This window comes from Borostomias antarcticus, assembly GCF_949987555.1.
Source record: "Borostomias antarcticus genome assembly, chromosome: 15".
Lineage (NCBI taxonomy): Eukaryota > Metazoa > Chordata > Actinopteri > Stomiiformes > Stomiidae > Borostomias > Borostomias antarcticus.
In genome coordinates, this window is record NC_140248.1 from 1,215,163 (window position 1) to 1,287,251 (window position 72,089).

Below are 72,089 nucleotides of genomic sequence, written 5' to 3' on the forward strand. Positions count from 1 at the left end.
AGAAGCGGTCAACGTTGGTGGACGCGCGTAGGACAGAAAAGCACAACTGCGCAAGTACAAAAGTCACCGGAAGGTCAGAAAAGCACAACTGCGCAAGTACAAAAGTCACCGGAAATGGTCAAATGACTACAAATTTGCCAAGATGGCGCGGTTCAATAGGGCTTCATTGTTGATAGCGGTCAGTGAATGGAGTGGCTGTATCCAGTTCTATTAATACATCCATGGGTGATACAGTTATATTGGCTTGTCCAATCAGAGGTCAACTCTGTGATGATGTAACTTTAGGTGAGGAGATGCTATAAAAGTTGCGATGTCTGGTACTGGGCACAAACAGGTATTTTTCAGGAGAGCTTTCAGTCATTTTCAAGAAGGTATTTGCTTGTAGAGTAGTGTTGTTTTTTAAAGATGGCAAGTCCTAGTAAGAGAGTGAAATCCGCTGAGGAGGCAGTAGCCATAGATGCTTATGGTTCAGACGTCGAGGAACAACATGCGTTATTTCAAATGTACAGTGCAGACGTCGAGAGATGGCTTTGAGGAAGGCCTGGGGCCTCATTTATAAACATTGCGTAGAATCCACGTAACTAAGTTAGCTTAGCTAAGTGGGTACTAAAATATACGCACAAAAAATCTCCGATTTATAAAACGCTGCGTATCACAACCCATGTTCACTCAGGCACGCCTACGCCAGCTGCCTTTTATAAATCACAATCAACACTTAACTTGGCGCACGTGAACGCGCGTTCTGATCACACCCCAATTAACGCCCACAATTGCCTATAAATGGTCAGTGATACGCCTATACATATGCAACGACAACGGAGCCGAGTGCAAAAGGCAGAAAGAGAAAGATACATTTTACCGATGCGAGGTGGAGGTATTTGTCAACGAGGTAGAGACGCCGGAAAAGGATCTTTTCGGAACGATGATTTCACATGTGCACGACTGATAAGAGCACCTGTTAGGCCTGAGTGGTCCCATTTAGATTATAATTAATTATCTATCATGCAGGCTATATTGGCATTCGTTTAGTGCGGTAGGCCTTATTAGGTGGCTGCTTATATCCAAACTGATAATCATTATACGCCTATAGTGTTGTTGCATGGGTAATGGGGTTTGGATCTATATTGCACGTAATCTAATGCTTCACAGGGTGGCCCATATATAAAATGCCTAACCTATCAACGTATAAACGGGTCAATTTACAATGACATCCATAACAATGCAAACATGTAGGCCTATAGTTACTACTTAAGGCAAGTATCCCCAATTTAACTGTACGACAGATCTGAGGGTTCTTTGCAGCAGCAAATTTGTGTATTTTCCGGGATATCATGCATTTCACATACTTTCTCAAAACATTCTGTAGGCATATAGAAGCTGCGTGTTCTAATGGATGTTGCGGGATAGCCAAGCACATATTAGAACATCTGTGCCAAGTACCGGCATGTCCAAGGCCCCGTGCGTCATGGCCTACTATAATCCAGCTATATCAGTGCCTGTATCGAGGTCTTGTAAATATATGGGGTCCATGGATGAGTTTCATGTGATTCTATAAAGCGTAATTATAGCTACACACATGGCGATTCGGCAAATGAATAATCTAACTTGCTCCCTTGTGTTCTTACAACTTGGAGACGCATCACCTCCATGCGCTGTTTTGCGCACAGCTAATTCTACCAAAGCGGCATGTGAGCATTGGGATGACATGCGTTTTTAGGCCCACATTCCTCGTATGCCTTCTACATGACAATCATAAGACAATATGAGGATATATGATGATGTACAATATAGCCTAATGTAGCCTACAGTTGCCTCAAGTAGGAAATTTCCATTCACCGCTCAACATCATTGTAATTGCGGCTTGCCTCAGTGGTCATTAGGGTTTACATAAAAGCCTAATCAAATATAGGCTATAAATACATAAATACATTAACGAATGAATAGGTGGATAATTAAACATACGAATAATTAACTAAATAAATGATTAACTGAATAAATACACTTCAACGCCGAATGCAACATTTGTTTGGTGCAGTATTGGCCTTATAGTTGTAGGCTATCGACATACGGAATCATTACTATGATAAGCCTATAGGCTCGTGTCGTGTTATCAACGTAATGTGGCTTTTATTCATATGCTACTGCCCGTGATGCTTCTCGGGATAGCCTATACATGAATAGGCCTACAACATAACATTATATTATGACACAAATGGGTCAATTCACAGACACATCCAAAGCAATGCCGACATTATTTCGTGATTAGGCTACGGTGGCGATTGATTCCGTTTAAACTGTGTGACACATTGGAGGGTTTCTTGCAGCGACCGATGTATTTATTATTCAATGTCATGTGTTTCGCAGACTTTCCCGAGTTTCATCCCTCTGCCCTCGGAGTCGCGTTTTCCCCTTTCTCCAGAAACGTGCTTATCGTTGTTAAATGAGGGTCGAAGTGTGCGTAGAGTTACGCACACCTTCCGCCAACTTATCGCTCAGCTCATTTTTTATAAATACCGAAAGTTGCGTAGAAAGTTTCTCAGCATGGGTTACGCACGCATTTGTACTTACGCAACGTTTATAAATGAGGCCCCTGGTGTTTGAGAGAGCCGCAGCGTGTTTGAGAGAGCCACAGTTGACCATGTTCCTGTGAAGTTCCGGAATGTGAAGAGGAGTCTGAGTAAGTAAAATTAGTTGAAATAAATAGTACAATTGAGATTTTATATTTAGCGTATGTTTAGTGTATATGTTATAGGCTACGAATGTAGCTGATATCTTAATCTCTTGAGAAATTGTGTTTTAATAGGACCTAAAGCCATTGGTGCGTTTTTGTCATAGTTTTTTTGTAGGATATGGTCGGATTGAGCAGTAGGATGTACTAGGAACACGCAATTGAGATACTAGTTAGTTATATCCTAGATATTCGTTGATTTGGTATTAGTGCAAACGTTGTTAGGCCTATGAGGGAGGGAAAGTGAAAACCTGCGCTCCTAGAGGATGTGTTCGTGTCGGAGAGGATTTTCAATGTAAATTCACATTTTTCTAATAATTTCTACGAAGTCATTTAAGTGAAGTTATCCCAAAAACTGTGGGGCGAATTCAGTAAAGCGGAATTGCGGCCGTTAATTGCACCATTACATTGCGCGTCAGTTGCTCCAGCTATGTGCTCTGTTTTAAGGGGAGACACCCCAGGTGAATAGGAAAAAAAAAATCCTTAATAGGTATCACCATCAAACTCCCCCAGTTTGTTAGGTACATTAAGGAGCATCTTTTTTGTATTACAAGTTTTCTGAAATCTTATGGATAAATATGCAAATTAGGCATTATATGCGCTAAATATGCGCTAATTTGCATAATTTCAGGAAATCAATTTTTTTAACTGGTTCAAGCCAGATTCAAAATTCTTGTTTCATTTTGTTCACATATCCCTATTCAAACTTTGTCCAAGGGGGATTTTTGATATCTCTTTTCTTCACTTCAGAAATCAGAAAATACTGTCAACAGTCATAAAAAGACCAATTTTCGCCATGTTTTAGGGATAAACTGTTATATAAATCAGGCTATGAATGAAATTTAAAAAATCCCCCTTGGACAAACTCTCAGAATATGGATTGGAACAAAACTGGAAAGTTAGGTGTATGTAGGTGCTACTCAAGTGGTGGTTTTGATGTCCCTAAGATGAGAAATAACTCATTTTGAGAAAACGGGCTTTGAACATTTGTATTGTAAAAAACCATACATTTGCATTGTAAACCAATATTGACAAACACAATATCCAATCACATCATTAGTAACAACATTACACAACACATAGAAACTGAAAACTGAATAACACAGCATGTTGTGGATTCAAAATAGTCCAGGAGTAGACATTTTGTATAGAGAAGCAAGACCTGTTTAGTTGGAAGCCCACTCACCACGTCAAGGTACAGGCCACGAGTGGGATGTTAGTAAGACAAGACATGAGACGAGACAATGTTAGTAGGGAAGAGAACATTCCCTTTAAGAAAGCTTGTATTATTTTGTTAAACAGATCATGGACAAAGACAGACACATTTGACGAGGACATGCATGAGAAAACAGATTATCCAACTTTTTTTTTAAGCGTTTTACATGGAGAAAACATGAATGAATGAACATGAAGAGTAAACTGATTCATAAATACACAGGACAAGATGTGGTTAACAATCCAGGGTAAACAACAATAGAAGCTAAATATAGATTGCCAAACAAACAAACAAGTGATATAACCATCGTCAAAAGCAACACCATAGGAGACATCAGGCTACGCCGTCATAGGTCTACAGGGTCACTCCTCAGATGGCACCACACTAGCTATCTAAAAAACTGTTCTAGGCAGCTGGTTTGTAGATCCCACTCAGCTGTAGTCCACACAACTGTTCTGAGCAGCTGGTTTGTAGAACCCACTCAGCTGCAGTCCACAAAACTATTCTAAGCAGCTGGTTTGTAGATCCCACTCAGCTGCAGTCCACGAAACTGTCATAAAGCAACAATATGTTCACCAAGGCGTCTTGGAAACGCCCTCTATGCCCAAAACTCTAATCTAACCTAAAAACAAACTAGTCCATGCCTGCGCCATATGTAGGTCCCTCATCCATTTCCTGCTGATGTCTCTTTATCTTTTTAGCTATACTCTCAGTCTTGCGCCTACGCTTTGCACTGGAGCTTGTGACGGCATCAGCCTTTGTGACTCTGAGCATATCTGCTTCCCTCATTGCATTTACAGTAATAAATGTGCTCTGCAGCCACAGCCTCTCCATTACATTAAGCATGGCCGAGGCACCCTCATTGAAAGTCGAAATTGCCATGCTAGCTGCTGCTTCAACCCTGTTTCTCCCTACAAAGACTGTTTTTGGACACCGTGCCCATATAACTGAGTTGAGACACTCGTTTGCATTTTGAGTGCCTCCGTGCTGCATGCGCTGCAGCAGACTATCGCTCGACATGCGGTGGTACACTGGGAGGAGCTTCTGCCCCACCTCTTTTTTTAAAAAGTTGCGAGCATGGTGTTCATGGCTCTCAGGTGGTTGATCATTTTCCTCGGCTTTCCTATACCAACACCAGGAGGGGCTGCACCTGGTGTGCATGGGGTTGTCATCAGTGGACATACAGTGAAGCAGACTACCCCATATTGCCTCCTTCATGTTGTCCACTGAACGCTGGTTATTGAGAATTGCCCCCCTGTAATAATTTTGTAACATTTTGCATTTTTTGGCAGTCAGCTTACCTACACCCTTTCCCCCTAACTTCTTCTCTGCACTTATCTTCCTCAATGCTGTACCCATTCGCTTGTGGGTGTGATTAATACACTCTAACTTTTCTATTGCATGCCCAGGATATGGGTTCAGTCTAACCACTTCCCTAAATGCTGCACTGTCCCCATCTGACAGCATCTCTGTGTACCGCAGCTGGTGACGGTTCAGAGACCTGGCCCACATCCTCTTAGCTGACTCCTGCTCCATTGCCTTACTCGAACCTACAAAATTTATAGCACATTCAGTGTGTGTCCCTTTCCAGTCATTAAACTCCTGCTCTGTAATTTTGCTCTGTCTCATTGCACTTTCTTTCAACGAACAAGCATGGCAATAAGAGGACAGAACCTCATAATCTATCACCAGTCCTGTAATGAGGTCAATACACACACCGATTCCATAATGGGAACTAAACCCCCGTTTCTGCCATGTACCATCAAATGAAACACCAATACTTATCACTGCGTCTGGATCCTCCCTCAGCAACGCTGCGACCTCTGGGTCCACATCAGCATATGCCTGCCTTATCTGCTCTCTGCTTCTGTGCAAGGACTCCAGACCTCTCTCTATTTCAGCAACTGGAATTAAAACAGTTTATTCGGTCAGTTTATTGATACATGTAGAAAAAATGCCACAGGTAGAGAGGGGGAGACTACTGTATAATATTATAATGTATAGGCTAATATTCATTTATTAACCAATGTTTACAGTTCTGATATTGGCTAGAGAGAGAGAGAAAGAGAGAGAGAGAGGACACGTTTCAATAGCCTACAGATGTGGGAACATAAGAATGTAACTTGACCCGCGGTATTCTAACAGGCGCTTTACGTCATTCCGCACCACCGCTCGCCTGCCCATAGGGGCGCAGTAATACCACTCATTGACCCATTGCTGGCTCGCACATTAGATTAGCCTACCGTTCTCAAACTCATTGTCTGTCTGGTTGTAATTTAATTATTACGAACAAAGCCTATCTATTTATAGTTTCTATCTCTGTAAATGTCGCCGGGTCTATATCTGTTAACTGTCGGGACAAGTAGAAGTTTAATACATTAGGCTGAGTGTTCTCATATGGAACATGGCATCAGGACGAGTAAGATGGCTAACGGAGATGACCAGAGATGTGTTTGAAATGGTTCACTCACTCCCTATTCCCTATTACCATGGATGTATTGAGTGTGACTCATAGTGAACTACATGGGGAATGATTTAACAGTTTTGGGACACTACATGGAATATAACTGCGTAAGATATTCATGACTCAAACAAGCAGACGCGCCGATCACTGATGGCAGCAGGTTGAAATATCAGGTAGTATTCAGGTTCCATGTTTAGTTGAATGATAAATCCCATATAAATGGTTGGAATTCTAATGATGTGCAAGTGTGATTTTGTCAACTTAATGCTGTCTGCTAATAGCAGGCTGTGAAGCTGCACAATAAGACCGTGATAGCACGTTAGCTCACGACAGCAGCTTCCATAATATTAACGGTAGCTGTCGGTGGCTAAAAAGCAGATAGCTAACTTTACAACGTTGATTCCTGTAGCTATTTTGTTGCTATAAGTTCAACTTCTGTTTCTCGGGCAGGAACGGAGACGAACTCGCATTAGCAGCAAAGCAGCTAGAGGAATGATCGCGCGGTCTCTTTAGCCCTGAGACCATCAGGCAGGCAGCAGGAGGTCGTTGAAGGCTTTATATATTATTATGATATTATGTCTAATAATACATTCGTTGAAAGTACACAGGCTGATCTACTATACGGAATTGGACCGAGGAGTGTTCTCATATGGAACTAGGCTGCGCGCCCGCCCGCGACAAGAGCTGAATTGTAGTCAGCTTTCCCCGCTGCGCGCAGGACGCGTGCGTCCCCCGCTGATCCGAGCGAGAACGCAGGCGGAATGTCGCTCCCCGTCTGAAACGGCCTTGACTCCTGGAATCCCAAGGTCTTTCATATTGAAATTATCTTGATGGTCTCGGGAGTTGAGACGTGTTAAGGGAGTGCATCAGTCGTGAGCCTCGACAGTAGGCTACCAGCCTGCGCTGCGCTCAGAACAAAGTTGGATGAATGGATGGACTTTTTGGAATCCTGTAAAATGTTTATTGCGCTCTAAAATCATGAAAGCATAAATGTAAAAATGCAGCAACAGAAGTAGTCTAGATGAGATGGTGGTTTAAATGAATGGCAACACATAAATTGAGACATAAATTGAGACTGGTGATAATGCTGATAATCTACAGTAGGGCCTACCTATGGCTTAGTTCATGCTTAGCCATTCATCTCTTACACATGGGCCTATACAATACTTGCACAATCTACTTTGGACGTTAATCCATCCATCTATCAATCAAACTAGCGAATTCAATGGCCAGTCATGGCAAAGCACCCGCTAACGCAGGCTACCCCCCTCCCACGATCCAGGGCTAGGAAACCGGTTCATCCAGTTTATTTGAATATAAAAGAATTTGTATTTACAATAGTCTAGTCCAGGTTCGCTGGAGGACCTGTATTTTCAGTGTTTGCTGGTAGCGGACTGCATCGATGAATGCAATGACTCTCCATGTTTTTCAGTTTTATCATTTTCATCAATAAAACATCATTTTTACAACCATGTCTCATTGATTGGGAAGCCATTTAGAGCTGCCGGTCTATTAGCCTACATTCGGACTCAGAGGATGACATAACTGTTTATTGAGAAACAATTGGCTATATAAAGAAATACCACAATGCATGTAGTCTAGATATATTACATTATGGTTATACACTTTATGGTAGACTGCCCTCTCGCTCGCTAAGCAGGCTACATTGTGGCTGTTTTGTTCATCGCCTATAGGCTACACATTAGAAAAATGTTTTTTTTTATATAGACCTAGAAGGAATCAGAATATGTGGAAATTTAATTTTAGCCTATTTTAATACAATTCAAATTCTGCTTAGAGGGAATTATTTTCAACGGACATTATGACCTGAGCATAATTAATAATTATCTAAGTTAATAGGCCTATGAGAACGCAACGCTTTTTACGATAGGCTAGGCCTATGCGTCTTGTGATTGTACTGTAGCCTAGGCTACAACTTAAGGCTTGCCCTATTGAATTCATTTTATAGCCTACTAGGCTACTCATTATTATCGAATTATCTAGTTGATATATGAATAAAACAATAAGCCGTTTTAATGGCTATGGGCTACTAGTTGTAGCTATATGATGCGCTCTGCTCTTACGCACGGTTGAGGCGGCAGCTCAAATACACTTCGCACATCCTCTGCTATAGCATCTCACAGACAGCTAGGTGCACTTCATGCATTGGTAGACAGTTCTGTTCTTGCTGCAGCTTGTGTTCACCATGCAAGTATTTTTTGGGAGGTATTCTTCTGTGGACACTGCGAGGGGCGCCGCAGGAGCGCGCAGCTCTTCAGCCAACTGGAGATGTCGCGTCTGGGGAGGCTCTGCGTCTCTCCACCAGTCCCCAGCGAGTCCAAGCTCAATCAATGAATAATACTAATTTATAATAGCCTACATAGCGCGAAACTGTGCATATAATAGGCTGTAGCCAGCGCGAAACTGCGCATAGCCGTTCATTGAACAGCTGGCGGCCGGTTCTGCAACAGAACACAATTTTAGGGAAAGTCATTGACAGGCGGACTTCAATGTTTTATTAAAATATATTTATGTGCAAATGAAAACCCACAATCGTCCTATGGACCTTACCCCGATTTTGGAAATCAGATAAAGGCGTTCACAAGACCATTTCAATAATCGCATTATTACAATTATCGGTTGATGTCTCACTGTCAAACCTGCCGCTATGCACAAGATAGTTAATGTCCGGATATGATTGGCAATGAGTGATCTTTACTCATGGCGACTATTTCAATTTTGTATGGATCCACACCTCCGATCAAGCTTATTTTGTCTTTGTATCGTGCTGAAGCCATATAGCCTACTGCGCTCAGACTTGGCTACATTAGCTGGTGCCCTGTCGTCAAATTTACTTCCGGGGTTTACGAGTAGCCTACCAGTTGAATGCGTTCCAGAAACAAAACGCAAAACCCTCACGTTCACCACATCTTTACTAACAAATATATTTACAATACTGTTATTTTGCGCATTTGACTTAACAGACACCACGTCTTGACCCGACGTCAGTTGCCGAGATAGATAGGCTACTGTAGGCCTAGATATATTATAGGTGTTCGTAATAATTAAATTACATCGAGATGGATAAAACATGTGTTTGAGAACAAGGTAATAATAACCATTAAACGTTATTTGTATAGCCCCTTTCATACAGATACCTTCAGCTCAAAGTGCTTTACAACAGAGCATTTAAATTAAAGAATTTGAAATTTAATGATGCTTCATTCGTAGACTATAGGAGAAAAACACAGAGCCCAGCCTGCTAAATCTACTCAAAGACGCCACCTGGCGGTGGTGCATCACTAAAACGAAATAACACCCGTCTGAAATCCCACGAGATTTCCAACGGGATTTCCCTGCCAAATACCGCGACGTGAAATGCTGCAGCAAGTTACATTTCTAACTTCCCACATCTGTACCTGTCACCCTCTTGTCATGTTTCTGATATGTTTTCAGATGAAGCCCTGGGATCCCTAACACTTTACTAATCTTTTTGAGAGCTGCATACCCCAACCCTAACTCGTGCGCTAAGAGGACCATCCTCACATTGACATCAAATGCAACATCATTCCTAGTTGTATCATGAAGCCGAGTCGATGTGTAGACACTTTTGCGATAGCCATTCCTCTCACAAAGACTGCACTCTAAGAGTAAAGTACTACAGAACCCACTATTCTGAGGATCTATGTTAATTTTAAGACCAGTCCCTGCACAATTAGGACAAATCAACCCAGTTATCAGCTCATTCAAACGCGCCACATGAATGATTAACCATTTCTGAGTAGCAGCCTCATCTCCCTGCTGCTCACTGGACATGCTAACGTTAGCCTCCTCTTGCTCACTAGACATGCTAGCACCGGCTAATGACAACTTGCGCGAAGAGGCACTTTTTGTCTCATAAATGTCATCCTTATCATCCTTTCCATCTGGTTTCCTGTTCGATCTTGCGAGCAAAAGCTGTTGTTCTTGATGCTTTGTACGCTTCGAATACTTCATAGACGGCATTGTGACTAGAGTTTGAGAAACGCGGTAGCGTGTCACATGACGATTCTGAACCAATCACGTTCTCAGAAATCATCAACAGCCAATGAGATTTCACGATTAGCATCAAACCCGCCTTTGTATTTCCACGATTGGTTGCTGATACAAATGAAACTATCAGGTTTGGTTGCGATAACATCATGCTCGAGAGAGAGATCTTTCTATCGATATATAACATTCGCGGATCCAAAAGACGGCCGCGCTCTGGTTCGTTGCGAAAAAATGCTAACTTTTCGTGATTTTAGGAAGAATCTACAGACGCACACAGACTAAATGAAGTAAAATAAACATCTAAATGCGTATTTTTGATGTTTTATTTCCACTAGTATGAAAGAAGACATGTTATGGAAGCAAACTAGCACAAAATCTCAAATTTGACCAGGGCGTTGAAAAACGATGTTTTCACCTACCGTGTCTCCCCTTAAAAACCTATTCACTAAAGACATTGCGCTAATAATATCCCAGCGCAAACACGCCCATTCAGTGTTTGCGGCTGAGTGCAATTTGCTGCTGACATAGGAAATTACTATAAATACTGCGCATACAGTGCATACAACTCGTATGCATAACATTGGACGATGGCAGACAGAAAAAGAAAGATACGATTTTCAGACAGCGAACTTGAAGGCCTCACGGACGAGGTTCAAAAACATGTCTCACAGCTTTCCGCTAAAAATATCGAGACTGCAGCAAAAAAAACATGTTTGGGGTTTAATTTCCCAATCAGTCAGTGCCATTGGTGTGTAAACGCGGAAGACTGCAAACGGAGGTGGAATGATTTGAAAAGATGAACAAAGGAAAAATTGTCATTTTATGTTATGCAAGTTGCAGCACGATGATTTGGCATACTTTTGGGGGAGTGTATAACATTGCCCCACCGGTACGATCTAGGCATCTAAACGGCTTTTCAGGATTCCAAATGTGCACTCAATCACACCGCACGTCCTGATGTGAGCCCGGTTGTACGCCGCCTCTCCAACGTTGGAAGGATTATGCACGGGAGTCATCATCCATGGCTGAAGATGATACCTGCCGTCACCTATGATACAAAAGCAAAATATTTTCAAGACCATTCAAATAAAAAAAATATTGTGTAGGCTATGTTTTTATTTATTTGTGACCGCCGCTGGTAATTTGGTCCTCAACTAGGCATTTTCATTTTTCAGTTTATTACAGATTATGAAAGTGCACATTGTAAGCTTTCAAATGAGGTCTCATACATTGAAATCTGAACATAATTGAAGAAGATATGCTTATTTGAATGCTAGTACTGCCAAATCAACTTAGCTGAGAAATCTCCCTCCAAAGTTCTCCAACATTTTCACACCTCTGACTGCCAGGTAATGGGCGTGAACAATAGCCTGGTAACCGCACCCCCAGCCACTCCCCCACTGGACGATCTGTCATTATCTGTCAGAGTGGCTGTCAACTTGGGGTATTAACTGAGAGTGGCTGCCGAGTGGGGTGCTCTCTCACTGATGACCCCACACTCTTTGAGTCAGTATTAATCTTGTGTTGTGAATGCAGTTAAGAACAATATAAGATGAAGTTCAAATTTAACGTTCTTTATTGTCACATACATGATATAAAGTACAAGCATAAGTAGTTAAGTGTACAAAAAAAGGCAACAGTCTAAGTGTTAAAGTGTACAGTCAGTTGTCTGTTTTATAGACAAGGTGCATAGTGTTCATTGTGATCAAGTGAACAACAAAGTAATAACAGTCCCCAGCTCAATACTCAAGGTAATAACAACAGTACTCAGCTCAGTATTCAATATTCTAACAATGCAGTCTGTGCAAGTGTGGGCAAGTCTGTGCAAGAGAACAAGCAACGCTTCAGTATACAAACAGGAAAAGGCTGTGGCCTTTCTCCTGCAGTGCTGTCCGTCCTGATGATCTGCAGTGAATCTACAAGCGGACAGTCTTGTTCTGAGCTGCTGTGGAGTTTGGCGGGGGACATGTGACGTCTCGTCCCTCATCAGAACAGAACTCTCTGATCTTGTCAAAGAGATACGTCTGTCTGGCCATGTCCAGTCCGGGTGGGGCTTGCACAAGAAGACCTTCTCTGGGGGGCAGGACATCAGGCTTGCGCAGCAGCTGAAACTCGACTGCCGGTGCATCACGGTGTTCTCTGGCCACAACCATGCCAGGTCTCTCAGCATCAAAACTGCAATAGAATAGAAGGAAGAAAGTACATTCAACTATTGCCCACAGTACTGGCACTCCATATAGATAAAATAGTACCAGAATGTGTTGATTAAATAGACTAGCTGGCTAGTTTAGGAACAAAGGGCTAGCTCAGCTAACTAGCATGTTAGCTAACGTTAGCTAGCTAGCCTTTGTTAGTGCTAGTGCCTTTGTAATGCAAGCTAGACTTAGTCACTTGTTTAGAAAGGAGCTTCTGCTAAACGACTAACGTTAATGTAATGTAAACAGCACAGATAGTATAAAGATCAGCTTACCCCAAAGCAAAGCAGAATGCTTGGCGGTGGTGTGAATCTGGTACGTCGTTCGACGCAACTGCGCTTGGTAGCAACTTGCTTTGTTGATACAGTCATCTCTGTATCACAGGTCATCAAGAATAAAACTCCGTATACGAACGAGTCCTGCTCTGCTGGAGTTTTAGCTGCTCTTAAAACTTTCCATGTCCTGGATGCCATCCCCGTCTTCTCTTTAGCAAAAGCTGTAGCATCCATGGTTGAACTTGAATGTAAACAAAGCTGTCGTGGTGGGGAAGGGTGGGGGCGGAGAACCCGGAAGCAATAGCCAATGAAACCAAATCATGCTAATCGATCTGCCCGCCCCCAAGCCCGGCTCGAAATCAGCTAAAAACGAGCTTAGTTTGCAGACTAATTAAACGTATTTCGTGAACCTAAAACTGTTGTCTGTTATAGTAAGTGGGTTCTTCACAACTTCAACTTTGGTAATACAAAATAAAACAAAAAACGAAAAAAAACGTTTTTTTATGTATTTTGCCCTCTAGCGCATTTCGGGGTTTGCCGAGTTGCGGACCAAATCACCAGCCGCTGTCACATTTATACCTATATCGGCCGCCAGCCGTTCAATGAACAGCTATAGGGAATGTGCAGTTTCGCGTATAGACTATTATACGCACAGTTTCGCGCTATGTAGGCTATTATAAATAAGTATTATTCATTAGGGGAGCTTGGACTCGCTGGGGACTGGTGGAGAGACGCAGAGCCTCCCCAGACGCGACATCCTCCAGTTGGCTGAAGAGCTGCGCGCTCTGGCGTCCAAACAGCTACCGGCGGCGCCCCTCGCAGTGTCCACAGAAGAATACCCCCCCAAAAAATACATGCATTGTGAAGACAAGCTGCAGCAAGAACAGAACTGTCTACCAATGCCGGAAGTGCACCAAAGCTGTCTGTGGCAGTTTTGCACTGCCAAGGTGCAGAGGATATATGCGAAGTGTATTTGAGCTGCCGCCTCAACCGCGCGCAAGAGCAGAGCGCATCAACTCGTGTATAGCCTACAACTAGTAGGCTAGTCCATAGCCAATAAAACGGCCTATTGTTTTATTCATATATCAACTAGATAATTATTAATTTTATTAGATAATTATTAAACATCGAAGTTCTATGCTGCATCTGTAGTAATCACAAGACGTATAGGCCTAGCCTACCTTAAAAAGCGATGCATTCTCATATATTATCTTAGATAATTATTAATTAGATAATTATAATGTACCTACGTTCTATGCTACATCTGTACAGTTGGCTACTGTTTTATTTGGATCCTTGGCCAAAATGCTGTTCTTGTAGCCGTTTCATCGATTTTTTTCCTTTTGTGAATAGTAGGCTATACTATTCTTGTTAAAGTGCGAAGATAACATTTTGTTGTGTTATTTTATTGCCATATAGTCATTTTGTGAGTCGTATGAATAGACAACATTAAGCCTCGAGTTGTACAGTACAATCCTGAGACCGTATACCGTAAAAAACAATGCGTTCTTACGGTAAGTCCATTGAACGGCTACTGGCAGATAAAGTTATATAGTGAGCCGCGGTGGTTCTAGTGTTAAATCAAAAAGTGACCTTCTTCTAAATATTCTCTCACGAACAACGTTGCCTGGCATTGCGATGCCTTCGCCTCGCAACAATCACTGCTGCCATGATTAGCGAAAAGGCTGGCCATGACACCCCTTGCGCTTACCACCACGTCTCTGAAAACGGAATTAATTTCACTTTAACTGCGTGAAGCAATTGGCGCTGATCTTTGTGAATTGGGCGGATTTTGCAATAATGTTCATTTGCATAGAAAGGGGAACATTCTCCGCCCATATTACCTAATTTAAATATCCGCTAATAACACCGGCGCAGAGAAACGCTATGAGGAAGGCAACGCAGTTAACACCGTATTTCATCCTTTCTGAGGGCTTTGTGAATAGCAAAGATTATTTTTGACTTATTTGTACAGGCTTTGCGTCAGGAAAAGCTGCGCAATCCTTTAGTGAATTCGCCCCTGTGTGTCTTTAGAGTAATAACGTGCTCTCTGTGCGTCTTTGTAATAGTATTTCGCTTTCTTTCAAATTGTGGAAATTGTTCTATTCGTTTCTAAATGGACTACTAAAGCCGGGCGAGCTGGTAGATTACTTGAACTTCCTATTGTTAAACTTGCACTGTCACATGGCGAAGGTGGTAATTGGTGTATTTTTTGTGTTTTTTTCCAGGTTATGACGGTGTCCAGAGGGTGATGGTCAACCGATCGTCATCACTGGAGGTGCTTCAGGGGCTGGACTTCGGATATAGGGCGCCTACTGAGAGCAGCACCCTCACTATAGTTGAAGTGGCTAAGCTGCAGCACCGAGACAAGGTAGATGTAAAATTGTGCATGAGAACATTTGATTGTAACTGTAGATCTGGAATGAATAGCACTATGCATAGATGTGTTTGTTGAAATATAATTGTTTTTAACAGATAATGGAAGGGTGTGATTGTCTGTGAACCCAATATAATGTCAATGTACATTGTCTGTAGATGCATTTGTGTTGGGCATGCATGTTGGAAATAGTGGTCAACGTTATATGGTGTGTGAAAGAGAGTGTACATGCGAGTGATATTGGGAAGGTTCTTCACTATGCGTATGTGATAGGAAAGAGTGTTTATAGCTGCATGATACATGAATATGTGGGTTAGGCAAGTTTCCAGGATGGACAGAATATTTTTCTTTTTTTTAATGTCTTGAGAGTAACTGTGTTTTTTCATTGTCTAGGTTGGCAAGATTGTGGTGAAGGTGGTGAGCTGCGAAGTTGCCAGTGAGATGGTCCCTGTCTATGGAACCCGGATGGAGGTGAAGGCCTGCAAGGTTGCCGACCGGAGTGGGCTCATGGATGTGAAGCTGTGGGGAGGCTTGATTGAGCAGGTGGCTGTAGGGTCCTCCTACAGCATGAAGAACCTGACTGTGCGGCGGGATGAAGAGGTTTATTTGTCCACCACACGCCAGACAATCATTCAGCGCACTGCAAACATGGAGGTGCCAGCAGAGTACGAGAGGCAGCTGTGTGATGAGCCACCAGAGGAGCTGTCTACTGTGGAGGGGAACATTACTGGGTTGGGGCTCGTGGACAAGTGGCGATGCAGTGGTTGCCACCGGAACCAGGCATCATTTGACTCTAAGGCCAGAAAGCATAGGTGTGAGGGGTGTCACATGTTGCAGTGGGTGGACAGTTTTCTGCCATCCATAATTGGGACAGAAAACTGGATGTGGAGGATGTGGATCATCAGAAGACAAGGGTCATGTTGGTGATGTCTGCACTTGTGCAATATCTTAATGCCGAGAGTTTGCAGAGGTTGCTGTATGACTTGGAAGCTCTTGAAGACCACTTGATGGAGGGAGGTGTATTTCGGGTGAGATACAGTGACAATGGAGTCATCACTTCTCTGAAGTCAGTAAAGGATGGCAAAGAGGTGGTGGATGCTGACCTGATGAAGGTGTGTGTAGATGTAGAGGCACAGCCATCCACCAGTAAGACTGTGTAAAACTAGATGGTTTACACTACCTTTTGTGTGTGGTTTTTGCATGGGGGCTTTGTGTTTTTTTGGTGGACGATGTGCAACTTGTATTCTTGTATATGTAAATTGTGTGTTGTGTAAAGGCATGTTTACAAAATTGAGCACTTTATAGCTGTTGTGTGTTTTTTGGGGGAGTACTTGTAAATAAAAAGAACAACTGTTTGCTGTGTGAGAGACGTGTCCTGTCTTTTAATATGTCCAAATGTTGATTGTCACCACTCACCAGCCGAGGATGGTATAGTATTGCAAATAGGCTTATGTCCATTATCTATGTTGATCTCTTTGTCATTCTTTATATAAAAAAAACATGCACCAGTGTGGTGCGGAATGTAGAATGGCATTAGGATAATATGGATAGCATTGATGAAATAGATAGTTGTGCAAATGTATTGTATATTCCATGCAGATAATATCAAATGAAAGTTTTCGCAATACTGGAATTTATTGCAGATTTATATTTAAGAAAATGCAAGTGTCACCATGAAAAGGGTTAGGGTAAGGGTTCAAGTTTTCAGATTTATGTTAACATAACAGAAAAATAAACAGCTGCCAGATAAGATTAACAGTGTGTCTTGATTAAATACAATATTGCTATTATCTATATGTCCAGATGCTACAGAAATACCAGTTAGAGTACAGTCAAGAATAAGTCTCAGAAAAGAATCACTTGTCCTCAAGATAGTCAATGAACGGACCACAAATGTCCAGAAATCGGTTTTGTGCCTTAGATTTGTGGAAGCGTATCCTTTCCATCTGGATAATTCCAATAATTTCGTTGAGCCATTTCCGAAAGCAGGGTGGAGTGGGGGATTTCCAGTCCAGGAGAATCTTCTTCTTTGCGGCAACCATGCCAAGCATTAGTGCCTGTTGTATCTCAGACGAGTATCTGAGAGCAGTCTGGCTTGCAAACGACTCTAACCAGCCAAGTAACTAAACTAAAAAAGTCAGCTGCCCCTCTACGTTCTAAACAACAAAAAATAGGCATGAAATGAAAACGTTACCGTTGCATATGTTTAAATGTTACTTATGCTCTGTGCAATAATCTGTGAACATAACGTGACTGTCAGTCCACAATCCAGTCAGATCACCTTGCCTAGCCGTCTCCAGTGCCCTGTTGCAAGTTGCAGACGAATATCATCGCCTCCTCGGGAGAGATGAATATCTTCTGAAGCCTGTTGTGCTGAAAATGGAGCTTGGCCGGGAAACACAGGCTGTTTGATGTTCCGCTCACGCAGGGCTGCCATAGCATTACAGAACCCCCGTCGCTGTTCCATCACCTCGGCAGTGTAGTCTGGAAAGATTGACCTTGACCTTGTGTGCCTTGAGAGACTGTTGCCGAGCAAGTTGTATTATCGTCTCTCTCTTGGTAGTGATGGACTCGGGCGAAGATCGTGCGAGGTCTGGCAGCAGGGCCAGAGCCTCCTTCTGCTGGCTTGGGCTGTAGAGAGCGATGAGCGCAGTTGATGACCACTGGCTTTGGAAAGTTTGTCTCGCCTAACAGCTTAGGGATGAGAGCACTTACAAACTCGGTCGGTCTTCCTTTCTCCTCTCCTTCGGGAATCCCTACAAATTTGACATTATTGTGCCTTGAGTGGCCCTCTAGGTCATTGGTCTTGGCTCGGAGGGAAGCATTCTCCTTCTGTAGCTTGCTGCTGCCTCCGCCACCTTCAGGCAAGTCTCGTGGTCTGATATCGCCCCATCCATCCCATCCATTCGGGTCTCCAGAGTATTGTGTGAAGACTGGAGAGAGGTGAACCTCTCATCTAGCAGGTCGAACCGGGCTTTGATGGTCTCCAGGATCGTATCCTGCATGTTCCTCAGTGCTTCCATCAGAGGCGCATAATTACTGGTGTCGTTCTCGCTAGCCATAGCCATGGCAATGCTGCTGCTGCTAGCTAGCTTGGTCTTCGGCTTGTCTTTAATTTCTTTGGCTTTAGGGTTCGCGTCAGTCGCCATTTCTTGGTTTTAAACGGACATGTGGAGATATAGAAACAGGATTGTGATGATATTTTTGACGTCAGACGGCAAATTTACACAAATATGAGCTGAATGGAGAGCAGCTCTCGCAAAGACGTCTTACTCCATCCGCGGCACACTAGCGCCCCCTAAGGGTTAGAATTTTGAAAAAATCAATCAATACTCCCTCTAACTGGGAGCAGTTGTGATGTGTGATCCTGCATACTGTGTAACTCCAGGTGTCCCTCCTCTAACTGGGAGCAGTTGTGATGTGTGATCCTGCATACTGTAACTCCGGGTGTCCCTCCTCTAACTGGGAGCAGTTGTGATGTGTGATCCTGCATACTGCGTAACTCCAGGTGTCCCTCTTATAAACACCATTAAATATTTCCCACTTGGCAAGACTCACACATACAGACAAGGTTCACGTACGGAATTCGACCTGGAGCATTCCCTTCCTAAGCACGACCAAATTTATAGCCATTAACAATGACCTGTGAGATCACATTTCTGTATTCTACCTAGGAACCTTATGGAGGGTGATTCGTGCCAAAATTAAATACAATACACACATTGAAATACAATACACGATATTGAAATACACATGTAACATGAATACAATACAAAAATGCTTTGTATTTCAATGTCGGTCAGGAATATTTGTGCCAAAATAAAAACAATACAACCGTATTGTATTTAGAGGTGTGTATTGTATTTCAAAGTGTGTATTGTATTTCAAGGTGTATTGTATTTCATTTTGGCACGAATCACCCCCATATATATGTGCCAAAATGAAATACAATACGCACATTGAAATACAATACATGATGTTTAAATACAATAAACATCATAATAAATACAATACAAAAATGCTTTGTATTTCAATATCGGTCAGGAATATTTGTGCCAAAATAAAAACAATACAACCGTATTGTATTTCGAGAGGTGTGCAAAACCTCATGTCGAAAAAGCAATAGCAATAGGCTTTGTATTGTATTTTGAAAGGTGTGCCAAAACCTCGTGTCGAAAAAGAAATAGCAATACGCTGTGTATTGTATTTTGCGAGGTGTGCCAAAACCTCATGTCGAAATAGCAATAGCAATACGCTGTGTATTGTATTTCGAGAGGTGTGCCAAAACCTCATGTCGAAATAACAATAGAAATACGCTGTGTATTGTATTTCGAGAGGTGTGCCAAAACCTATGGAGTCGGAATGCAATAGGCCTACGCTGGTAGCCACGTGATGGTGGGAGTCAACGAAACATTTTGTGTGGAAAATCCATAGTGGAGGACGGAGCCGGGCTAGGCTAGGCTGGTTCATAATCAATCAATCGATCAATCAATCAAATAATCAACAACTCTATCTATCTATCTAGTCAAGATTTAATAGACCTCTAAAGATGCTTCGGAAAGCAATAGTTTGAATTATTATTTTACATGTTATCCCTTGGATCTTTATCTTGTGTTACGTCCCGTCTTGTCTCGTTGTTCTCTCTCTCTCCCTCTTTTGTGTCATTTCAATAATTTTCCCTTTTTGTTCTTGTGTTCTCTTAGCTAATAAATGTAATTTTTTTGGCATTTAAACCCGTTTTTGTGTCCCTCGTGTTGCGGCTTGAGCCAGTCGTAACACTTGCCTACTGATGCACTTATTTTATCATAAAGTTTCAAAATGACGCACGTGTGTAAATAATATGTAAATTTGCCTACTACTGGGCTATGCAGATGGATATAGAGATTTATCTTTTGTTATTTTTTAGAATGTCATGGGGCATAGCCTACTATGCAATGTTGTTCCGCTGCTTATTGTGCACAGTTATCATCACTCGATTCTGTAAATGCTGATAGTGGCAGGGCAGACTACTGGTATTTGTGCTCAATTAATTGGCCAAAAAAGTTATACTCGACAAGGCTCCCCTGAAAACCTCAGTATAATTCGCACACTGGCATTTAAAAGTAGCCTAGATGTATAAGCAGGCGGTCAAAAAATATGTTATGGGCATGAAATCAGATCTGTGCATCAAGACTAAGGTGAAGGTTTATTACAGGATTAATACAAGGGAATCTATAATTCTCTCTTCTAGGTCATTAGTCATTGTTGACCTGGTGGTCTACCAAAGAAAATAATCCTAAATATACCACTATCACAGGAACCCACTCATTATCTTATTCATTCACTTTTTCTTACTATTTATTTGGTCTTTATTTAGCTATTTATATTCATCCCTATACATAGCATGTACACAGTAGCGTTGCATAAGGTGCGTTCTGTGAACCCACGGGCCTCTAGAGGATATATTGCGGCGGGGGAAAAAGGGGGAAAAAGGCACGCGGGTTGAGTTCAATGATTGAAGCACATGAAAGCAGGGGGGTATTCCAGAAAGCAGGTTCAGTGCAAATCCTGAGTTCGCTAAGCCTCAAATAAGGGAAAGCCTGGGTTTTCCGTTCCAACAGACTGTCTCCCCGTCTCTAGCGCATTACTTCGTGAAGTTTTAAATGCATGCATGTTTCATCGGGAGAGGATTTTAAGACTGCGATGGGATGTCCTATCATTCCCTGAGGATTATCTAATAACGTTACCGTTTTTCCGCAAACTGCAGTATGTAGGCTATCTAGCCTACTAAATAACATTTTCCGGCCTGAAATGGCTATTATTAGACTACACAATTCACATCGTGGCCGTGCTCTTACATCAGAGAAAATTATGTGGACTGCCCTGTGTTTCTGCAAACAGTAGTTTTTTTTTTTTATATAGCCTACTAACATTGGCGATGCAGTAGCTACACATTGGGAAAGCTACTGTGTGTAGAGCCATAACTAAGGAAAGTGTCCCTTGCTCTGGACACAACCTCTGACCATGAAGGAGGAATTCCACAGAATAGCAGGTGACTATGTTTAAAGCATTCAGCTGAAGTTAATGACGACATTTTACATAATATTCTGGTAATGCTGCAACCTCATTGTTCCTACTGTACCTGTAGTCTAGTACTGTAGTACTGTAATGAGTGAACAGGAAGTCGTTCCACAGCATTAATGTGCAGGTCATCGGTGCAGGTAGCCTACATTGACTAGGCTACCGTCTGGAAATTACAAACACTATTCATTCATATACTGTATACAATATAGCCTACCTGCTGCAGAGCGCACTTTCAGTCGTCTTAAACTAATTAAAACATATCTGCGGTCTTCAATGAGTGAGAATCGTCTCTCAAATCTGGTAATGCATTTTATTGAGAGAGAAATGACTGAGAGGGTGGACTTCAGCAATATAGGCCTAATTGAGACATTTGCGAGGATGAAGAAAAGAAGAACAGTTCAGATAGTCTATACATTCCAAGAATAGCCTATTTTTAAATATTTTTTGTCATTTTTCATGTGTTAAACTTTTTTTGAGTAGCCTACATTGGATTATTAGGCTTATAGCCTTTGACATGTTGCCTCTGAGCGAATTGAGTGAAAATACCGTATAGCCTATTGAGCCTAGTGATTTGTCTCACATTAGTATGGCTATACTATTTGTTGTAGAGTTCTAGCACATACTAGGCCTACTGGTGACTACGTAACTGCAGTTGATGCCTGGAAGTATGGAACGCCAAATGGGTCATAATTCGCCTTGATTTTTCGCCGTCACCAGGCATGTTTTCGTTGAAAAACGCCGTATTGGACGGCGAAAATCCTCGCAATGCGCCGTTTAATAAGCACCTGGTGCCGACAGGCGGCGGTTATGGTTAAATACACCTGTCGCCGTCAGGCGTTTATTAAACGCTGCCAGGAGTCTCATAAGCAAATTTTTGAAAGGTACCGCCCACTGGCCTCTACGGTGACTCGGGTAGTACAATTGTCCGAATGAGGGTCCACTTCATAACACGGTAAGTGCACTAGGCTACTTTTAATAACATATTACAGTGTTATCTAGCTATTATATTACACCAGCTCTGAACTATTTTACTCATTTACACTAGCAGCGCCAAGCATTTGAAACTTGCCAGCTTCGCCGGGAGTGGGTCAAAAGCCCCCGCAGTCTTTAGAATGGGAGGCTGTTATTGACACACAGTGGCCGCTAGATGGCGCTCATGTGTGTGTTTGTGACACCAAATGCGGCTGTATCGGCTTGGGCTACAAATAGATACACCTGTGTAGAAAGAAGATGGTCGTGTCTGGGACTACATTTTCCCAAGCCCTATTATCAAATAGAAAGCATATCACTGATAACACTTGAAAAATAAGAACACATTGGCGCAGTATGATGTAGGACTATTCACCTATTGAGCAATTTATGGATAGATTGATGGATGAATTCTATGTTTACTCAGGCCCGGTCGGATTTAGCTAAGCCGCTAGGGTAGGCTTGTGTTGCAGTTTTACCACATTAGTTATAATTTTTTGAGCTGAAAGGCATTTTTCTTAACATGTATTATGATATATAGATATATATTATACTAAATACATATATAATATTTGGGCGGGTTTTTATCGCATTGGGGGGATTTGGAGCACTCATTGGGGCTGGAGCACCAATCTGGCAATCCGGCTTGTTTACATCCGGACATGAAGTATGTAGCAATATTCTGTGGAGGGCAGTAATAGTTGCATCGACACTGCTGGAAAGCCGTAAGAAGAAGTGATTGAATACATTTTCCGCATGTTTGTTGTATTCTATTTGACATGTTCCTTTGCCTCATTTAGCACCAGCTGCAACAATCTCCTCCAAATCCGTTCTCTCCGTTAGCAGGGCTAACGTTGCACTCAGTAGCTTGTGCTTATTAGCTAGGTTTGGTAAAAAGCTTGTGCAGTGGAGGGGTTCTTTTGGGGGAATTATTGGATTATGCCAGCTAACGTTAGTTCCCAAGCTTGTTTAATAACTATTTGATGCAGTCTGCCAGGCTAGTGCCTGTCGCCGTCATGAATGAGACGGCCCCAGTTTATAGACGGCCCCAGCTTTTGTTAGCTTTTAACTTCAAATTAACGTTTTTGTGTTTTGGGGCCAACTCTTAAAATAATATAATACGGCATGCATAGCTAGCGAGAGATATGCCCCCGCATCATTTTACAACCTGTATTGTTCGACTTTGCAACTGCTTGCTTGCTAGCTAGCTTAGCTAGCCTAACGTTGGGTGTATGAAGCTGGATAGTGGCCATGATTGCACCACCCTGATCCCATGATGGAGGCTATCAACTGGGCTTGGGACTTTGCCTCTTATCGCTAGCTGGCAACTGTCCCGGTTGAGTTAATGGTAGTTAACGTTAGCTAGCTCAAACATAGTTTTTTATTAGCCTATCCAACCAATGTTATGTAGTTGTAGGTGCTGCTGTATGGGTGGGGTTGGTATTTGCAGAGGGCTACAAACACAGCGTGACACATGAGCAGAGTTTTCTATGCAATATAAAGGCTACTGAAAAATGAATTGACTCAAACAATAATCTTATTCAGTTAACACTTTATTTTTGAATAAGTGGCTCTTGTGGCATAGAATAAGGGTCTGCAAGTGCAATGGGAAAATATTGACTATTCTAGTAGGCTAGTTTGTTCATGTTGCACATAAAAATTCAGGTATTGCTTAGCCTATATTCACATTTAGCTTCCTCAATGGGTCAAGACAATATACAATGTGAACATTTACTCGGTACAATAAATATCACAGCCAAGAATAGATGTGAAAGTTGTGATCAAGATGCATTGAACTTGGCCGGCTTGTGGATTTATAGATCTTTCAAACCTTTATTTATGCTCGAGAGGCACGGAGGTTGCCCTCATTTACAGTGACGACGAGCGATCTTGCACCCAGCCACTGCAAGACTGTCAGCTAGCAGTCTAAAACTGGCAGCTAGCAGCCTAGCCTATTTGCAAAACTGCTGCAAAAGTGGCACCTACCATCCTAGGCTATTTGCATGTCAATGTAGGCTCATTGAGAATTCTGTGAATGGTGGGGGTTGTAGTGAGTGTGAGCCTGCCCACTGACTGTGCAAAACGTTGGGTTTCAAAATGAACTAACGTTAGTGGACGAGTGTGCCTGACAAATGTGAAATTAGCAGAATCGTATTGTCAAACTCAGTAGTGGCGACTGCCCATGACTGTTGCTCTCAATGTAATTTTGTGTGTGGAAAAGAGACTGCCAGTTTCCAGTGCAATGTTGTTGTTTTTTTGTTGTTGTTTTTTTAGGCTTAGCCTAGCCTAGCCTAATGTGTGGCTGAACAGCCAGTCAGCCCCGTTGTGATTTCAGATTATTTTCAATCTCACGCACCGTTCCTTCATGGATCACGAGGGTAGCCTACCTACACCGAATCCAATTCAATTGGGTGATATGTGATAGGCTGATAGGCCTATATAAACATACATGTTCAAATAAAAAGCCACATCAGATGCCACAAAGTAAACATCATCTCATCACTTAGGAGAGTTGGCTGAAATAAAAGGTTGCTCCCTGTCCTTTGACATTCGCTACCAGCAAACAGACAGCTAGGCCTATTTGCATGTCAATGTAAACCAGTGGGGGTTGGGGAGGGCTACAAGGTATGGCTTGGTTAGCCTACAGCCCTACCAAGAAATGTTACTCATAGTTCTGCTTCATTCTCACAGCAATTTTCTGTAGGGAGGCTTTAGCGGCTTTACAAACCCTTCTCTAGAGAGAAGCCGTCTGACCGCCTGATCTCAGCATGGTATGAGGTGAAGGACAATCTGGTCTCTGAGCTAAGGCAGGTTAGCAAGGTAGCTGGACAGCCGTCAGTCAGGACCACTACCTTACTGTAACTGTGCACTACGTCTGGGAAGGTCAGATGAAAGAGAAGGTCCTCAAGACGAGAGCCGTGTACGAGGCACAGACAGGGCATGCTGTGGTTGAGGAGATAGATGAGATCATGGAGGACTTCAGCATCCAAGAGAAGGTTGTGGCAGCCACAGTTGACAACGCCTCCAACATGGATGTTGCTATAAAGAAGCTCCACCTTGTCAAATGTGGGTGTTTCGCCCATACACTCAACATGGCAGATCAGAAGATCTACAAAATCCTACAAGTGTCCAACTGGGCAGCCAGGGTCCGTGCCACAGTGGTGTGGATGAAGAGGTCCCACATGGCCAAAGTGGTCTTGAAGGAGAAGCAGCAACTGCTCAGTAAGATCACATCTCAGTACATTCTTTTGATTATAGATACATGATTGATGTTATGTTATTAATGATATTAAAGTGTAATGGTAATTTAATATTGTTTTTTGAATCATGCTTTTTATTATGTTGTCATTAAAGATAACAGCAACATACAATATGTTATTCACAGTAAAACCTAACAACAGTTAGGCTATATGAAAATTAATGCTAGTAAATGGATAGATTTTGAGTGACTTATTTTGTTTGTGTGTGATTTGTTTGTGTTTTCCTGTCAGGTCTGCCCATCCACATGCTCATCTTGGATGTCAGTACGAGGTGGAATTCTCTCTTTCTCACGATTGAGAGATTCTTTGAGCAGGTCCCTGCCATCCAAGCTGCTCTTATGGACCCACAGCTCAGGAAGCAGGTGGAGAAGGACAGTCAACAGCATGGACACAGGGGACTTCAGGAAGGCAGAGGAGTTTGTGGAGCTGATGCGTGTGCTGCACACATCCACACTCTGTGTCTCCAGTGAAAGACACCCAACCTGTGGCCAGATCATTCCAATCCTCCAAAAGTTGCAGGCCCATTACACTGTGCGCCAGGGGGACTTTGCCTTCGTGATCGCCATCAAGCAGGCCATTTGGGGTGATCTCTCCAAACGCTACCAGGACAATATTATACCAGAATAGTCGTGAGATATAGGGCAACACAGGGATATCATTGTTTTTTCAATTCAAATAGAGGCATGAGCATGGCTGACACAATCCGGGGACTTTTCGGTCGCACCTCGTGTATGTATGTATGTGTGTATATATATATATATATATATATATATATATATATATATATATATATATAAAAAATGAAATAGCATAGAAAAATTAGTTAAAATAGCCAAATACATCTATAATCAAAGCCTAAAAGACAATTATGTAAAATACATTTTTTAGTTAATTGTTGTTTTTCACTTTACTTTCCCCAAATGTAATACTGGGATGTAATAATACTGAATAATGACTACACACCACATAAACCTTCATGGAATGTCTGGAAATAAAAAGACCAAGGAAACAGGTTCTCTTTCTCCAAACGTATCATTTACTTGTAATTTTTCACTGAAATGAACAAACAAACAATGGACTTTTTACTCCATAAATTAATAAAATCAATAAATAAACCATCTCATGAAGTGTATCAAGCTATGAACAAGATATCTGATAGCAAAGCCGGTGGTCTTGAACGCATCTCAGCAGAACCAACTAGGATGGAAACTGGCGTAGATAACGTGGCTGGTGTGTGCTTCTCTTTTCTGAAAAATACAAAACAGAGAAACAACATTAATGATAAATTAGATTTATAAAGCGCCTTTCAATACACCCAAGGACGCTTAACAAGAACAGAGAAGACCAATGAGACAAAACAACAGGCAGGACTAACAACACAGGGTAAGCTAACCGAGTAGGTAAACTAGCCAACTATGGGCCAAAGGCCTGGGCCTGGTCACGCGCGCACACACACATGCTTGTTTTTGTCACATTGTGGGACGACCTGACTGGAACCTCCCTTCTGGGTACCACCCTTTCTAGACATCGTACACCTCTGAGAAAAATCAGGCATGATCAGATGCACTTCAGGAGCATGAATATCACTTCAAATTAGCAATATGCATTACTTGGATCCAGACCTGACTGAGTCATCCCATATGGGGACTCCTCAGGTATTACTATTCTACTGGGAACCCTTAACACACTTCTCAGGTATTGCTATTCTTCTGGGGAACACCTTAACACACTTCTCAGATATACTGTTCTTCTGGGGAACATCTTAACACACTTCTCAGGTATACCGTTCTTCTGGGGAACACCTTAACACACTGGTTGTTTAACATAAATGCTGAGAACTGAACGTTTCAGGTATACAGTACTCCTGGGTATCCCCTTAACACACCCTGCTTGATCTACATTTCATAGTGGGGACTGTTAAGACAAACTAAAATACTTAGCTAATCACTGGTGGAGAGGATGACGGACAGAATGAAAATAAACTCATCTATGATGAGCTGTGGCAGATGGGGAGCACCTTCAGCAATAGGCTCATCCCTCCCAAGTGCAAAACAGATCAGTTCAGGTACCCCTTAGTGCCAACAGCCATCAGACTGTACAACAGTACCTGAACACCCCCTCTCTTCCATTCTCAGACTGGGAACCTCCCCTTCTGTCACTTGTCACTGTATGTATGCTATGTATATTTGATTCTCTATTCAGTACCTTTTTGTCACTCTGCAACTGTAACACCCAAATTCCCCCACTAGGGATTAATAACAATGAGGTTTCTACACATGAAGTAGAACCATATCACCTGAACTTACTTTAAACAAAGCTCTTTATTAAGTGACAATACAATTACAGTATGTACCGTCTGACTAAATTAACTGTCACATCACTGTAATGAGTCCTACTTTATATATGACAAAAAAAGTCACTGCAATGTGTGTCTCCCATTTTAACTGCCCGTTAACTGTCCTGGCCGTCAAATGTCGCCAGGATTCTGAACAAACAATCCAAACAACAAACAATCCTGAGCAAACATCCAGCCAGCAAGGAAAACAAGGAAAAAGTGAAAACAGAGCTTGGAAATGTCAAGTATTACGCCACAACAGGGTCCATTGCTTTGGGCACAGGCTGTTAGATACCTTAAATTATTATTAGTAGCACTTTTTCAAGGCCCCAAAGAAGAATCACACACAATATGTGTACAAGATCCTCAACATAACATAAAGCAAACAAAAAACATCACAGACATTGTCCGCAGTGGGAAAGAAGGCGCTGGACCTTCATGGGAAACTGAGGTATGGAGTTGGGAAGGATACTCTTCTTCATTAAAGCTATGGAGCGAGATCAGGCCACCCCTAAGATACATTTTAGAACTGAACTTAATTGTGAACAAATAATCAAAAAAAATTATGCTCCTATACAAATACTGTATATACCAAGCTAAACTCCTTTGTCCAAGACGCTCGCTTGCGCTTGAGCTGTAAGGATGCTCCAATCAGGATTTTACTAAACGAGCAAATTGAACTGCAGTGGAGAACTGTCTGACCGTGTACTATGCAATTTACCTTTTATTTACGCTCTGTCCTTGCCTCTGCTGTCAAAGAGAATGATACGATGATGATCAAAATAATACAAATTTGGGAGAAAAAATGTCTTACATTTTCCTCTTTAGTGCGGTGATTCTATTATTAATGTAAAATTTGAGCGCCTTCCAATTTCTATTTTTTAGTGCTTCTGGCTCTGATTTACTCACTTATCACAGTCGTCCTTTCCTGGAACGCGACAAGTCCGAATGAAGTTCATCATGTGCTTTTCGACGGCAGTTATCTCCTCGGTTTCCCAGAGCTTCTTCTTCTGTGGCTTGCGAGCTAAATAAGAAATGAATAACAAATTAGTTTAGGATAAATATAAATGCACAGTAATTGTGAAGTGTGGCTCAAATAAAGCCAATTATACAACATAGTTCCGACTGCGTATTGTGATTGGCCAAGAGGCATTCGAAACCGTGTGTATTTGTGATATATGAACTATCATACATATGTTCACTATTTGAAATTCCACAGTAATGTGATAGTTTTAGGAACTGCATTTATTAGTGGAGTTCACTAAACTCAATATATAATATCAAACTGAATAGTTAAACTATTGTTTTTTGAGAATATACGAAGGGCTGTGCTGCCGTAGGCACGAGAGCAATAAAGTACGCCCTCTCGTGTTTTACTGCTTAATTCTCTCACATAAAGATAAGAGAAATAATGTAATGTCTTTGATACATATACAATATCCTTACCTGTCTTTGACTTTGTCTTTTGGACGGGGATGTCGTCTCCATCTGAATGAGTTTCCCCTTCATTTACTTGCGGCGACCCACTCCGTTTCCGCTTTTGCGGTGTACTCACGTCAGGAACTATTGAATGACAAGATGAACATTATTCTTGTTTAAACTTCAAAATTCATGTAGAATCCCAGCCGATATGAGAATCACAGAGTGAAATCTATCTATCTATCTACTATATATATATAGCTATAGCAGCCGTCTGTTTAACCTGGTATGAGAGTTGTGTGAGTGGTGAGGATGTATCAAGATGTTTGTTTTATGTCATTTGATGATGCCACACTAGACAACTTTTATTGACTTGTGCCTGATGTTGTAAGTGTATATAAATATAAGGTGTACTGGAATCACAGTATGATGATTGTGTCTGCTGTCTCTCTACCTGTGATGGAAATGTTTGGATGTGTGCCGCTGTCTTTTTAACCTTTAATTGATATTTTGATTGTATGCAAGTAAAGGGGGTGTTTATTATGATTACATTTAAGCCTTTTTAAGGACCTACTGACACCCTGATTAGGGACAAAGCTTTAAAGATGGATACATTTTAAATAAAACATACAAGCTAAGATAAACATGTACTACATAACATCAAAATACATACCTTCCATGTCCCGTTCATACTCCACCTCTGCAAGGTCATCTTCAGACTCAGTATGCTTGTCCAACTGGATTCTTTCTAAACAGGTGGTATAAAATACGGTACAACTTAGTCATTAAGTGTTACGATGTTGTGCCCATTTAAAGCTCAAAATCACAATAGTTGACTAAAGCAGAAACTACATACCACTCGGATCAATGTTGATCTCCTCAAGGCTCTTGCCTTGGAACTCCGCAAGGCGTCCCTGCTCCATGGCCATCAGGATTTTACTGATCTTGGCAAGTTGAAGGGTGCCCTCCGGTAACCGATAAAACTGCCGATGCACCCTAATGTCATGGCCCATAAAATCCGCCAGCTGGTCGAGCTCCGTCTCCTGAAGGTTTAGTACCTTAGATAAGGTAGCCATGTGCTTCCTCAGTCTTGTTGAGGTGAGTGAGAGAGGATTCTTGACATCACAGCGTTGGACAAACTGGCGGATGCAATCTGACCCTCTGTAGTGCGACATCGCTCCTGGTCTGGCAAACACATATGTGTTTTCTTTGAGGATGCCACACTCATTTCTCTTTTGATGTAGTACGTCAAGTGCTTCCTGCATCGCTGGGCTTAGGAGGACAGCAACCTTCCTACCTCTCTTTCCTCTAATTTCTATCCTGGTGAAATGATGGCAGAGCTTTTTCTCGAGCTCAGAGAGGGCAAGGTTGACGTCCTCGTGAGGTGCTGATGCGTCTCTTGATGTGAATGCAGAGAGGGACATTTTGGACACTTCCCCTTCTCTACGCCGGTTGAATAGGATAACCTGTGCCAGAGTCACCTTTGCCAGGCTGGCCCAGTTCTGCGATGACGCCTCGGATTCCAAATCATGTCGGTACTGCTGCTGCTTCTCATCCAGGTAAGTGTGTAATGTTTTCACATCTTCTGTGAAAGGCAGCAGCTGAGGGGCATTCCACTTGGACTCATTGAGGCTCTTCAAAGATGTGGTTGATACAAGCTCGTGCCATTTCGCTTCGTAGATGTTTCGGAAGGAGCGGGCTTCTTCTGCGGCATCCTTGTCTCCTTTAATCATCGCATCACTCTCCAGGAGCATAGACATCTTCTTGAGGCTGTGTCCAAGTTTCAGAGGAAGTGATTTGGATTTGACTTTATTGCCTTGTGCTGTGTGTTTCACTGCATTGACTGTCTGCATGAAGTTTGCTGGTACGACATATTCTTTGATCGTCTTCATGGTTGTGACCTCAGCACCATGTACTCGAAGTCTACCAAGCTCCCTCAACTTTTGCCGGATATATTCATGCTTGTCAATGTCAGAACCATGCTTGTTGTAGAGGTGCTTCCCCATCTCCATGATGCACCAGTCACTTTTGACTGCATGTGCAACAGCATCCTGGTTCATGTTGCTCACCAGTTTCCATAGCTCTTCAGAAACTCCAGCAGGTGTGGGTTCTGCAAAGGCACAGAGGGCTTGGACTCTAGTTTTTCCCGGTTTGGGATTGACACTGCCAGGTTTGAATTTGCAAATCTGCACATGTCTCCACAGCGCACTTTTTGTGAACAACCCTTGACAGTAGAGACAGTGCATGTAGTCTTGTGCTTGGGAATCTTCTCTTGGCTGCTTGCGTGCAACCAGTGTTCCTGTGCCTGTTCTCAAAACTTCAGCATTATGTGCAAAGTTACCTTTGTTTCGGAGATGTTCTAACTGCAATCGTCTTTGTTTTGAACCCTTTGGGAAACAAAGTGCTTTTGCTACCTCCAGCTCCTTGCTGTGAATACGCTCCAAATGCCTTGAAATTTTTAGGAAAGAAGTCCCACAAAACAGACAGAACTGTTTCTTGTTGTACATCCGAGATCCATCTTCTTTCTTGCTGACAGCAGGAATGGATACTGAGGCACTTTCTCCACATTCCCTGCTAGGAGAACATGTGCTGTCAGGAGTACAGACATTTGTTGCACTGCTTCTGCTACTGCTCTGACATGGAGTTGAACGGCTTCTGCTACTGCTCTGACATGGAGTTGAACGGCTTCTGCTACTGCTCTGACATGGAGTTGAACGGCTTCTGCTACTACTCTGACAGAGAGTCCACTCCGACAAGGATGGTGGTGATATTTCACAGATCATGCTACCATCTGTACCATCTGTACTTTCCCCACTTGAAGCTGGAACATATTCTTCTCCACTATCAGTACTGGTGTCAAAAAGCTCATCAGATCCATCAGGAATCTTCTCATTCATCTTCAATAAATATAAAATAAAACAGTTAAGATACACAACACAAATACACTCCCCATTCTAACAATTTTCCCACTCTAACAAACTATTAAAGAGTCAGTGTTCAGCTTATCATATGTGACGGGTAGTACCCGTACTGTCCCTTTAATGGAAGACGGCCTGCTGGTGGCGGGACCAGCCAGGTAGCGTTGTGCAATAGTCCTGCAGTGCGATACGATCATAGCACGCTGGTCTCCGTGGGTACCGACTGTCAGCACGTAAAGGGTGGATGGTTACCCCGAGTTGAGCGGCGACGCTATTTCGCCGAACATTACTTGGTCTCGTAGTTGGTGAGGCTGGGAGCATCAGGACCGCGTCAGAGCTATGTCCGGCGGGCGGCTCTAACATGCTAACAGTCGGTACCCATGGAGACCAACGTGCTATGACCTTATCGCACAGCAGAGGACTAATGACCTGACTAGCCTCACCTTAGGCCTGGGTTACACGACTGTTTCCGAAAGGTTCCGTAACGAAAACGATCTCTGTGCACACAGGTGTTTTCATACCGTTTCCAGAAGAAGACGTCCTGTTACACGGATACACGCTTCACAGCACCATTCGCAACACTGGGCATTCGCGTGCCCGTACAAAACAGGAAGCACAATATTCGCCCCTCTCCAATCTTGTTGCAGAAAGAGAACTAAACAAAACAGCAATGGAGAAAACAAATTAAAATTAGAGTTCGCGTCCTGGTAATGTAGCTAGCAGTCATATTCAACAATGTTGTATTTAACTGCACTACAGCGGCGAGAGTACCGTAAGCAACAAGTTCAGAACTGCCTGTACCTCGTTGTCCATGATGAATAAACCACTGGACGCTCCGCTTTCGCCCGGTTACACGACTGCGGAATCAAGGAAAACGAAAACACCCAAAGTTTGCAGATTGGGTCATTGAAAACGCGGCGCCGTGTAAATGCGAGGTGCAAACGTAACTAAAGGATGACAGAAACGGTCGCCAAATGCATCTGTCCAGGAATTTACATCCAAACACCTTAAGCCTTTGTCCTTGTAATTCATCACCTCCCCCCAAGCCCCCTGCAAAACCCTAGTTTCAGTCTCCCCTTTGTAATTGTAAAACACCTCAACTCTCCCCCTTTTGTAATTGTAACACTCTGCCTAGCTCTTCCTCATCTCTTTGTTTAAGTCAGAAGGGCCACACCTTCGTCTTCCTCGTCCTGATTCAGACCTTTCACATGTCTTTACTCTTGGCCACGCCTGCCATTCATGTACAATGCAGTAGCCAATCACATCCTGGAAGCACTGTACCTTTGTTTTGATTGCATATAAGCCACAGCTAGCAGAGGCTGAATTCACTTCTCTGACGAAACCACCTTTGTTTGCGTTGTTCAGGAAGTCCTTGCGCACGTATTGTTTTCCACAATAAACCAGACTCAACCTTTTGAACGTATCTTGGTAAATCTTTTGACTAGACAAGTTTAAAATACTATCACAGTTGGCGACGGGGATGGGATAACTGCCTGCGTTTTGCTTCGGGATTCCAGTGGATGAACTGATCGACAGACGTGTCGGTCCATATGGGCGTTGGAAAATCAATTTTCTCTCTTGCGCCAGAGCGCACGCCGAGATTATTTCCTCAGTTCTTCCACTGGATTCTTGAGGCTCACAGGTACGTTTAAACGAACCCTCTGATGGTTCTGAGTTGTATTTGCCTTGATTTGGTTCAGTTGTGTTGGTCTGGATTATTGAAAACAGAAAACCCCAGCGTGGGTATTTTAGTACTATAAATTGTGTAATTATCTAAGGAGGTTGTGGACAGCAATAGATATTTATATCGTATTGTCGTTTTGACTTCGTCCTTGTTTCGTTACGAGGGCATGAGCAGTGTTCAGAAGAAGTGTGATTCAGAAGAAGTGTGATTTTTGGTCTTGTGAAGCTTGTTTCCCCTGTAGTTTGATGTACAATTTAGGTTGTTTATCGGTTACAAGTTAAAACGTGAGTTAAATACGCCACAGAATTGGCACAGAACAGGCTTCCCTTTTGGCCGGTCGCGGGAGAGTTTAAACCGCAGAGCCCGTTGAGAGAGTTTTGCTCAACGGAGATATAGCTTCGAAGTGATTGTTGATGTTCGTTGAAGAACGATTACCAACGAGATGGTAGCTACAGGGCGTGATTGAGAGTTTTGCAATCCGCGTTTCTGGTAGAAGCGTTTGTCCCTTTGTTCCCGGGGGACTTGGTAAACCTAACGAGCGTTATCTTTGACCAAGTGGCTGTACAGTATTTTGGTAGGATCTAGACGTCAGGTTTAGCCTGGACCAAAGTTGCTGGTGCAGCCGAGCATGCTTGTTTGTAACGTAAGCCTTTGTTTCGTCTTATACGTCTTATGTGTTTACTGTTGAGCCTCGGCTCTTGATTGTATTGTTTGTTATGCGCGCCATGGATCCAGGTAAAGTATTGTTTTGTACACTTTTTACACTGTTAAAATTCTCCAGTAGGCTAGCTGGTTGTCTAGGAGACGCCGGAAAACAGCTCTCGCGGTGATCCGCCTTGAGCCAGAGGAGAACAAAGGACTTCGCTGACTGGGTGAGTACTAAGCGAATTTAATGTGTCTTAATGTGTGTTTCTTTCGAAATTGTATTCTTTCCCGCCGTGAGTTAACCATAAGGTTTCCTTTCATTGCTGTTTTGGGGTTTTAGGCTGCGTCGTGGTTATTTAGGGATTTGTTTCTTTAAATTTCCCCGCGCTGCCAAAGACAACTTCCGGGTCATACATGCAACATTTTTGGGATCACCACTAGGTGTCCCTGTAACCCCGGCTACTAACATATGGCTAGAGGATGTCACAGGATTAAACGTCTAGCCTGATGAGATTGTTGTGCTAAAGCATTTTCGATTTCTTACATCCATATCTGACATTTTAGTGTTAAATTCTAAGATTCTAAGCAGCTAGAGGTGGTTGAGATGATTAGGTTAAGGGAAAAGCCTGTTAATTCTATAGCACCCAACCAGGCTGTTGCTGCTCCCGCATTTAGCCACGCCCCTTCTCTCTCCCCTCTACAATACGAGTTAAGAGCGCCCCTTAATACGAGGTATTCGTCCGAGCAAAAGCAGGACAGGAAGAAAGAATTGGCTAAAGCCATATCTGAGGCTAAGTTTAATTTGGAACAACTGCAAATGGCTAGAGATAGTCTGGAGGGACCGCAAATACAAGCGCCTCTGATACGCTGCCCAAACCCTGTTCCTCGCCCTTCACAAATAAATTATGCTGCTGGTTATGCGGCCTGGACTCCAGAGATTACGGTTTATAGACCCTGGCGCTCTGATGAACTGCGTAATATAGCTAAAACCTTGCCCGATCCAACCAAAGACATGAACGAGTTCGGGAATCTTTTTAACAGTTTAGTTCAAATGTATGAGCCTCACGCCGAGGAAATCGCCATGATCATGCGACAAGTACTTGGGTTAAAATGGATCGAAGTAAAAGACCCGTTTGATATAACGTTGCCTTTTTCTCATGTCGATTTTACTGCACAAAACGCTGCGCTGTTGAACAGAATCAAAACTCGATTCCCTAAAAAGATGGATTGGGACCGTATCACATATTGTAAACAAAATTCCGATGAGCAGTTCGAGAAATTTTGGGAAAGACTGGAATCAGTCTTCGCGTCACACAGTGGCATGGACAAAGCGAACGCCGATTATAAAAAGATTTTGAAACAACAGTTAATGAATAACTCTCTCTCCTCTTTGTCTGACCAAGTGAGGATGATATGCCACACCTGGGAATCAACTTCTCTCGGGGAAGTTGTTGATCATTTCCGGTATTCCGAACGCCTCCGACATTACATTGAACAACGGAATTTGAAAAAAGTCAAGGATGGTGCCGCTAGACTTCAGGCTGCTCAATTGAGACAATTAGACATTAAAAATAAAGGTGCAGGTCTGAAACAAAAACGGGGACGGCGACAAAGGGAGATAGGCAACGTAGCAGTAGGTCTAAGCATGTTCACAGGTACAGACAGAGTGGGAAAAATGAGGCATGTTTTCATTGTGGTCAATATGGTCACTGGATTGAACAGTGTCACAGTTACCGCAAGCTGAATGAAAGGGAAGAACCTCCGATTTGGGGTCGAGCGCCACCTGCTGGAGTTCCCTTGAACAACTCACAAGGGAAATTTTAACTAGCCAAGATAGAGATATATATATAATTTTTAAGGTAAATAAACAGGATGAAATAGATGTAGAGCCTTTGAGTTTTAAGTTGTTGTTAATGTTTCTGAGATGATCTTTTAGGTATTGGTGGGAACTCAAAAGTCTGACAGGGTTTTGAATAGGGGTTTTGATTCAGGAGTTTTGTTTCAATAGTCAATGAATGGCCATAAGCTGTTCGTTTTATGCATTCTACTGTATGAATTTCATTCATATAATGATGATGTGTTTTTTGAGGAGTTGGCTTTAGGCCTCCCCTCTGCTATTGAACCCAGTCTGTGTTTTGAGTCTTAATTTTCAGGTGCTATGGACCCTGGGCGGCAGATCTTTGAGGAGCCTGGATCATGCCTTCCTGGGGACTGCTTGGGACCTGCTGTTTGTCTGTTTTAACTGGTTGTTTTGTCTCTCTTTCTGATATGTAGCTTAAGACATAAGGTTTGTGCATAATAGTGGGGGGAATAGATAAGGTTTGCCAGTGTCTTAATCTGAATGCAGCATCTCATAACCCAATTATATATTTTTTTTTAAATGGTAATGTTAAATATCTCATGTTTATAGTTTGAGGCACATTCATCGGGCCTGAGTGTTTTTTCTGAGTGGTTTTTTACAGACAACTGTCGTTCCGGGAGTGATGGGTGAATGCCGAACCAGGAGACGGGCACAGGACCGGAGGGGGAGATGGAGGTTACTGGCCTGTTTCCCTACAGATGGGCGATCTGGGGTTCGTGAGATACAAGGCCAACGCCATGTCACCAACTCACTGTGAGCGACAGATAAGTATGAAACAGAGAAGAGACCATTTTGTCAGAAGCAGTGCCCAAATACTCTGTCCTCAAATGCAGAAGAGGGAGGGTTTAGATATACAAATTTTAGCTATACAAATGAAGCTTTGATGGAGTTTTTTTTGATTAGTTAATTGTAAATGAAGCCAGTTCATTTTAGTGTCATTTTCTTTGCCCCATCTCTATTTTTATCCTGACTTCAGGAAATTTTTGCTTTCACCCTTAGGGGGTGTTGTTTTGTTGAGACGAGAATATGGTTATTTTATTTTCATAAAATCGCGAGAGAAATTCTAGAGCCAAATCCATTTGCCTCGATCATGACTGGGGACTGGGCGTGTTGAAGTCATTCTAAACACTGCCCCTGATGTCACTGTAGGGGTACTGCAGACTGGCTCTAAATGACACTTGAACAGACAACCTGTTTAAGTTTTCCTGACTGAATAACAACATTTTTTCCCCAAAGCAGGAGCTTGCGCTTAACCATATTTCTGAGAATCTCCAACAGATTTTGAATAACCGTTCCTGACCAAAGAAGGGAACAGGGAGACCAGACCAGAGGACTCTCCTTTTGCTCTTCTGTTTTGTCTCTGTTTGTCTCTCTCATCTGTGGATCCACAGACGGAGCACTTCATCAGCCTGTGCTGGGGGAGCGGGAGCGCCGAGATGAGCCCTCCAGCAGCACGACCCGGGCCGGCCCTACGTGGAGCAGTACAGGGATGGACCGGGTTCAGTTCAAGAGCCTGTACGTGCTGCTGGCGCCCTGGCTGTGTGGTGTCCCACCGCACCTTCACCCTGCTGAACCAGGACAGGGACTCCCTCCTCACCCTCCGAGAGCTCGCTGCAAAAGCTGCGGCTGTCTCTGCTTCCTCCCCTGTGCTTTCTATACTCTCTGTACCATCCACAAACCCTGACAAGATTCCTCCACTGTCCCTGGCAGACATTTCTGACCTACAAGCATCTGCTCCACCTGCGGAGAAAAAGAAATGGAGGAATAAGTGCACATTCCACCACCAAACTAACCTGTATCTAGGGCCTAATGACAAACCTGTACTACCTCGTTCATGTTTTCATTATGCTTTCAAACTAGCCCACGGGCCAGATCATGTTTCAAAAACAGGGGTGGCGGAGGATGTTAACAGATGTCTCCAACAGAGTGAGGACCGCCATTTCCTGAGGCTAAGGAGGGGTTCCTGCATCACATCTCTCCTGGGGATTGGGTCCTGGTCCACGACCACAGACGAAGGAGCTGAAATCGCCGAGGTGGCTCGGGCCGTACCAGTTTCTACTCATCACGCAGACAGCGATCTGAGAGGACTTCGTGGATCCATGCAAGCCATTGCCGACGCGTCCAAGCAGCAGAGGACGGTCCACCAGGGGATCGCCAACACCAGGAGATCAAGGATCCAGCTGAACCAGAGGGCTCAGAGGCCAAAGCTATGAGCTGCCACAACTGTCCTCTCCTCTGACGAGGAATCGGAGAAAAAATGACCTTGCTGGTCACCTCCTTCTCATGGTCGTTATGGAGAAACTCCACAGCCATGACCTCACAAGATGCACCACACACGCACACACCTGCACACACTACAACTAACATTGAACATAACTGATTCAATCAACGCGACATTGAAGTTGCGATCTAGAAGAGAAGACGCCTTGCATTTCCCCAATGACATTCTATTGCCCAAAAGAGAAGTGTCACCTAGATGGACTGTTGGATATACACTGAACAAGAGTGACCTTGACAGCCACCGCCACACTCTCCTCTCCTCTGATGAGAAATCGGAGACTGACCTTGCCGGTCACCTCCTTCTTGTGGTTGTGGTATGACAACACACACCTGCACACACTGGAACCTACATTAAACATTCAGAGACGCACACATGGAAGCTATGTTCCATAGGACATCACATGCGATTATTCACAAGAATGAATGAACTTTGAAATAATCTGAAAAATATCATATTTGTTTACAAGAGTTACAATGGTTGAAACATGAGTTGATAAATAAGTTTGTGTTTTTCCTCTAAATTGACCAAGAGGTTTTTTGCCTTTCTTACACTGGTAACCATTTATTTTTTTTGCCTTGTTAAATCAAGTTTTTTGGTGAATGGTTGTCCACTCTTAGACTATAAATAGTATATAATCATGTCATTTTTTTTTAATCTTGTTTCCTGTCAAATTTCTGAAGCAAGGGGTTTTGGTGCGTGATTTTGCACGTTGAAAGAAAAAAAAAAAAAAAAAAAAAAACATTTTTTTTTTTTTTTTTTTGCTCCACCTAGTGGAGAGATTATTTCCTTTCCACATGTATAGCATAGCTGACTGTTTACACTGTGTTTGGATTTTATATTTTATTTTTGTGTACCTGTTCAGGCACAAATGGGGGATTGTCCAGGAATTTACATCCAAACACCTTAAGCCTTTGTCCTTGTAATTCATCACCTCCCCCCAAGCCCCCTGAAAAACCCTAGTTTCAGTCTCCCCTTTGTAATTGTAAAACACCTCAACTCTCCCCCTTTTGTAATTGTAAACACTCTGCCTAGTTCTTCCTCATCTCTTTGTTTAAGTCAGAAGGGCCACACCTTCGTCTTCCTCGTCCTGATTCAGACCTTTCACATGTCTTTACTCTTGGCCACGCCTGCCATTCATGTACAATGCAGTAGCCAATCACATCCTGGAAGCACTGTACCTTTGTTTTGATTGCATATAAGCCACAGCTAGCAGAGGCTGAATTCACTTCTCTGACGAAACCACCTTTGTTTGCGTTGTTCAGGAAGTCCTTGCGCACGTATTGTTTTCCACAATAAACCAGACTCAACCTTTTGAACGTATCTTGGTAAATCTTTTGACTAGACAAGTTTAAAATACTATCACACATCCGTGTATCCCAGGCCTTAGGCTGGGACCAATTTGCTACCTGTTTGCTGGTTCCGCCCACCAGCCGTCCGCCTCCCATTCAAGGGAGGGTACGGGACTACCCGTCACACATAGTCAGAACTTTGCAAATCATTTGACCAGACAAGTAAACACATTTTGGACTAATGACAATCATTCACCATGGAGATGTCTACATTGCAATGACTGACAAATTTGTTGGGGGGGCTTACAAAGATGCTTTTGGTCCTCCTAAGCCTTGGCACAATCGTTTGTCGGACATCATCATCTCCATGTTTCATACTCGAGTCAGAAAGATCAAGTCCAACAGGAATCTTCTCTTTGCTCTTCAATAAACACAATTAAAAAAACAGTTTAAACTAACAATACGCACAACAATACTGTAACTAATAGCCACTGAATAATAATAATAATAATTTAGATGGAATTCTATTCCGATTGAATAGTGTCTAGATCAGAGGTCTTCAACACAGGTTTTGGAGAGCGACTGTGTGTGCAGGCTTTCAATATGTCATCAAATACACCTGTTTATTTAGGTAATTAAGGACCTGGCAAGCAGCTGATTAGAAGAATCAAATGTGCTAGGTTAGGATTGGAGAGAAAGCCTCAAGGTGGGTAGCTCTCTAGGACCAGAATTGGAGATGGTCTAGATCTTATCAGGGTATTACAGTGCAAACAGCAAAAGCAGCTATTTAGCCTATATACTGTATCCTCCAATGTTCTAACTTGCAAGTGTGCTTGCTTATCATTAACTAAACTGATCAACAATACAACCAATTGCCAACACTAATATCCTTTTCTCAGTATAATGAAAATGGTGAGCAGTCACTGAATAGTAACCACAGCTAAAATAAATACAAGGAAAGTCTTAAAACATGATTCAAATTTGTCAGAGGGAAAAAAGGTTGGAGCTCAGGTGGAAGCTGCCATAATCAAGAGTGGAATGGATACAATAGAGGCCTGTCACTAAGCAACGGACATGCCCACTTTTTAACCTGGCCATCTTGGAAAAATAGAATGCGTAATTGCCCATTCACTCCAATGTTAAAACAATGCCATTTCAAAGAACCAAAATAGTCAAAAGAACAGGCAGAATACACTTATGGAATTACAATCTCATGATTCCCTGACTCAGATTGTTTTTACCACGGTAGATTTCATGTTTATAATTACATGGAAGTGAATAGCTTGATTCGGTGCCAAAGCCTAACCAAGCCATTCACTTTCATGTATTTCAAAACGCAAAATCTGTTGCAGTAAAAAACAATGACACGGTGAATGAGCACTTCCACATTCTATTCTATCAAGATGGTGGCAGGTTGAAAAGTGGGCGTGTCCGTTGCTTAGTGACAGGTCTCTATTGCTGAAATTACTAAAGTTACTAAGAGGACAAAGATACCTGTACGGTGGATGAGGGAACATCTTCATTAGCGTTGGAACTGACGGCTGATTCATCGGAGTCTGTGTAGTTTACCAAGGTTAACTTGGCTTCTTCGACAACCTTTGTGTCTTGTAGCACTACGCTGGAGCTGCATACAAAGGAGCTGTTCTCTAAAGAGTCTCCACTGCCACCCTAAAACATTAAAAGAAATTCAGATTATAAAGACTAGAATAGGCAATGCATGTTTCTAATCAAAGCAAAAATAAATTGGGAGGGATATAACGGCGGGTTCAGACTGGACGCGAAAGCGAGGCGACGCGCACCCCGCTTCCTTTCGGCGCCCATGTTAACCAACGTGACTGTTCACACCAGCTGCGTCGTGTTGTGGAGCTCCGCAGTCGGCTCGTGCTCTGCAGCGCCAGAATCGGCATCTGGTCTGTTTTTTCAAGAGCCGCTTAAAGTGCAGAGGAGCAGGGTTGCTTGGTTACCAGTGCAGAGAAATGCACTTCTGATGTGAACAGCCGGGCTCCTGCTCGCACGAGAACGCTTTTCGCCTGCGCTACGCTGCGCTTCGGCAGGTCTGTGTGAACATAGCGTAAGCACAACATACGTGTCTGGTTACCCCACTGCCAGAGGCGGAGAAGGGTTAAGTGATCACCCGTGTCTGTGTGTGTGTGTGTGTCTGTGTGTGTGTGTGTGTGAGAGGCAGAATTACGCAAAAACTACAAGACAGATTTTCAAAATCGTTGGAGTGGTGTAGCATGGGTCAAGGAACATTCAATTCCTTTTTTGGCCAGATCAGAGTCTTGGGCCGCGCCACAATGTATTTTCCCGTTCTAGTAGTTTCCCATAAGAGCCGGAGTGTGTGTAAGCAAGAACCTCATCTCAGCAAATCAGCCCACTAATCCTCACAAATGACAATACTCTATCATGTAGTCTTGAACCTCATTACACCTAGTGAGAGTGTATGTTTGCATAGCAAATCAATTAATCACAGCAGAAACACATTGAGAAGGATCTAAACACAATCCATCTCTGGTTACAGACTTTTACCTGCAAGCTGGAGGGTGAAACCTCCTCTTTGTCCTGTATCACTGGGTTGGAGCTGCAGGGCAAGATGCACTTTTCCACGGCCATGACATGAGAGTCTCCACCACCACACTAAAATATGAATTAGAATCAGTTATTCAGAATTGGTAAGTGTAGCAGTCACCATGTTGATAACAAGCATGTAGTCTACACAACAGTTATACAGTAGCATGTGTCCTCTACTGGGTTGAGACAATTGGCCTGTCAGCTACTCATTTTAGCTCTCAATCATTAGTCAAGCACACTAAGTAATACACAATCTACTGTTTTAGCAGAAATACAACCCTGAAAAACATCAACATCAGAATTATCTCAAGATTTTGTGATCCAAGAATTGCTTGTAGCATGTGGGTTGTGTTCACAAAGAAGAAGGTTACATTCCAGCAGAGTTTGGCTCCACCAGTAAACGTCCTTCTCAGTAATCTATGAGTAGAGTATGGGCCTTTACATGGTCCACACAAGGCTGCACCTGAGACAGTGTGTGTAAGCTGTACTATCAGTAACTTTGAGTGGGAGCTGGGTAGGGGTACCCCACGAGGCTGCACCGGAGACAGTGTGTGTAGGCAAGAACCTCATCTCAGCAAATCAGCCCACTAATCCTCACAAATGACAATACTCTACCATGTAGTCTTGAACCTCATTACACCTAGTAAGAGTGTATGTTTGCATAGCTCCTAATCACAGCAGAAACACATTGAGAAGGATCTAAACACAATCCATCTCTGGTTACAGACTTTTACCTGCAAGCTGGAGGGTGAAACCTCCTCTTTGTCTTGTATCACTGGGTTGGAGCTGCAGGGCAAGATGCACTTTTCCACGGCCATGACATGAGAGTCTCCACCACCACACTAAAATATGAATTAGAATCAGTAATTCAGAATATAAACTGCAATGCATGAATTGTTTAATGGGATGTTTGGAACAAATAGGAGCCTTCTACTGTCTGAAGGAATTACTTGCTACACAGCTTGTGGCAAACATTTGCTTGACAAACAGAATTCCTTGTCTCTTTTTTCACCTTTATTTCACCAAGAAAAAAACCCATTAAGGGTCTCCTTTACAAGGGTCACCTGGCTAAGAGGGCAGGAGTTAGTCAAAAGATGTTAACAAATATAATAGATAAAACATATACAGAGGCATATACAGTCTCTCACAAACCTTTTCTCTCCATGGCCAATTGCTATCTCCGTAGTCATAAGTAATCTCCTCTCCTCTGTGTATGTCTCTAGCAGCGAACAGACAGAGGTGTGGCTTTCCATCCGCTAATATCCTTTTCATCCTGCAATTAGGATGGACATGATCATCGTTGACCAGCCTTCCCAATGAGCCATCTTCAATCGCAGCATCAATGCTTCAAAGGAGACAAAAAGTATCACAATAGCTTAGTCAAGCAAGACATTAGTCCATGTGCACATTCCAAGATAATCTACTGAACATTGGAAGCTACCAGGGCCTGAAATGAACACCCCCCATAGAGTAAATGCTTACCACCATTTTTTGCCATGCCATATGAAGTCGAACATTAAGACCAAGCAATTTGTATGATATATCCTCCTCCTCCTCTCTGATTCCTTAAGGTCGATCATTTCTCCTCTATATTCGACCACAAAATCCCCCTTTTGAAAAGGCGACAGGGCAAACACACCCCGGCCTGTTCACAGAAGTAAGAGTTAGTAAACAAATGTATTGCCCATGTTGGCAACATGGCGCAGACTGTAAAAAGAACTCTGAATTCACCTATGACACATCTTATCTAATGTTACGTAATAGTACTAAGACACTATGAAATATCCCAAGCAAACATCTTCAGTACTAAGTACAATTAACACTGACTACAGAGACACACTTGCCTTTGGTGGGGTTTATGTATTTAACCTCTAACATGGCAGTCTGGTCTGTGGCACTGATGGCATGTTGTTCCGCAATACTCTGAGAGGTTACCTTCCTTCTCGACATTTTACCTGTAGAGAATAGATTAAAGGGGAATTTCACTATTTTTGAACTTAAGCCCTATTTACAGTCCCTCTACCATGAACCTGAAACATAGAAACAATAATTTCACTGATCGTTCCAGGATTGAGCTAGTGACAGCTTTTGTGCAGGCTATAATGGAAGTCATGTGTCAATGTGGCCAGCTGGAAATCATTCAAAACACCATTAAACTCTTGTTTTCAAAGTCAGGAAAATGCTCACTGGTGTAGGCTTTTCAGTCATAGGTTTCCGTTCAACAGTAAAAAAATTAAAATTGTTTCTGGTCTACAGTTGTCCAATCAGCTGTTGAACGGAAACCTATGACTGAAAACAACATTGAGACCAGGCTCTCCCCCCTTGCTAATACCACACATAACTGCATTGCATTTTGCATACTACATTATAAAGTCACTGAGTCAGGAGTGAGACTCATTCGCTTGCTGAATGCCAGTTACACCTAGTGCGCAACAGTTACAAAGCTCAATTTTTAATAAATAAATATTAATATAAAATAGAAATGGCACTAAAATTCAATAAACTGAACTGTGTCCTATTTCTCCAATGTAGTGTAATATTTTGGGTTGTTTTGGAGTGACTGAGTCACATAACCTGGGAGCTATTGAAAAAGAATATGATTTTTGCATTAAAATATTATTATAAAATAGAAATGGCACTAAAATCCAATAAACTGAACTGTGTCCTATTTTTCCATTGTAGTATAATATTCTGGGTTGCTTTGGCGTGACTGGGTCACGTGACGTGCAAACTATTGAAACATATATTTTGACATTTGTAATGTGTAATTTGTTGATGGTCCCTAACCATTTGCACTGACTACGAAGTGGTAGGCTGGAAGACCGTTGCGTTGCGGCTATTTCAATATCTAATTGTTCAATCTCAATCTCCGCCGCTGTGATAACAATATTACTACTGTTCACATTATTTATGTAGGCTATGTTATGTAGTAATTAAAGTCACCTCACTCACAGTACTCAGGCGTATAGAGTAGGGTTATTGTCACACTATATCGGTTGCACCTGGCGGGTGGGAAATAATCCAAAACCAGCGAGGGAATAGGCTCATCTTGAAGCTTAGGTGTTCGCATTGTTGCAGTCTTTCACAAACCGATGGCTATATTTCCCTCACAAAAAAGCTCTCATTCTCTCCGTCGCTCTCCGCCTGGCGCGTGTGTGGCTATGTTGAGCAATACTTGCTCCATATTGTGCAATAGGCCTACCTGCTCCGAGAGCGAGTGAGACAGATATCTCTTCTGATAATAAGGAATAGCGAAAATGCTTCTTAAACAATAAGCCTATATTAATCTTATTGCAAGTTACATACGGGTTTGTAAAGATAAAATATGCAAGATAACGTTTATATAGCCTATCATAGCTTTTCAAGTTCTTCCGATCCTCTCACTTTTTGCAACTCGAAATGCAATTGGGATTCAACATGCCCCCTTCACGTAATCAACCAATCGTTGCGCTTCAGAGTAAAACACACCACGCGCATCTGGCGCATCTGTCTTGCCTATGTGACAGCGGCTGGTGATTTGGTCCGCAACTCGGCAAACCCCGAAATGCGCTAGAGGGCAAAATAGCTAAAAAAACGTTTTTTTTCGTTTTTTGTTTTTTTGCGTATTACCAAAGTTGAAGTTGTGAAGAACCTACTTACTATAACAGACAACAGTTTTAGGTTCACGAAATACGTTTAATTAGTCTGCAAACTAAGCTCGTTTTTAGCTGATTTCGAGCCGGGTTTGGGGGCGGGCAGATCGATTAGCATGATTTGTTTTCATTGGCTATTGCTTCCGGGTTCTCCGCCCCCCACCCTGCCCATAAGAACTGCACGCGGTGTTTGTTTACATTTCAGTTCCACGTTTAACCATGGATGCTACTGCTTTTGCGAAAGCTCTGAACAAAGATCTGCTCAACGCCGCTCGACGATTCGACAATGGAGAACTTATGGATTCGTACCTAAAGGACTACATGGATGTTGACGATGGTACAAACTCGGAATGTGGTAGTGAAGAAGAGGACAATGCTTCTGATCTCGAGCTGGAAGTCGACGAAGATGGAGAAGAGGGGGATGACATCCAGGACATGGAAAGAGTTTTACGAGCAATCGATATTGTTACCGTGAACATCGACTGTGAAACAGAAGAAATGGACAGGATCAAAAACTTTGATTGCAAGTGCCAAGTGAGACGAAAGGAGAATTCTGCTGTGGCTCCTACCTCTTGCCTTCGCAAAGTGAACCCTGAATTGGTTTACCGGTCGAGACTGAACATGGCAGCTAGAACTCCAGGAGAGCAGGACTCGTTCGTACACGCAGTTTTGTACGTGTTGAACTGTGATACAGAGATGACTGTTTCAACAAAGCAGGTGGCTGCCAAACGAAAGTTGCGGCGAACGACGTACCAGATTCACACGACGGTTGTCTGCCGCCAAGCTTTCTGCTTTTCTATAGGGTAAGCTATCTTTATACTATCTGTGCTGTTTACATTAACGTTAGTCGTTTAGCAGTAGCTCCTTTCTAAACAAGTGACTGAGTCTAGCTAGCATAACAAATCTAGCACTAACTAACAAAGGCTAGCTAGCTAACGTTAGCTAACATGCTAGTTAGCTGAGCTAGCCCTGTGTTCCTAAACTACCCAGCGAGGCAGCTAATATCTAGCTAGCTAACGTTAGCTAACATGCTAGTTAGCTGAGCTAGCCCTGTGTTCCTAAACTACCCAGCGAGGCAGCTAATATCTAGCTAGCTAACGTTAGCTAACATGCTAGTTAGCTGAGCTAGCCCTGTGTTCCTAAACTAGCCAGCGAGGCACCTAATATCTAGCTAGCTAACGTTAGCTAACATGCTAGTTAGCTGAGCTAGCCCTGTGTTCCTAAACTACCCAGCGAGGCAGCTAATATCTAGCTAGCTAACGTTAGCTAACATGCTAGTTAGCTGAGCTAGCCCTGTGTTCCTAAACTAGCCAGCGAGGCACCTAATATCTAGCTAGCTAACGTTAGCTAACATGCTAGTTAGCTGAGCTAGCCCTGTGTTCCTAAACTACCCAGCGAGGCAGCTAATATCTAGCTAGCTAACGTTAGCTAACATGCTAGTTAGCTGAGCTAGCCCTGTGTTCCTAAACTACCCAGCGAGGCAGCTAATATCTAGCTAGCTAACGTTAGCTAACATGCTAGTTAGCTGAGCTAGCCCTGTGTTCCTAAACTACCCAGCGAGGCAGCTAATATCTAGCTAGCTAGCTAGGTAGCTATTACAGAGAGAAACAGAATGAGAGAGCATGAGAGGTATGTTAGTCTGACACCTTGTTTTTTGTTTTGGTTACAGCATGAGCAAGAACAAGCTCCAGGCCATAGCCCAAGACTACCAGGAGAATGGTGGACAAGTGCGAGAAAGGAAGAAGGGTCCACGTACAAACCGCTACTTCCTTAAGAAAGAGGACATCGAACGAGTTGTGACGTTCATCGGCAACTACGCTGAAGACCATGCCATTGTCTTGCCTGGCAGACACCCTGGTCACAGGGATTTAACTGCAAAGTTGCTGCCATCCAATGTCTCCAAAGCTACAGTGTGGCGGCTCTACAAAGATGCTGTGGAAAAGCTTGGTATGTAAAAGTTGGATACATACATACTTTGACATCCTATGGTTAAAAACATACATATTTAATTCAATAATATCATACTAATAAAATATTATTTATTTTCAGAACACCGTGTTGTGGCTCTGGACACCTTCAGACGGCTGTGGAAGTCATTGCTCCCTCACATAGCAAGCACCAAACCCCGGACAGATCTCTGCTGGCTGTGTCAGAGCAACAACTATCAAGTTTACCGAAGTGCCAACCTGCCTGACAACGTGAAATCAGCCAAGCAAAGAAGCAGGAGCAGCATCTCAACCTTGTTCTACAGGAGCGGTCACTCTACAATGACATGAAAGCTGCATGTGCCAAGACCTGTGAGGATTTGCAGCTCTCCCTTGGCCCCTCCACACCAGCCAGCAAGAAGATCACTATGCACTACAGCTTTGATTTTGCACAACAGGTGAGAATACGTTCATCCTATGATGAGTGTGTTGTGATGTGATGTGGTATGGTTAGGGTTACATGTGTGTTTTTGATTTTCAATGCATCTCATCTTTTCCTTTTCTTCCTATTTTTTCCTTTGTCTCTTAGGTTCACTTCCCTTCTGACCCTTTTCAGCCAGGACCCATGTACTTCTTGACTCCTCGTAAGTGTGGCATTTTTGGTGTCTGCTGTGAGGGAATACCGAAGCAAGTGAACTACCTGATCGACGAAGGGATGGCCTCAAGCAAGGGCAGCAATGCAGTCATCAACTACGTGCATCATTTCTTCAACAACTATGGAGTTGGAGAAACGCACGTGGACCTTCATTGCGACAACTGCCGTGGACAAAACAAGAACAATTTTGTGCTGTGGTACTGTGCTTGGCGGACCATGCACAAGCTTCACCTGCAGCTGGACGTCCACTTCCTGATTGCAGGCCACACCAAGTGTGGCCCTGACTGGTGCTTCGGCCTGGTCAAGCAGAGCTTCAGGAAGACCAGAGTGGACACTCTGTCTGCCATTGCTGGAGTCGTCAGGGACAGCTCTCCTGTGAAGCACGTCAACATCCCCCAGCTTGTTGGACTGGAAGACGGCACCGTGCTTGTTGAATGCTACAACTGGCAAGAGCATCTGAAACCCTACTTCCGGGCACTCCCACAGATTTCGAGTTACCAGCACTTCAGGTAATTATCATGCATTAGCTAGTCTATTTAATCAACACATTCTGGTACTATTTTATCTATATGGAGTGCCAGTACTGTGGGCAATAGTTTAATGTACTTTCTTCCTTCTATTCTATTGCAGTTTTGATGCAGAGAGACCTGGCATGGTTGTGGCCAGAGAACACCGTGATGCACCAGCAGTTGAGTTTCAGCTGCTGCGCAAGCCTGATGTCCTGCCCCCCAGAGAAGGTCTTCCTGTGCAAGCCCCACCCGGACTGGACATGGCCAGACAGACATATCTCTTTAACAAGATCAGAGAGTTCTGTTCTGATGAGGGACGAGACATCACATGTCCCCCGCCAAACTCCACAGCAGCTCAGAACAAGACTGTCCGCTTGTAGATTCACTGCAGATCATCAGGATGGACAGCACTGCAGGAGAAAGGCCACAGCCTTTTCCTGTTTGTATACTGAAGCATTGCTTGTTCTCTTGCACAGACTTGCGCACACTTGCACAGACTGCATTGTTCGAATATTGAATACTGAGCCGAGTACTGTTATTATCTTGAGTATTGAGCTGGGGACTGTTATTACTTTGTTGTACACTTGATCACAATGAACACTATGCACCTTGTTATTACTTTGCTGTGCACTTGATCACAATGAACACTATGCACCTTGTTATTACTTTGTTGTGCACTTGATCACATTGAACACTATGCACCTTATTACTTTGTTGTGCACTTGATCACAATGAACACTATGCACCTTGTCTATACAACTGACTGTACACTTTAACACTTAGACTGTTGCCTTTTTTTGTACACTTTACTACTTATGCTTGTAATGTATATCATGTATTTGACAATAAAGAACGTTAAATTTGAACTTCATCTTATATTGTTCTTAACTGCATTCACAACACAAGATTAATACTGACTCAAAGAGTGTGGGGTAATCAGTGAGAGAGCACCCCACTCTCAGGTAATACCCCAAGTTGACAGCCACTCTGACAGATAATGACAGATCGTCCAGTGGGGGAGTGGCTGGGGGTGCGGTTACCAGGCTATTGTTCACGCCCATTACCTGGCAGTCAGAGGTGTGAAATTGTTGGAGAACTTTGGAGGGCGATTTCTCAGCTAAGTTGATTTGGCAGTACTAGCATTCAAATAAGCATATCTTCTTCAAATATGTTCAGATTTCAATGTATGAGACCTCATTTGAAAGCTTACAATCTGCACTTTCATAATCTGTAAAAAACTGAAAAATGAAAATGCCTAGTTGAGGACCAAATCACCATCGGCGGTCACCTATCTTTTCACTGCGGTATCAATATTTGAGGGGATTATTATTAGGCTACTTTGGGGGGCGATCCATACGGATCACGGCATTGGCGTTGGGCACTATTTCGGGGCTCCCCCGCAGGGTCGATCTAAACCAGTAATAATAGAGGGATATGGACACATCGAGTTCATTTCATGCTTTTTAAAAAATAATTATTTTCTGATTAGCAACAGGCATCATTGACAAATACAAACCAGTGGCTCTGTATTCTTTGTAACATTAAGGACGGAACGGTTCATACAACATAACATTCTGTAAAATAAAAGTACAAAACAAAAAACATATCCTGTAGGCTATTTAGTCCTAGAGGCTACTGCAGTCAGGAGCTGCTTTCTACATGTGTTGTAGGCTATTATTTTATACGACCGCGTCTCCTGGCATTCTTCTGCGCAAAGTCTCTTTGAATCTAGACTGTGTGCGTGTCGGCTCTCAATACGGGTTGATAACCCAGACAGTCTCTTGCGACATTATGCTCCTCGAATATGTCATTATTAGTTGTGAATGAGCAGGGTTTGTGCAAGGTATTTGATTGTGCCACGCTCAATTTCCTTCATACTGTAGTAGGCCTAGGCATGCTCTAATGCGGCATTAGGACAGGATCTGGAAAGGCACTTGCGGACTCAGACAGATCCATGTCTGTTGCGTGTCAGTAGCCTACACGGGGACGCAGAAAAGAAAATCACCGTGCAACTTCGCTCATTCCAACAAATCTAGGCGATATTCGAGTTGGGCAATAGTCTAGTGGGGCCTCCAATGCTCCGGGGCTCCCCTGCACCGCGGGGGCTGCGGGGGTCTCCGCTACGCCACTGGATCACGGATGAACTAGGCTCACGGATGAACTAGGCTACGTTCTGTTACACCACTATTAGATAGATAAACTCTATTGCAAACGTGCATATCAAAATAAAACAATACAATACGAGTTAGACTAGTCGTATAGTCGGTTACAAAACCACCATCTAGTTGTCAGTGAAAATAGTCGCTGCGCACATCCCTAGTAACAACACCATTCCATTAGACGGTGTCTGCGTTGTCCAAATAGGTGGTCCAACGCGCTTCAGCCAAGTTTAGTAAAGTGGGTTTTGGTGCTCAATAGTCCAGGACAGCATATATAAGAAAAGCTTTTTTACCTGGGCATTTCGAATAGACTACCTGTTGTGATTTGGGCCGGGTCCGCCCCGGCTCGGCCCCTGCTCCCGGTCTGGACCCGCGTTCCTGCCCTGGACCCCCGATTTGCCCCGGACCCCTGGTCCACTCTGCTCGCTCCTGGTCCGGACCCTCGCCCCTGCCCGGGCCCCTGGTTCGCCTTGCTCACCCCCTGATCCTGGCCCTGAGCTCCTGTGCCCCCTGGACCTTCCTGGACCCTGAGCACCTCTCCCGGTGACTGCCCCTGCACTGCCCCCAGAGACTATTGTACACTTTGTCACTTGGTTTTGTTCTACCTCCTTGTGTGTTTGGTCTTGTGTTCGTTGTCTTGTCTTCTATGTTGGTTTGTGTCCTCCCAGCCCCAGCTCTAGACACCTGTCCCCTCACTAGTCTCACGTCACTCAAGTCCCTCCTCTCCTGGCCCTTTAGTTCCCCCCTCTGCTTCTGCCCGGTCCCTTTCCCTGTCCCAGCCTCGTTCCCCGTTCCCTTCCTTTGTGTCCTTGTTCCTGTGTCCTTGTGTTGGTGTCTTGTTGGAATCCCTCCATGTCCATGTCTGGGTGATTGTCTGCACCTGTGTCTCGTTATGTCTTGTTGCACACCTGTACATTGTTCCTTGATTGTTCTCCCAGAGTATATATGCCCTCCTGTTTCCTTTGTTCTCTGTCGGTTCATTGTCAATGTTAGTGCGTGTTTCCCCTGCGTTTCCTCCCGGTATTATTTGGAAATTAAAACCCATATTTTGAACCTGAGCTGCTTGCCTGCCGTCTGCTTTTGGGTCCTGCCTCAAACCCTAACAGAATGAACCGACCAATTATGGACCCAGCGGACGATTTAAGACCGGTACCATCGAATGTTTGGCGCTTTGTGGAGGCGGCTGGTAATGCCTTTCGCCTGACGGATGAAAAGATGTTTTATGAGTTGGCTCTCCAGGAGATCTCTAGCAGGCCTTTCTTAGCAGACTCTTTAGCCGGGACTACAAAGCGGTTGACCTCCGCCATCGCCTTGGCATCTGCCAGACTGCAGCCTGATTACAAGCCTGATTACCTCACGAAGATCGACTACTACTTCGACCCCACTGAGTACATTGATTCGGTGTTGGACTGGTCTAAGGGCAAGGAGATGGCAGCGTCTCTCGGACCCCAGGTTCTTCCTGATGCCCCCCGGTGTCCTAAGAGGGCATCCAAGAGGCGGTGGCGTTCCCGTGGCAGCCGTTGCCTCCGCTCCTGTGCCCCGGCATCTGCGCTCCCCAGTGCCCCGGCGTCTGCGCTCCCCAGTGCCCCGGCGTCTGCGCTCCCCAGTGCCCCGGCGTCTGCGCTCCCCAGTGCCCCGGCGTCTGCGCTCCCCAGTGCCCCGGCGTCTGCGCTCCCCAGTGCCCCGGCGTCTTCGCTCCACAGTGCCCCGGCGTCTGCGCTCCCCAGTGCCCCGGCGTCTGCGCTCCCCAGTGCCCCGGCGTCTGCGCTCCCCAGCGTATCAGACGTTCCCCTGCTGACCAGCGGCCCAGTGACTCCGCTGTCCAGTGTCCTCGAGCTACGGCAACCCAGCACCCCGGAGCATCTTTTGTTCAGCGCTCTGGCGCCTCCTAGGCTCTGCACCGTGGGCACCTCCAGGTCTCCGTGCCACAGACGCCCCCTGTGTTCCATGCCTCAGCAATCCACGGAGTCCCAGCCGCAGCTGTCACCCATCAGTGACCTGCAGTGTTTCCTGGACACCGAGCTGCAAGCATCTCCAGTTCCTCATGTGCTCCAGTGGCCACCTGTGGTTGCATCCCAGCAGCCCTCCAGGACTGTGCTCCAGCAGGCCCCATTGGCTATGCTGTTCCCTGAGCTACAAGAGACTCCTGTTCCTCATGAGCCCCGGCAGCCTTCCATGGCTATGCTCCAGCAGGCCCCCTTGGCTGTGCTGTTCCCTGAGCTACAAGAGACTCCTGTTCCTCGTGAGCCTCAGCAGTCCTCCATGGCTGCGCCCCCACAGGGCCCTGTTCCAGGCCCTGTAGCTGTCCCTGGACCGGCAGCTGACACTGACCCTATAGCCGTCGCCATTGCTGTAGCCATAGCTGTGGCTATTGCGGTAGCAATTCCGGTTCCAGACTCCAACTCCTTACCTGACCCAGTTCCTGTCCCCTTAGTGGTGGCTGTCCCTGACCCCGGCAACCCTGTTAGCCCCTGTTCCTCAAGCCCCAATCCTGTGAGACCTACTAGCCCCAGTCCCGTTGTCCCTATAGTCATCCCATTCTCTGTAGATGACTCGGCCCCTGACCCCATAGTCATAGTCGTAGCTATAGTTGTAGGGGTAATGGTAGCAGTTGCAGGTCCTGACCCTGTCTGCCCAGCTAGTCTCGGTCCCGTTAGCCCTGTTAGGCCCAGGCTATCTAACCCTGTTCAGTTAGGGGATCCGGACTCTGATCTCCAAGATACCCCTGGCTCAGCTGCCACGCCAGGCCCTGTGGCCACCCCAGCCCCAGGGCTGGTCCTCTGGCGATCTTCCAGCTCTGTTCCCCCAGACACCGCTCTTCTTGCCCTCCTTCTTCATGGCAGACCACCTGAGCGGTTTCGCCGGCCTCGGGGGTTCCGTCTACGTCGCCAGCCGCCTTGGTGGGTCCGTCTGTGCCGTCGGCCCCCTGAGCGGTCTCTCCTGCGCCGTCGGCCCCCTGAGCGTTCCTGCCAGTGCCGTCAGCCCCCTGAGCATTCCTGCCTGCGCCGTCGGCCCCCTGAGCGGGCTCTCCTGCGCCGTCGGCCCCCTGAGCGGTCTCTCCTGCGCCGTCGGCCCCCTGAGCGGTCTCTCCTGCGCCGTCGGCCCCCTGAGCGGTCTCTCCTGCGCCGTCGGCCCCCTGAGCGGTCCTGCCTGCGCTGTCGGCCCCCTGAGCGGGCTCTCCTGCGCCGTCGGCCCCCTGAGCGGGCTCTCCTGCGCCGTCGGCCCCCTGAGCGGGCTCTCCTGCGCCGTCGGCCCCCTGAGCGGGCTCTCCTGCCCCGTCGGCCCCCTGAGCGGTCTCTCCTGCGCCGTCGGCCCCCTGAGCGGTCTCTCCTGCGCCGTCGGCCCCCTGAGCGGTCTCTCCTGCGCCGTCGGCCCCCTGAGCGGTCTCTCCTGCGCCGTCGGCCCCCTGAGCGGTCCTGCCTGCGCCGTCGGTCCCTTGAGCGATCCTGCCTGCGCCGTCGGTCCCCTGAGCGGTCCTGCCGTCGCCTCTGGAGGCCAGCTCTGCTTCCCAGATGCTTCCGCCGTTCGGCCGGGCCTCCTGGTCATCCTCCAGACCTGCCCTGCCCTGCCGTTTTGCTCTCTGGTTGCCCGCCTGAGTCGCTCTGCTCTGTCTCTGGTCAGCCCTCTGGCCGTCTGCCGGAGGGGTTCTGCTCTGTCCCTGGTCAGCCCTCTGGCCGTCCGCCAGAGGAGATCTGCACTGTCCCTGGCCAGTTCCCAGGCCGTCCGCCCGAGGCTCCCGGTGCTGTCCGTTTCCCTCCTCCGGGCCCCTCCTCCGGGCCCCCTCCGCCCTCCCTGGTTGGGGTTTTTGGGCCGTCTGGGATTCGGCCTTTGAGGGGGGGGTACTGTTGTGATTTGGGCCGGGTCCGCCCCGGCTCGGCCCCTGCTCCCGGTCTGGACCCGCGTTCCTGCCCTGGACCCCCGATTTGCCCCGGACCCCTGGTTCGCCCCGGACCCCTGGTCCACTCTGCTCGCTCCTGGTCCGGACCCTCGCCCCTGCCCGGGCCCCTGGTTCGCCCTGCTCACCCCCTGATCCTGGCCCTGAGCTCCTGTGCCCCCTGGACCTTCCTGGACCCTGAGCACCTCTCCCGGTGACTGCCCCTGCACTGCCCCCAGAGACTATTGTACACTTTGTCACTTGGTTTTGTTCTACCTCCTTGTGTGTTTGGTCTTGTGTTCGTTGTCTTGTCTTCTATGTTGGTTTGTGTCCTCCCAGCCCCAGCTCTAGACACCTGTCCCCTCACTAGTCTCACGTCACTCAAGTCCCTCCTCTCCTGGCCCTTTAGTTCCCCCCTCTGCTTCTGCCCGGTCCCTTTCCCTGTCCCAGCCTCGTTCCCCGTTCCCTTCCTTTGTGTCCTTGTTCCTGTGTCCTTGTGTTGGTGTCTTGTTGGAATCCCTCCATGTCCATGTCTGGGTGATTGTCTGCACCTGTGTCTCGTTATGTCTTGTTGCACACCTGTACATTGTTCCTTGATTGTTCTCCCAGAGTATATATGCCCTCCTGTTTCCTTTGTTCTCTGTCGGTTCATTGTCAATGTTAGTGTGTGTTTCCCCTGCGTTTCCTCCCGGTATTATTTGGAAATTAAAACCCATATTTTGAACCTGAGCTGCTTGCCTGCCGTCTGCTTTTGGGTCCTGCCTCAAACCCTAACACTACCAAAGCAAAACACTGAAGCACTCAGGTAGCCTGCGGTTATTAAAGGTGTTTCAGCACCATTCTCCGCGGAAGTTCAAAATGCGTAAATCAATTCCCCATTCAATCCAAAAAGATAGTTACTTTTATTTCAATATCTAATTGTTCAATCTCAATCTCCGCCGCTGTGATATCAATATTATTACTGTTAACATTATTTATTTATGTAGGCTATGTTGTAAGAGGTGAATGGCTGTAAGAACTCAGCTGTATTGGCATTAATTCAAACAGTGCCCTTTGCTTCCCAACCATCATCTTATCAACTTCATGTTGCTGCATTTTTTGTTTTATTCTATCATGTTTTTAGAGAACAATCAACTTTTACCAAGAGGACAAAATTAAGTCCATTCATTCATCCAACTCCGTCCTCGAGCGCTGAGCGCAGCGTTCCATAGGCCTAGATTAGGCCTGCTGTATTACAAACCAGCTCCTAGACTATTATTGTTCAATGATTGGGCTACATTACAATCTTATAATATAACTGCATGACGCACATGGCTCGCTCGCTCACCCCTCATCCCTTCACGCGCTGCAGTTGACCACAGAAAGAAGCATTAACGGAGCGCGCGGCCTAGGCTCTTGTTGAAAATAAAAAATGTGGGCACGACATTATCATGGTTTTGAAAGCGCATTTAGGCAGAAATATCTCGACTCTATAAGGGCATTAGTGCATGCCAATCATGGAAGCCTAACATACCACACAGATGATAAATAGACAGCTACATTACAATCTGATAATATTATAATATCATTACCTTCCGTTTGTCCAGTATATAGCCTAGGCCTATTGGCATTTTCCGGACACGTTAACTGTCTAATGCAAACCTGCTCCACTTTAGGCAATGACACAGTATATGTCTATCGAACCCATTGGATATGACTGGATATGACAGGCAGATTACCTACCTATTGTCGTTTTTTCGTTTAGAATCTGGCACCGTCTTCCATCAAACGTCCCAATCGAACTGATTGAGAACACATGGCAATTGGTTAGCTAGCCTAACTCTGTTATTAGCTAACTAGAAAACACCTGGCAATTCGTTAGCTAGTCTAGCTCCCTTGCTAGCTAACGTTAGAAAACATCGCATTTGGTTAGCTTAGCTAACACATAGCATTTGATTAGCTAGTCTAACGTTCGTTAAAAATAAGGGATATAGCCTATAGATGAACTGCAGAGAAGGCTAGCTTAAATGTTTGCTTGTTCTACCTTCAAAACATTTTAATAAAATGTCTTATAATCAAGTTAGAATTGTACATATTTTCGTTTTACCTTTGTCCTTGAATTGAAGTTAGTCTTCATTCTTCTTATCAGCCATCATCAAATATGGATCATGGATGCTCAATCATCTCACGTGACAGACAGGTGTGCGTTTGATTGGTGCGTGGAGTGTGTGGAGTGTGTGCATTCGGCGCCAATCTGTGAACCTGCAGTACCGATTGTAGTCGTTAGAGGGCCAGCCTCACACACACTCACGCACACATTCTCAGGTTTTTGTGACGTGATGGGGGAATTTTTTTTCCTCCAAATTCTTGCACTAGGCATATCAGCAACGTCTCCCCTATTCATTTCAACAATTTTCCTGGTGGGGACCGGCTTTTTGGACCCCACAAAGATTCGGGTTCCCACACCGTGAGTGTGCGGTCAGGTCTTGGTCCCCTCATAGTAATAAATACAAACACACACACACACACACACACGTGTGCATACTCTAGTAGAGCACTGGCAAAACAGACATTTACTGGCAAATTAAACATTCATTGTTGGATAGTGTGAAAGGTATTTTTGATAAAGTGCTATTATAGTTGTTTAATACAAGGCCTGTCTATTTAGGCCTAGTTATGCTTCAATACTGCTGTACACTTTGTACTTTTCCATAGCGTGATTAGAACTGAATGTCAGCAGTTTGTACTTTTCCAGATAACATAGTATGCATGAAAAGTTGTTATTATCTGTGTTCCAGTAGCAGATAAGTTGACTGCCAAGGTCACACAACCTGCAACGAAAAGAGCCTTCGAAAGCTCCAGACCCCTTGAAAACCTCAAAAAAAGCCTGTCAAAGTTGCAGTAAACGTAACTAACAGGGAACACCTTAATCACATCGGCTGAATGGAAAACGAAACTAGTGAGCTCATAGGACTAGCACTAGATAAAAGTTTCAACCAATCAGGTACTAACACATGTAGTCACGCGCCAATGTATTGTGTGGAATAGCATAGCATAGCATATATATAGAGCGTCCCGACATCAGTCGGCGCGCTTGCTCAGACACACTTGTGTTTCTGTGTAACCGTCCCTTTTGCTGCAAACTGTAAGGTATTAAAGTAAGTTATTTTTATTCTATTCTGTTGTATTTCTCGTCCTCATTTGACAAGGTTGTGTGATTGTGTTGATTCTTACGAGGAGAACCCTGTGGTGTTGGTGAATTCAATCTGAAGTGTTATAATAGTACTTTGTGAGTGTCCGAAAGGTCATAGGTCAACCGAGTCCAGCCACCACATTTCACTGGTGTCCAGAAGTGGGATTCCAGCTGATCTGCCCGCCTGAGTGAACCTCCGTTGGACTGATCACCCTTCACGCATCAACTTCATAGCCAAGCCGTCGACGGACGAGGTTGAAGGCGGACGCAGGGTCGCTCAGGTCGGCAGGGAGGCCCGGAATCCCTCGATAGAAGGACAACCAACACACAACTGGAGGATTTGCTTTTCTGACATTATAGTAAGTTCCAAACGTACACCAATTGTTCACGGAGTTAAAAATTCCTTTTTAATGAGAGTATATACCTAGGGCTACGCTTGAGACGTACGGCATAGGATATAGAGAAATTATTAACAGGGTGCCCGCACACATGCAAGTAGCATTAAAAAGTATGGAATTTACAAATATGAAATAATGCCTTAAAAAGACTTGAAAAGGTATTGAATTTTGGTGACATTCTTGAAAATTGTGCTCGGATTGAAAATTGTGCTCGGAAACACTTTTTCCAAATAATGTCCGTTATTAATTAGGCCTACCGGTATTATTATTAACATTGTAAGCGTCGTAATTACTATCATTATTAATAATATAGCGTGGCGGAACCAATGCGAAGCTTGCATGCCCGGGGGAAACAAATCAAGTCGACACGGATAAGCACGACGCGCGAAAACTACGGCTAAAAACAAAAACAAGTTTGCGTTTCTGGGCTAGCTAGCTAGCTACTACGTTAGTAGACGTGAAGTTAACGGAAAGTAGTAGCTATGGGGAAATGCAAGTTCAACGAGACATGGATGGACAAAGTAGCTTATCGAATGTGGCTGAAACCAGTGGTAGACCATATTTTTGAGGCGTATTGCACCTTGTGCAAAAAGCGTATCCAGCTAGGAACCATGGGACAGGGAGCATTAGATTCCCATGCGAAGTCAACAAAACACTGTGACTCAGTTAGAGCCAAGGAAAAAACCCCTTCAGTGGCTACCACTTTCACACCAGCTAACGTTACCCAGCTACCGGTAGGCAATGCACCCGAAACAGCTGCAGCTGAGGCTAATGCTAGTCAGCGTACTTTACCGGTAGTTCCTACAACTGCACGACCTAACGTTGTCGTTGATCTCAGATCAACCTTCGGGTCTACACCAACGCTGAAGGCCGAGATTGTGTGGACCCTACATACCGTCGCCAAACACAATTCATACAATGGCAATGAAGGTATTTCACATTTATTTAAAGCCATGTTCCCCGATTCCGAAATCGCCAGTACGTTCAGTTGTGGCTACAACAAGACGGCGTACATAGCCAAATTCGGCTTAGCTGTTTTCATTAAATCGGAACTGATCGCGAAAGTCAACAGGTCAACATTCGTTCTAATGTTTGATGAAAGCCTAAATGAATCCACGAAGTCCAAGCAGCTGGATGTACATGTCCGTTTCTGGGATGATGATCAGGTTGCCTCAAGATATCTCGGCTCCGAGTTTATGGGTCACTCAACGGCAAAGGACCTACTCTCCCACCTCAAAGTAAGCCTAATACATATATACTATTATTTATTTTCAGCTTATATATTGTTACCCAACTTTTGTCCATAGTACACATTGAGCAATGTTACATGACCAATTATTAGGTTCTGAGTTTAGAGTAATGATCAAAACACATTTTCCCACTGGTATGTATGGACAAACTGGACCTCAGCCGATTGGTATCCATCTCAATGGATGGGCCCAATGTAAACTGGAAACTATTCGACCTTTTCCAGAAGGATCAAACAGATCAGTATGGTGAGTGAGGATTTAAATAATGCTATTATTACGTGTGTGTGTGTGTGTGCATGTGATCCACAGTTGTTTATGTTGAGGACATATATTTAATGCCATTTATATGTGTGAGTGTATGTGAATCACTGCAGTATTTGGTGAGGATATATAATGCTATAATTACGTGTGTGTGTGTGTGTGTGTGTGTGTGCGTGCGTGTGATCCACTGTAGTATTTATGGTGAGGATATATATAATGCTATCATTAAATGTGTGTGTGTGCATGGGATCCACCCTTGTATTAGGCAATTTTGGTTTTTAATATCACATTTTCTAATGAAACCCTTAGGTGTTCAGCTTGTGTGTGTGGGCAGCTGTGGCCTGCACACGCTGCACAACGCCTTCAAAGGAGGGTTCACTGCATGGCAGTTGGACAAGTTGCTACGGGCAATGCACACATTGTTTCACAATGTACCTGCTAGAAGAGAGGACTACATTGCAACCACCAGGTCCAGTCAGTTCCCCCTGTCCTTCTGTGCCCATCGTTGGGTCGAGAACCTCCCTGTTGTTGAGCGAGCCCTTGCTGTGTGGCCATCACTGCTCCTCTACATGGAGGCTGTGCGGACCAAAAAACTTCCGAACCCAGGAACAGGTAGGCCTGTAACTGTGTCATTAACTTGGTGGTCTTTTAGCCTTGAAAGACATGGCTCTGGAGACCTAGTATAAGTGAGCCCTAAGTTGAAATTTCTGTCTCTCTCTCACTGTTTGCTTTACTCTCTCTTTGTCTCTCCCTCTCTGTCTGTCTGTCTATGTCTCCCTCTCTCTCAGCATCCTATGACACGATTGCTGAAGCAATTAAGGATCCACTCATCCTCGCCAAGTTCCACTACTACGCAGCACTGGCCAGGACGTTCACCCCATTCCTAAAGAAATATCAAACCGATGAGCCTGTCCTGCCATTCCTCGCCAAGGACCTGGTTGAGTTGATCATGGTAATTATTACATTATTATTATTATTATTATAAAGTATGAATGCTTTTGCATTGGGCATTTAGCGCACTGCACATTATAATAACCACAGATCAGACTCAATTGATATGTTTTTGACAATATGAGTTTATGGTGAGTGTGTAAAACAAATAAATACTTTGTGTATAATAATTAGACATTGATGTTTTTGATTTGTGCTGCACCGGACATTTGTGCGTGTCTGTTGACAGAGTCTACTCAGGCGCTTTGTGAAGACTGACGTCCTTCAAGACCTCACGACCCTGCAGCTGACCAAACTGGATGTCACGGCTAAGGAGAACTGGCTGAGCCCACAGGACATCGGTGTTGGACTTGGTGCTGAGTCCGTCCTTAAGGTAGTGATGTTTACAAAAAAGATGATTTATCAAATAGGGATAGGCAGGCAACATGGCATTGAATGTGTTATATATTCATGGCTAATTTCCCCCCTCTCCATAGAGCATCAAAGTGTCAGAGCTCAGGGTCCTTGAGTACAGGTCAGAGTGCAGACAGGTTCTTATAAACATGGTGAGGAAAGTGCAAGACAAGTCCCCTCTCAAGTTCCTGACTGTTAGGCAGCTGGTGTGCCTTGACCCGTCAGTCATGTACAACAACCCTGAGCGATGCAAGAGGTATATGAAAGGGCTGGTCGAGAGATTCCTGCAGGACAGACAGCTTACAGATACATCTGCGGGTAGGAATAAGAAAGGAAAATAAGACTACACCTTATTCATTTATCACCAATGAAAATAAGACCACACCTTATTCATTTATCACAAATTGGATTGGTTGAATTGGCTTCATGAAGGCCCACTAGCCCAATGATTTATTTATCAATGTTTTTCTCCATTTTCTCTTTCATCTGTATTTTTATAGGGGATGTCATTCTGGAACAGTTTGATAGGCTGCTGTCTGTGGAGAGCCGGAGTGAGGACTTCTCCGGATTCCTCCCCATGCAAAAGAGGCTGGACATCTTCCTGAGGAGTGTGATCAGGGAGCCCTATCCCGAACTGTGGTCCTTCTGCCAGAAGCTACTTATACTCTCCCATGGCCAGGCTACAGTGGAACGAGGGTTTTCGATTAATAAAGAGGTGGAGTCATACAACCTGGAGGAAGACACAGTGGTGACAAGGAGGCTGGTGTGTGACTACATTTTCCAACACGGAGGTGTTACCCAGGTAAGAATACCCCTGGCTTGACTAGAATATACTGTTGATATAAGTGGATAAAGTCAGAGGCCAGCTATGTAGTTGATTTTTGTTCTCTTGTTCCAACCCTTTACCCAGGTTCCACTCACTAAAGACCTTCTAGCCAGTGTCGCAGCAGCCAGGACCAGATACCGTGGCCATCTCGAGACAGAGCGAAAGAAGAGGGAGGCAGCTGAACAGTCTCTTCGGAGGAAGGGAGCAGAGGACCATCTTCAGGAGCTAAGGGTGAAAAGGAGGCGCCTGGAAGAGGTATCTGAGGGTCTGGGCAGGGATGCAGACAGGCTAGCAGAGGAGGCTGAGGGAAAGGCAGGGAGCAAGATGTCTGACCTTATTGCAAGATCCAACATCCTGCGGAGAGGGTATAAGGAGAAGTTGGCGCAACTTGCTCTCCTTGACAAAGAGATTGCTGCCAAGAGTGCAGAGCTCAGGAATTGACTTTTTCTATTTTGTTTACTCTTACTGGTGAATCGCTAAAGAGACTGGACTGTTCTGTTTCTTCTTTGTTTACAAGTAATAAATAAAAATGAACACACTGAAATTCAAGGATTTAATTTTTTCTTTGTCGGTCGGGCTGTGAAATTAGGCCGTGATAGGTATTAATTTTTGGGATTAATGGTCTTGAAAAGGTATTAAAAAGTCTTGAATTTAACTTGAAGAAACCTGGGGGCACCCTGTATTAAGGTCCACACACATACATTGGTTGCCACGGTGAGGTTTAATGCTTGCTACATTATAACTACATAGTCCGTCCATAGACCAAGAATTCCCGCACCCAAAACACCTGGTTATAGGCTCACAGAGAAGTGCTGCGCCCGTGTTTAACATTTTAGTTGTTGAAGAATTATTCTTTTGGTTGGGTTTTCAAATTCATTGACTGTGTGAAGTGTTGTATCCGAGCGGTGCGAAATAGAACCATAACGACTCCGATATTCAACATTGTTGCTGTTGCTGTTCCACATAAAGTACGTTCCACACTCTTTGACCGGTTCTATCTGTTTAAACTTCTGATTAAAGGTACCATTTTGTTCTACTACTATTATTCTACTATTCTATTGTTTTACTACTATTCAAGAAGTTGTGATTGAAGTGACTGTTGTGTTGTGTGCATTAGAGACCTGAAGTGTTTGAAACATGGGTGCAAATGCAGGTAAAACTCGATGAATACTGTACCGAGAGCAAATGCTATGCCTACATGCGAGACACACAAGGGGTCCGTAGTGTGGTCGGCCTCCGCAACCTCGATAAGGTAGGCTGGCCCGCTAATGGTACGTTTGCAATATGTGTAATAAAAGGAGTGAAGGATAAAGTAGAAGAGATGACAGAGAAGGAAAGGAAAAAGCGTAAGTTAGAGAGCAATGTTTGTGCGGTTCTCTGTCTCTGGGAAACAGAGGCTAAGAACCGTCAAAAGGGAGGTGAATTAACACTGTTTTCCAGCCAGGGGGGAGACACGGTCCCGTCGTTTCTAACTGATCAGGCTCGCAGAGACGATGAATACAGCCCGTTCCCCGCACCAGCCCCGCTGCAGCCACCTCCACAACAGCCGCCTCACACTCCACCAGTGAGCGCTCCACAACTGCCCCAACCGGCACCAGTGCCCCCTCTCTATCCCAATCTCTCTCTCTCCGTCCAGGCACCTGTTCCCGCTGCACCACCACCAGCCTACCAGCAAGGGGCGTACCAGGCCGGGGCACCACTCCAATTGGGGCCGCCATCAATGTCCACCGAAGAGGCAGCCATCAAACTCATCACCGACTACATGAAAAAAAGTAAACTATCTGAGGACAATTTTAACAAATTAATGAAATCTCGTAACCTCTCTCCAGCGCCACAGACACCCGCCCCAAGGGCCCCACGGGCCACGTCCACACCCTACCCAGGGGGTGCCTGCGGCGGCCCTGAAGACTCCGACACCGGGTTCGGAGCATCCGTGTCAGCCATGGAGGAGGAGGACGGCCAGTTCCCGATGATCGAGCTACCCAACGCCAATGGAACCATGAGCCTCGTCCACCGCTCCATGACTCCCAGTGATATTCATGACATGATACTTCAACTACCCCCACTAAAGACCGACTCTGAAGGGTATGCCAGAAAACTAACCAGACTTTCTAGTGATTGCCTCCTCACTGTCCAGGACCTTGTGCGCATCATCTACAAGACCGCTGGACCAGGGGAGCTGTGGGACCGGCTGAACCGCCGGGTGTTCCAGATCGTACAGCCAGGCACCAACTGGGTCGAAGCCCCAGGAACCAGCGCGGCCAACTACCACATGCACCAGTTCCTGAGGGACCTCCGCCAGAACCTGGTTCTCCTCTGGCCCGTCAGCAGAGACCCCACCAAGGTAACCAATTGTGTACAGGAAGCCGAGGAGCCAGTGACGACCTACATCGAGAGGCTAAAGAAGAGCATCGCTGATCACTTCCGTATGAACGACCACATGGAGGGGTATGGATCCACGCTCGTGGGGATGGCCCTGAAGGGGATGAAGCCCGCCCTCTCACAGCGGTTGACCCAGACCTGGATTGGCTACGACGACAACCCCACCGCCAACGACCTCATCATCCACGCCAGACACGCCGAGAAGCAGCAGAACGCGAAGGATGCCGAGGCTGTCGAGCAGGAGAAGAAGAAGGAGGCCAAAACCAAGGCAAGTCTGAACACTGCACTAACTCTGGTTATGTCTGATGCTCATGCCAGGCTCCACGGGATCGATCGACCCGACCAGGGAGCCACGCCGGCAGCCAACGGTGCAGTGGAAGGAGCGGACCAGGAGCGGGCCACCAAGAGACCAGCACGGGCCAATGAGGTGCTTCAACTGCAAGGAGGAAGGCCACATGGTTCGGGACTGCCCATATCCAGAGACGGAGCAGCAGAAGGAGTGGAGGAGGAGGCACCAGAACCGCGAAGGAGACCCAGGTAGAGCAGGGAGAGGCCCTTTTCAGGTCCATGGCGATGTGTTACAGTACAACCAGGACCGTCCAAGGCAGAACCAAGGCACCGGAGGATCAGGAGGCACCTGGAGACCAGCCAACCGCAATGACCGTGCATGATGGGGCGAGGAGGCCAGGGAGGGAGTCTTTGACGATTGGCACGACTCGACCGTTCCTCCCTTTCCCGACAGGGGTTCACCCACCCAGGCTGAAGGTACATCTAGCACTGATACACACACTGAGGGAGCATACATTAGGATGGAGGGAGCACACAGACGATTGCCCACTGTTCTTTTGACAATTGAAGGTCAGGACATAATGTTTCTTGTTGACTCCGGTGCTACCACTTCTGTGTTACGTGCTAACCAATGTAATTTCAGACCCACACTGTCGGGAGACACCAGAACCACTAGAAACGCGTCTGGGGCCTCCACAACTGAACCACTCACTGTACCAATAAAATGCACGTTTCACACTGATTCAGCATCGATTGATTTTGAGCATTCATTTATGTTTAGCAGAGGGTGTCCCATGAATTTGCTAGCCAGGGACATCATGTGTAAACTCAACCTAAATTTAGTAGTTACAGATGCCGGAGTCAAAGCGCACATACCACACCCAGACACAGAGTTCAAGCTCATGCTAGATGAACAGAACCGGTTTGCCCTTGTCCTGGAGTTAGCGGAGGAGGACGGGGACTTACTGGCACACATGGCAGATGATTTTAGGAAAGACATGATATCAGAAGCACCTATCTGCACAGTACACACACCTCATGTTACTATGCGAGTTACAGAAAGCAAAGAGGAAGTTGAAGAATGGGTAAGGGATGTAGATGGAGCAGGTCCCCAGCTAGGCGCAGGCAGGATTAACAGCATCTATTTCAGCAACTCAATCACCACAGCGGGAGTCACCCTAGGAGACGCCGAGGCACACGACTATGTGCCCGCCGTCAAGGAGGGGGTGCCCCATGTTTCTCTCACCAAAGGGCGGAAGGATGCATGGGTTGGCCTAGGAGGCTTCACAGGGGCCTGTGAGTGGCTGTGGAGCACGGGTAAACATGAGAAGGAGGGTTACACTCAGTTCGGTGAGGTAACCTCCCTATTGATGTATGGTGAACTTGTATATAGATTGAAACTGTTTGAACCCATGATGTTGACCATGACCCGAGATGTAATGGCAATTTTTGATCCACAGTACCTGATGACCGAGGAGGAACCAGCCGATGTAGGGGACATGTTAGCCAGGCTACCCCCCTGCATCTGGGCATCAGGGAAGTATGATGTAGGGAAGGTTAGGTCAGCCACCCCAGTGGTGGTATCCAACAGAGACGGAGGGGCCCAGGCGCCCGGAGTTCAGGTAAAGCAGTACCCCATCTCAAAAGAGGCAGAAGAAGGGGTAAGGCCGGTGCTGGAAGAGCTGTTAAAAGCAGGGGTGATTATAGACATGCCACAAGGAAGCCCTGTTAACACACCCATCTTCCCAGTAAAAAAGCACCGGGAAGCAGGTCAGCCACCAGAGTGGAGGTTTGTGCAGGATCTCAGGGCCGTGAATGAGGTATGTCTGAAACTCGCTCCATTGGTACCAGACCCTAACACCATCTTTGAACCTCTAACACCTGACTGCAAATGGAACACTGTTGTGGATCTTGCCAATGCTTTCTTTTCTGTACCAGTCGACCCCAAATCACAGCACTGGTTCGCATTCACTTTCAACGGTCGATGCTACACCTGGACACGCTGTCCCCAGGGATGGACGAATTCCCCTACAATCTACAACGCTGTCCTATCCAACGACCTTCGTGAGTATGTCCCACCGGCTGGTGGGGTGCTCATTCAGTATGTTGATGACATACTTCTTGCTTGTCCCACCAGAGAAGGCTGTCTGGAAGGGACCGAGAGGCTCCTACACCTGCTGGCGGCGGGAGGCCACAAGGCATCCAGGAAGAAAGCCATGCTTGTGACACAACAGGTCACGTTCTTGGGCCACACACTCACGGCCGAAGGTAAGCGTATCACACCAAGCCGGGTCACAGCGATCCTGGCCATGAAAAGACCAGGGACCAAGAAGGAGGTCCTCTCTTTCCTTGGGATGGTAGGCTACTGTCGCACCTTCATTCCCGAATGCAGCAGGTTAGACAAAACACTGCGCACCCCGTTTCTCCTCCTTAAACCAGGAGAAAAGGTGATTTGGAGCCCCGAGATGGAGTCGGCTTGGGAGGAGCTGAGGTCCGCGCTCACCACCACACCGTGCCTTGGGTACCAGGACCCCACCAAGCAGTACGACCTGTTCGTCGATGGGAGTGGTAAGCATGTGAGGTGTGTGCTGACCCAGAGGTATGGGGGAAGACACCGACCAATCGCTTACTTCTCACAGGCGTTCTCTGCTGTCGAGCTGAGGCTCCCTGGGTGCACGAGGGCCGTGGTGGCGTGCGACATCGCTCTGGTAAAGTGTGCTCCGATTGTAGGATACTGTAAGGTTGTCATTCAGGCCCCACATGCAGTGGCGGCGATCCTTAACTCTTCGGAGCAAGGCTGTCTTAGTACTGCCCGTGTTCAGCGGTACGAAAGCTCTCTCTTGAGTCAGTCCAACGTGTCAGTTGTCCGCTGTACCACACTTAACCCTGCAACCCTTCTCCCAGATGTCGACCTGGCGGAGGTGGAGCACGACTGCGTGGTACGAGTGGACGAAGAGTGCAAACCAAGGGCAGATTTGAAGGACGTGCCCTTGGAGGGCGCGCGTGCGCTTTACTGTGATGGTTCTGCTTCCATCGATCCCAATACAGGTCACAAACGTGGGTTTTGCAGTTGTTTCCGACACCGAGGTAGTGACCAGTGGCAGACTACAGGACGGGTGGTCGGCACAACAGGCAGAGTTGTGGGCCCTCACCCAGGCGTGTGAGGCATCAAGTGGTAACAAGGTCACCATTTACACCGATAGCAACTACGCATGGGGAGTGGGACACAGTTTCGGCGCACTATGGGCCAGAAGGGGTTACAAAACATCACCAATGCAACAGACACAGCATCAAGGGGCAACCAGCGGGCCGATGAGGAGGCCAAGCGAGCGGCTGGTTACCACCTGGCAGCCAACCCTAACTCTCTCTCCAATTGTGAAACTTGCTTTCTCTCGCAGGAACCAGAGGAGCTGACGGAGGAGGATCCAGTTGAGGGACAGGACTGTTTGGTGGCTGCAGGATCAAGTGTGCTTAGGAGAATGTACAAGACTGATCTGGGCCCTGTGGAAGCCTCCCTATGGGAGGAAGAGGGCTGCACGAAAACAGACGGTATCTGGACGGCAGCAGACGGTAGACCGTGCATGCCGAGAAAACATTACACATAAAGGGGGGATTAGTCAGATCCTTACCCGATCCTGGTACTGCCCAGGCATCACACAAACAGCAGAAAAAAATTGTCAATGTTGCTTCACATGTGCCCGATACAATGTATCCAGGGGCCTCAAAAACACACCAGGACACCATGGGGGTCTAGCCCAGGGAGTAGGAGCTCATCTAATGCTTGATTTTGTGCACCTTACTCCTGCAGCCGGCAAGAACGTGGCGTTGGTGGTCGTGGACATGTACAGTAAGTGGGTGGAGGCTTACCCAATGAAACGGGAGACGGCACGAGGAGTGGCTGAGGCACTGTGCAGAGGTTGGTTCCCCACATTTGGCTTACCCAAGAAAATCTCCTCAGACAACGGCAGCCCGTTCGTCAGTGAGATACTGGCACACACCACACAACTGTTGGGAATAGAGCTCAAAACACACTGTAGCTATCACCCACAGTCGGCAGGACAGGTAGAAAGATCCAATGGAACCCTCAAGAGCAGGCTCGCCAAACTCGTGTCTGAAACCGGTCAGAATTGGGTCAAGTGCCTGCCCCTCGCTCTGCTGTCCATGAGAACCACGCCAAGGTCAGGGACACCTCTAACACCTTTTGAATGCATGTTTATCCGTCCCCCATACACAGGAGCAGACCCACCAGCGGACCTGGTACCACCACCCAATGCATGTGAATTCGCTGTATGTCTGTCTAAACAATTCTCTGTCATCAGATCCACTCTCACAGCCCAGGCATACGACCCAGCACCAGAACCCAACAACCCCATCAGCCCAGGATCCTTTGTGCTCATCCGAGCGTTCGGCCGCACCAAGTGGACCGATCCCAGGTGAAGAGGCCCATACGAAGTCATCCTCGCCACTCCGACAGCCATCCGAGTGAACGAGAGACCAACCTGGGTACACACAGCACATGTGAAGCATTGGAGAGGGGAAGACATCCCAGAGGAAACCACCAGAGACTTCCCATCGTGTGAGCCAGAGTCACCAACAAATGGGGGACCCGACACCCCACAAACTGACATTCCTTCTGTTCCCAGTTTTTCCCCTGTCAAGGAAGAACAACCAGTCCCAGAGCCCGCGGACCCAGAGGTCCCAGAAGAGGAGGAGGAACCACCCCAACCGACCCCACCACTTAGGAGACCCCAGAGAGAGCGAAGGCCACCCGCCCACCTAGCCCAATATGAATGGAAGTAAGCTCATCGTTGCCGCCGTAATACTATTTACCGCTCTGTCATTCCTCAGCACCGGTGCCGAGGCCAGACAAACATTCCATTGTGAGGAGGGGAGGGAGTGTGAAATTAAAATTTGCGGATACTGGTACTCTTACTACGGGAGGGCATACCCCGTGTACCTCTGTGTAGAACCATGCAACGATATGTGTGATGTGTTCCGGTCAACTGGGGCGACCAAAGGAGTAGGGTCCCGAGAATGTAGCCAATCCTACCGGAGAGTATTGCACTATGCAGATGTTCCGCAGGTAAAATTCCAAGGCGGGTCTACGAGAGGAGGGATCGGCCAGACGGATAATTGCGTTACCTGGACCCTGACCCCAAGACTGGGCGATGGAGGGGACTATCAGGCGGGGGTAGACCTATGGGGAGAAGACCCCATGGAGCGATTCCAACTCGTAGTAAGACCTCGACCCACCACTGCCATCGAGAAAATCAATCAGGGAAAAACAGCGTAAACATACAGGTGACAAACGGAGAGGAGGAGGCCGAATTTCTCTCCAATAATCACGATACCCTAGTAGGTACAGACCACCATGGACCCACCCAGGAGGCCAGGAACGCCCTTCGCCGCTGTGGAGGAAACATGGCCTGCGCCCGAGCTGTCCTCATCAGTCAAGTCCACAACGGACCCTGTTGGGTGTGCCATGAGGGAGTCAGGACGGACTACTTCGAGGGCATCAGCAGCAAAGATGTGAACTTCAACAACACTGGTAATTGCACCACACCATTTGACATTCTAAGTGTTCTCTCAATTGACCAAATGATCAGGAACAACGCAACCAGCCCACCTCCAGTAACCTGTCAGCACCAGAACGAGCCAACATCCGACGTCCGGAGACGCCGCCGAGTGATCCGAAAAAACGCACCAGTGTGTCTCTGCCAACACGACCCCAAAGCACCACTGTTGGGATGGTCTCAGTGCGCCACCAACATCCATGTCGACGCCCACAACCCCAACTGCACGGTAACCTATCGGAATGTCACACACAATGTAACCTGTCCTTGGGGAGTTATAACCACTCATAAAAGCATGCTGGCCTATGGGTGGGTCTGTGGAGAAAGACACAGATACACCCTAGGACCAGCAGGAACCTGGAGGGGATGCTGCTACCCAGGACTCCTGACACCCAAGAGTAACATCCATCCAGCCAATCCAACTGGCCCAGAACTCTCCACCACTGCCATCGGACACCGAGACAAACGTGAGGTAGGCCCACAATCCCAACACCCCAATCTTAATTTTCGCAATCCCTGGACCTCTCAAGCCGAAGAGGCGGGTCTAGGGGTCGCTGCGTCCTTCGGCTTCACTGCATCTATCCCGGCCGTTTGGAGCCTCGAGAAAATCAACCGCCTCGCCTGGGATGATGAGTGTCTAGCCAATGCCACCAGAGACATCAATTCAGCCATGTCCCAACTGACAGCCGAAGTATCCGCCATGAGGGAAGCTGTCCTGGAGAACCGTGAAGCCCTCGACCTAATCACCGCCAGGGAAGGTGGAGTATGCAAAATGTTAGGCATAAGTTGTTGTTTCTTTATCCCAGACGCCAAAGACAATGTCACTAACTATCTCAAACATAGCGCCACCATGATTGAACAAGTTTTGAGCCAGGTTGCCCCCACCGGAGGAGATCTGCATTGGCTGACCGAGTTCTTCTCTGGCTGCGCGGGGAAAGCAGTCTCCATGATCGTGAGTGTCCTGGTTCTAATTGGAATACTAGTGTTCTGTGGCATCCCTATCTGCAAGTGTCTCATCACCAAAGCAACCCGAGCCACCCTGGGAGCAGACGCCACCGAGATGGTCCTGCTGCAGGATGAAGAAGCCTCCCTGTCCCCAGCCCAGCAGAAGGCTTGGGACCTCCAGAAATACCATGAGGCTAACCCTGGAGTGATCCACCAGTAGACAGGCAAGATCTGAGCACATACACACATTTCCAGACACTGATAACCAACATACACCCCACACTGGGACCTCCTAACTCGGGTAGACACGAGAG